This window comes from Tenrec ecaudatus, chromosome 15 (genome assembly GCF_050624435.1).
Source record: "Tenrec ecaudatus isolate mTenEca1 chromosome 15, mTenEca1.hap1, whole genome shotgun sequence".
In the NCBI taxonomy this organism is placed as follows: Eukaryota; Metazoa; Chordata; class Mammalia; order Afrosoricida; family Tenrecidae; genus Tenrec; species Tenrec ecaudatus.
The window spans coordinates 106252199-106324287 of NC_134544.1; the positions used below are offsets into that span (position 1 = coordinate 106252199).

Sequence of the window (72089 nt, forward strand, 5' to 3'; positions counted from 1 at the left end):
GAAGAGAAGCTACATGGACCTACCCCGATGCAGCCCTGGGTGCTGTGGTAGCCATGTGGAGACCCCTGCCAGCGCTGAGATGGTTACATGTTCACTGATTGGGCTTTCCTCCTGCACTCGGCATCATTGTGTGTATTTTGTGAGATGGAGGAGGACTTTATGGATTGGTGTTGGACATACGGGCTAATGTTGGACGTGTGGGCTTGGGCAGCATTGGGTTGGGACGTTTTCTAGATGGGCATTAACCCGTTATATAAAACTGTCTGATACGTATGACTTTCTGAGGATTTGTTTCTCTAATATACCCAGACTAACACAATAAATAAAGTAAAATTTTCTTTTTTAAAAATATAGGTTGAGAAATGTGGCAGGGTTAAAAGCCATTCAGATTCTTTACAAATCAGACATCAACATTGCTGAGTCTCAATAAAAAAGGGAAAAGAAAAACTGAAGAGGACATAGATTCTTTATTGATATAAAATTCATTTTAACATATGAACAGACTGTTTAAGGCACAGGTATATATTAGGCACAGTTATATATATTTATTGTTTAGACATATTTACTTGGAACTACAGAAACATAGAACGAATTCATGTGCATTGAAAATGACATGGTGTATGGATCTTAAGTACAAGAACAACAGCAATTAAAAATGTAAGACCAACAACTACGAAACAAAAACTCAGGCCCAGATTCTGATCCTGTATAAGAATTATTTACGTAGGATTGTGTTTAGAGGTAAGACTTCTTCTTCTCAAAATCCAGTTTCTTTATTTTTAAAGTGATAATTCTTTATTCCTGAAGTCCTAGCTAACATAGGTCTCAGACATAGATGCCCTTCAATCTCACAGTTCTACTAGGGTTGTCGCTCAGAATTATCCTGTGGTAGTTACAAAATCTCTTCTCAATTTGAGACTTGAGAATGAAGGACTGAAGTTTTGCCTGTCAATCAGGTTGCAGCTTGATGACCTCATTTAAATGTGCTAAAGAGATAAATATCTCACTGTAGGTGGGACACACACTCACTCCCTGCCAGACATTCCTGCAGACAAGACTAACCTCTGGCTTATAGACTTCTTTTGGACTGGGCGGGGATGTTTTCTCAATGTTCAATTGCTGTTGTATATAAGGCTCTTTCTTACACAGATATGAGTGTCTGTGCGTTTGTTTCTCTAATCTATCTGAACTAACACCTAACATTTAAAGCAATCCCTGTTGGATTCTTAGATTAACCAGTAAGCCAAAGAATTGTTCATTGTGATCTCCACCTGCATTTCTGACACCATCCTACTTAGCAGTCCCACCAAATGTGCACTGTTTTTTGGTTTGTTTGTTTTTTTGCCTCACTCTACTAAGGGAATAGGTGTAAGTCTCTTAAATCAGTAAAGGCTTATGTGGAAAGAAAAGAAACTCGGTATAAATAAAACACTATTAATATGTTTAAAAAAAAAGTAGGAAGTCTTTAACCCCCAGACATTAAGACATATTATATTGCCATGGTAAACAAACAGCCTGGTACTGATATAGCAATTCATATGAAGACCAATGGATTAGAATTGAAAACCCAGAAATAAAATCAAATATTTATACACACCTAATCTTTAATAAAGGTTTGAGACAGAGTAAATGGGGCAGACATAGCCTTTTCTCTCAGAGATCCAAATTATGTTAGATCTTCACCTGCCAAAAAAAACCAAAAAAAATGAAGAGGACCCATACTGCACACCATGTACAAAAATGAACTCACCATAAATCAGAGATCTAAATAGAAACCCCAGAAACATAAAGAGTAACAACGAAAATTTAGGGACAAACTAAAGGGCACTAACACAGGACACAAGCATACTGTGAATGTAATGAAATATCTGCAGTATAGAAGAAATGTAAAGAACTGAGATCACCTGAAAATACAACATTTATGCACATCAAAAGACATCATCAAAGAATTTATAACGAATGCATAGAACGAGAAAACCATTTAGTAATAATACATCAGATTAAGGACAAATCTCAAAATCTGTAGGGAACTACAATATTTAACAAGAAAAATACAAACAACCCAATCAAAAAATAGGCACAAGACAAAATTAGACAATTCATTAAGGACGTCATCCAGGTGTCCAACAATGATGTAAAGAAATGTTAATGTTCACTAGGAAGAAGAGAAAAATAGATTAAAACAATAATGAAATACCACCTGATACCCACATTTTAATCAAAATTCAATAAGACAAAATAATCAATGCTACTGGAGAAGAGTAGGAATTGGAATGCTCATACATTGCTGGTGGGACTGTACAATTTTAAAATCTCTGTGGAAAACAGTATGACACTTCCTTAAACAAATGCAAGCACAAATATAACCTAGTAATCTCATCATTTTAAAAAAAAGTACTTTTATTGGGGGCACTTACATCTCATCACAATCCATATATTCCTCCAATGTGTCAAGCACAATTGCAAACATGCTGCCATAATCATTTTCAAAGCATTCTCTTCACACTTGAACCCCTGATATCAGCTCCTCGTTTCTTCCCCCTCCCTTCCCACCCGTCCTCCCTCACAAATCCTTGAAAAGTTATTATTTTTTCCATATCTTACATTGTCCTCCTTCACTGTTCACCCACGTTCCTGCTATTCTTCCCCCTGGGAGGGGGTTCTAGTTTGAGCCTTGTGCTCAATTCCCCCTATCTCACTCCACTCTCGTCTAATCCTCCTGGTATTTCTACTCTTCTTGTTGGCCTTGAGGGGTTTGTCTATCCTGGATTCCCTGTGTTGTGGGCTCTTATCTGTAGCAGTGTTCATGCTCTGATCTAGTCCAATTTGTAAGGTAAAATTGAGGTCATGATAGTGCGGTGAAGGAAGCACCAAGAGAACTAGAGAAACGTTGTGTGATTCATTGGTGCTATATGGCGTCCTGACTGGCTCATATCTTCCCTGTGACCCCTCTGTAAGGGGATGTCCAATCTCTACAGATGGACATTGGGTCTCCACTCCATGTGCCTCATCATTCACATTGGGTATGGCTTTATTCTGTGTCTTAGATGCCTGATACCTGATCCCATTGACACTTCATGATCATACAGGCTGGTGCGCTTCTTCCATGTGAGCTTTTTTACTTCTGAGATAGATGGCTGCTTGTTTGTCTCCAAGCCTTTAAGATGCCAGATGCTAAATCTTTTGATAACCGTACACCATCAGCTTTTTTCACTGCATTGATTATGTACACATTTTGTCTTCAGCAATGTTGTCAAGAAGGTGAGCATCACAGAATGTCAGATTGTTAGAATAAAGTGTTCCTGTGTTAAGGGAGTACTTGATTTGAGGCCCAATATCCTTCTGCAACTTTAATTCTTATCGTATAGATATGAGTACATAGATCTATTCCCCTCTCGTTATATATATTTACATATGTACATTTTTATATATACCCTAAAGAGATAAAGAATACAACACGAACAGACATATGCACACCTATGTTTGTTGCTGTATTTTCCAAAATATAAAAAACAAGGAAACAACCATGGACACCTATTATAAAGCAATAGACAAACCCCGGTACTTCCATGCAATAGAATATCATACATCAATGAAAACAAAATGACTCTAGGGTTAGGCACAAGTGGAGTGAGACAAGGATGGCAGACTCTCAGTTCCCATTTACACTGCATAGGCCATATCTCTGCAAAGATAGTCAATGTATTCCAAGCCCAGAGAACTTTCTGTAAGAAATGCGGCAACCATCAACCTCACAAAGTGACCCAGTATAAGAAGGTCAAGGATTCACTGTATGCGCAAAGAAGGAGACCCTATGATGGGAAGCAGAGTGGCTGTGGTGGGCACACAAAGCCAATTTTCTGGAAGAAGGCTAAAACCACAAAGAAGATCATGCTGAGATTGAATGTGTTGAGCTTAACTGTAGGTCCAAGAAGATGCTGGCCATTTAAAAATGCAAGCATTCTGAACTGGGAGGTGATAAGAGAAAAAGGACCAAGTGATCCAGTTCTAAGCCTTGTTTTATCTTGTAAATTTGAAAAAGTGTTGAATCAATAGTTATATTATCTGTAAGCATATAGAGTTATATACTTACTCGGGGAGGGGGGCGGGGGGAAGGACTGTCTAAAACACCACGAGGCATGAAAAAACGTATTATGCTTTGCAAACTCAGTCAATCTTACAAACATAAATATTTAATAACACTAGCATTATAATGAAAACCATACATAAAGAAACTTGGATTATACTTGAAAAGATAATACTTTGAAAACTGTGAAGAGGCAAAGGACGGGGGTGGGGGGGGTGGGAGGGGGGAACAGGGATAGGAGAGTGATAGTGTTAGGCAGCTAAGCCTAGGGAATTGGGAAGTCCATTTACGCATGCCCAGGAGAGCCCACCTAGAACAAAGCTGGTTTTTCCCGCTGGTGGGCTCAGATTGGCTTTACACCTGGAGCAGCCCACCTGGTCCAGGTGATTGCAATTCAGCCTATGAGAGCGACCTGGGGTCATTCACCACGCCTCCCCCGGGAACCCTTGAAAAGGCAGGGACAGGAAGGGAGAGGGGCTGGTCTGGTCCTCTTCCTGGGAGGAGAGAGATCCTTGCATGATCCTGAGCAGTCTCTGTCAGGCCACATGGTTGAAGGAATCCTATGGGTGCCGCATAAAACCTGAAGCTTCTTTTAACTCTCATTCAATTCACTTGGATCACGAGTCCAGCTTCGGCGTGAAATCTTTCTCGCGCAGAGCCAAGGACCAAGGCTGAAATCTAGCCTGGAGAGAGAGACCTTACAATAGGTTGTTGAGGAAGATGGGGCAGAGAAAAAAAAGAGACTATTATTTGGACTGTTTAAAATATTACTTTTGATATCCATTTCTTGAGGTGGGCTGTGTAAATATATACAGTGTACATATTTCTTAAAAAATCCCTCAAGATTTCTTATTCCTCCAATCTAAATATTGGTCTGAGTAACTAACAAAAACCAAAAAATTCCAAAAAGCAGGAAAGTAAAACTGAACTATATTAGGCTCGTTAACTATAGAAAAAAAAAGTTCAAACAAAAAAGACAAAGGAAATCAGTAAAGGCTTTTTTTTTATGGGTACCCAATTTACTAAGAATCATTGACTTTATTAATCTGTTATGCTGGAAAATGAGAGCAACACAGTATACGCTTAGTCAAACAGACATAAGCAAAGATGCAGAGGAAGGCTCGGGACAAGAGAAAAGAGGGAAGAAACTGTTGTTGCTGTTTTTTAAATTACAATGTGCTTTTTTCCAGAGTTGATAATGAACACATTTCCCTGGCAGAGAAATTTATTATATCTCAGGGTCCAATAGAAATTGTCCTCTGTCAAAAGTCTTTTAAGCCATTTTTTCCATGATGGCCTGATAATCCCTGAGCACTTCTCACTGTGAGCCCAACTTCTGCTTTTTCACTGGTCATTTCAATAGCAATGAAAAACAAGCCTGGCCACAACCCTCAAAGGGGAACACCTGAACTGAGCAGTTAGGGAAGGTAAAAATCTTGTGGGCCATTGACCATGGAGGACAGACCCAAGTATATAAGGCATTGAATGGGACATTGCAGGATTCAGATTCATTAAAAAAACAAAAAAAACCCAAAACGACACCCATGTGATTTTAGGTGAAACAATGAAATGATCAGAAACCTCCTTACCTAATTTACTGAGGTGTTCTTTCAGAATTGCTAATTTTCAATCTCTCAATGATGTGTTCAGTTGTCACTAAGGTCCATTTTTATCAGGTTAATCCTCACTTTATTACCTCTCTCTCCTTAGAACTGTTCTTAAAGGAAAGACTTAGGCAATTAATTTTTTTTGGTTTTAATATGATATACTTTTTCCTGAATTGCTAATTAACAAGTCAAAGAAGTTGGGAAGCATGCCCTCCACCCACTACTTTTCCTTAGTTTGTCTTTCCCTGTTGTGATTCAAATGCGAGCAGGGTCACCCAGAGTGAAGAGTGTTTAGCAGAACTTCCAGACTAAGAAAAAACTACTAAGAATGGATCAGTTGCCACTCCAGGACCTGAGCTTCACTTCCAGGCCACGCCCTCCAGGAGTCTCTTATTACCTCCAGGCCCCGCCCCTTGCGAATGACCCCCCACCCCACCCCTACCCAGCTGATGCAATTTCCTGCAGAACCCACTTCCTCTGACTGTGAAGGTGCAGCCCGAGTGTCCCACACGGGTAAGTGAGTCTCCATGTTTCTGTGCTGATCCTAGGCTCGGAGTCCCCGACAGGCCCGGCATCCCCAGCTGTGCCCCTGTCCCCACGGATATTACAGTTCCTGCACCCTGTCTGCCCGCGTTCCAGGTCACCGCGACCCCCTGGGTTATTTCCAGTTAAATCCTTTCTGAGCTGGTTACAAGCCTCTCTGCCTTCTGCCCTGGGAATACTCCTGTCCCCTTTCCTGCTTAGGCCCCCTTTCCTCATTCACCCTCACCCCTCACGCCAGAAATGCCCAATTGAGGGCGGGTTCTTGCCTATGGCCTGTTCCCTCCTTGTCAGTTAATCGGGCAAGAGAGCAGGGGATCCCGGAGTGGCCTTTACCGAAAGGAGAGGCCAGCCCTGCAGTCACCAGGCCGCTCCACTGCTGACCGAGGTCTGTGTTAGAGCTTAACTTCTCAGCACCTTCTTTTGAAAAAGGGTACCTTAGCAGTGACGGCCCCAGATCCCCGCACAGACTAAGTCCTCACTGGGATTGCAGAGTCCCACGTAGAGTAAACCTCAGTGACATAGAATTTAAATCGGTCCTTTATCAGTTATCCTAGTGCAGTGGTTCTCAACCTGTGTGTTGTTAACCCTTTAGGGCGGGGGTGGTAACATGTGTTACCTGAGACCATGGCAAATCACATATTTTAGATGGTTTTAGGACCTGAGACACTGCTCCTCTGTCTCCTGCCAGGTCCACCCACATGCATATACGCCCACATATGAATACCCGGAGGTGAAGACTCTTACTCATGATACACCATGATTCAAGACAAAATTTCCTTTATTTGTAATTAGAAATAAACATTTCACAATATATAATGCATATTGTTTTCTGATTAATCACTGTTTTAATTATGATCAATTTGTAGCGAGGAAAATACATCCTGCAGATAATTACATTATGATTCATAACAGTATCAAAATTACAATTATGAAATAGCAACAGAAATAATTTTATGGTTGGGCGCACCACAAAGTGAAGAGAACTGTATTAAAGGGTCGCGGCATTAGGAAGGTTAACAACCACTATCCTAGTGGATACAGAAAATGTTTCTTGCAACCAAATTCTAAGTATGTAAATTCTTTTTATTCTTTTGATTTATTTGCTCTGGTTACTTTCTTTTTCAATTTTTTTTTAATTTTACTGGGTAGAACTATGTCCCAATGTTAGCTCCTAATTTTCAAAAATGTGCTATAATTGTTCCTAGTAAAAGGCAACATCCAGATATATAATTCTTATATAAAGTAAGATCTCATCTTATTTAAAATAGGTGACCATTTTCTCTGCCACACTGCATGGTAGAACTTAAATGTTCTAACCTTTTATCCAAGTGTCCTTGATAGAAGGCTTGTTTTATTCACTGGTTTATTGTTCTCATGGGCACTCCAGTGCATTCTGGTAGTGATGCCATGGGCCGTTGAACTTTTCCAGGTTTCGTGGCTGTAATCTGTATTTCAACAGATTGCCACCTCGTGGGACTCAACTGCTTTCATTTCATCAAGCTGACACTCATTTAAGCACTGGAGCAGTAGGGCTTCTTCACTGACTAATGTAGACTTGCCAAGATGACATGTTTTGCATAATAGACATGGTGATTCTTATTTATTATTATTATTTAAATCATTTTATTGGGGTCTCATACAACTCTTGTCGTAATCCATATATACATCCATTGTGTCAAGCACATTTTTTGACCCCGTTATTCTGACATGGTGACTCTTAATGAGAATTATTTTTGTGTTTATTTGCACAGAAATGTTTTGTTTTAGTTCATTCATCAGTATGTGAGAAGCTTCAACACTACACAGAAAATTACAGGACTCTAAATCCACGACTTTCCTAAGAACATGGGTGGAATCTAATTCCACATTTCTGGGTCCTAATATGAACAATATTGCACTTTTGCTCATGCTGTGTTTTAAAAGACTTGTGTTATTCAGCAAGGCAACTCTGTTTCCATTGTGTACCCTTCTCTCCAGTATAGGTTTAGAGTGTGGCCTGATTATTAGACGTTCATTGTCTTCCATCCCGTAAACACACATCTTCACTGTTTGAAAGGTGTTAAGGGCTGTTAAGGAACCTCCATAAAAATGAAGATTCTTGTGACATTGCTGTCGGACAGTAACATTTCCCCTATTACAAATGGTATATTCACAGCTATGAGGGAGGAACAGAATTATAAGACAGGTTCAGCACTTCTCTAAGGCAGCTGCTTTTCTAGGGTCTGTGTACAACCCAAGTGAGGTCACTCCCTTCAGACCTGCAGTTAGCACCATCTTTTCTGGTCATCAGTTTCTATACGTTCTCCTAAATGAAAACTGGTTCTGACTGATGTGATGATCTCTGAAGGCAAATAGTTCACATGCAGTTTTTTTAACTTCTAAGGAAGCCCGATGATTGAATTTATAGATCTCAGGGCTTTGGAACATAAGAATACAAATAGAGATGTTTTCTTGGAGAAAACGATGAAATTCAGAACAGGAAACCCACCCTGTCAACCCCTCTCTACCTGCCTCAGAGGCTGGTTCTTGTGCTCACTTGTTCATCAGCACCCTCTGTAGCCCGTTCCTGAAGGTGAGGTTTGTTCCTGGGTTCACACTGACTTCCCTCACCGTGTCTCCCACAGTACTAGCTGGCCATGTCCCCCATTCCGCTATGGATTCACAGATATAGCTCATCCTTGGCACCTTCTCTGTAGATGACTAATCAGGTCTTCATGAAGTCTGCATATTCTTAGCACAAGCATCAGTTTATATTAGGTAATCCACTCCAAGCCCCATGATGGCTGTTCCGAAAAGGAAGGCACCTGGAAGAAAAATTACATTGATTTATTGATCTTGCTGAAGTAATTCTGGGTGGTTACCATTTAATCTGTCTCTAGCATCCCCTTTATTTCCCAGTTGGAGCTCAGACCAAGGTGATCCTGGAGACAGATTATTCGACGTGCTGAAATTGGGACAGATGTGGATCTCAGATCAGGCTATGCTGTGTGGAAAGATAGTAGATCATTCTTGTTTGGCAGTTTTGTGCTTCTTGGATGGTAAAAGACCCTGGAACCTGTGCACGCGGGCCTATCCTAGGCCAGGTACCCTCCTCCAGTAGGTATGTAATAACAGGCTCAGGGAGAAACAATGTCTTTTGCCTCTGGAAGCCCCTGTGGTTACAGTCAAAGGTATTCAGACCTGTGCCATCATCCTGGCCGTGATGTGTCCACTAGTGACTTCTTTTATTTATTTTTTTCCATGGCTGAAAATCCCTTTATTTTGGGAGGTTTGGGGTGCTCTCCTGTTGATAGTATGGCTGGTTTTAAAAATCTATATTGAAAAATAGTTTTCCCCCCGAGCTTTGATGATGCTCCCTAGGATTCTTGTGCCCAATATTGCTGGCCAGAGGGACTCTCGAGTTTGTCTAAATCTTGCATCAAGCCGTCTAGTTATTCTTGTTCTGAAGAAAGTTTTGCTTTTTTGTCTTTATCCATAGCATTCTCTCATTGGACTAAACTGGACTTTAGTTCATAAATCCTTCTTTTTTTAAAAAAATCATTTTATTGGGGCTCGTAGAATTATTATCACATCCATACATCCATCCATTGTGTCAAGGACATTTGTACATTTGCTGCTTTAATCATTCTCCACTAATGACTTCTTAGTTGCTAATTGGCCCATACCAAGTTCTCACTTTCATTTCAGAGTTCATTGAGATATCCATGTGCCCAGGGTGTCCGGTCAGCATTTCACAGGTTAGGTCCGAGAGGGGTTGCCCCGCTGTTGTTATCATGAGGAAGTATTTGAGGACTTACTTTTCTCAGTGAGAGGAGAACCCCAGTGTGCTCTGACAGGGAGTCCCTGGCACTGGACACACAGAGTATCCTTAGGATTGACATGTTTCCAGTTAGGGGTGAAGATACAGCCCCACTTGAAGTATGTCCTGTGAGGTTAAGCTGTTGGTTCACACAGATCTAAAGATTGACTGGAGTCAGATATTTTCGGGTTATCAGTGCACACTGGTAGAGGAGGTATATAAAATCATTCACTGAGCCCTTTCCCTAGGTCTCAGTAAAAGGCCAATGTTAGTTTTGAAAAGTGGATACAATGCTTCCTATGTATGTACCTTTAATTTTCTGCCTCCTGCATCTTTTGTGACCTGAGTGTCCTGTGGGAATGAGGGGAGGGAAGGGGTCGGTGACAAAATTAAGAAGTAATTAATATGCCTTATTGATCATGGGTTTCGCTACATCTTTGAGGAAGAAACCAGATGAAATTGGGATGTATAAATTAATAAATCAGTACAACTGAACCCTCAGGCACCTTGCTTATTGGGTAACATCCTTGCATATGTCCGATAGCAGAAAAGACTCCTTGAGGCCAGGACAGAGTAGAGGGGAGATCCACAAGACACCTGTCATATGGACATGTTGTTGTTATCATATATAAACATTTATCAACCAGTTTATTTTGCCAACTACCATGAATTAGATGAAAATGATTTAATAGTTAAAAAAAAGAAAAGAAAATGATTTAATAGTTTACTGAAAATGTGCCTGTGATTCCTGGTTTTGTCTGTCTACCTACCTTATTAGTTCCCTACATTTAGGTAAAGTCTGAGAGAGAAGATAGCTCCACATACATACCTAGCAATGTGACTTTCTTGATGGGTTAGATTTGGGTTCAATTTAGGGTTGTAGGGTGCTAGAGTCAGAATCTGTAGGTAAGATTGGAATTAGGTCCTGGGATTAATGTTCCTGGTTCAAGAACAAGAGTCAATGGATAGAAATAGAACATAAGTGTCAGGAGTCAGATGTTAATGGAGAGATTAAAGTAAGGTGACCAGATTTTAACATTGGTAAAGCAAGGTACCAGCAGGACACCATTGATCAAACTCAGATCCTGGTGAAATAGCCACATGGCAGCCAAAAACCGGATACTCTAGCTTGTCATGCATTCTTTCCAAAAATCGCGACTTATTAAAAACACCGCGGGAGGTGAGAAAAATTGTTAAAAATCAAGACGTCTGGTAAAGGGCTTTCTGTTTAGAATGTGTCCTGCCTGACAGCTTATGTTTGCAGTTGCTTACGGCTTATGTATTATGGTATAAAGATGTAGAGCTATGATTTAAACAGTACAGTTTGGGAGTTGGTTCCTCAATTTGAGACTTTGAGTTATATAGTTAGGATTTAGGTTATAGAATATATTCCAAGTTGTGTTCCTGATTTTTTAAATTGGAATAAATGAATTAGGCTAAATTTTTTTAATTGGTTTTTGCTATCAGGGAGTGCTCAGGGTATTAATAGCCATTCTGGATGGTGAGGGGCTTTTCAGGTAGTTAGGGTTTCAGTGTTTGGGAAGATTATCAGTGTGTTGTCAGGATGCTCAGCATGTTAAGGTGTAAGGGTTAATAGTCTGGGAGCTGTTGTTTAGCAATTGATGGTTTGTGAATTAAGTTCCCAAAGTTATTTTTACGTATTGAAATGTAGCCTACGTTTTTATATTTATTACCTATTTATGGCATATCTTAAAGATTTCATGGATACAATCATTAATTTATGTTTAGAGGAATTTTTATTTCTCTTTGGCAGCCTTGTCCTTAAAGAAATCTTATTTTGATTACTGTAGTTTTAATATACAGTCAGTTTTTAATATCTGGTGAAAGTGGATATTTTTGTAGTTTTTCTAAGTCTGACATTTTGACCTTTTTTAAAAAAAAGCAATGTTTATTAGCATATTAACCTATTGAAGTATACCCATTTTATGTTAGATTTGTGGAGGGTTTTTTCCCTTAACATTAAAAGCCTTTGATTTTGTTTGGTATGTTTTATGTGTCTATTTAGATAATTGATAATTATCAATTCTTTTGTAGTATAAAAAAGATAATTTGTTTATATTTTTTGGTATATAACAGTGCTTATTTGATGTTAAATCAACTCTAGGACAGATTTCAATTAATTGTGGTATATAATTATTTGGATGTGTTGTCTGACTCAATTTCCAATAATTTTAAGAACTTTTTCATGTAGATCCATTACCAATATCAGTCTACAGTTTTCTTGAAGTATCATCTGACCTTGGTATCAGCTTATTACTGGTCTCATAGAAAATGTTAGTAATGTACTCTCACAATCATGGTTATGTTTGTACCCAATAACTTGAGCTTAAATAACACAACACAAAGTGATTATTCATACTGTATGAATACTCTGGTCTCTAGCTACCAGAATCTTCAACTTTAACCTATCTTATAGTTAACCTTGATGTTTCTCATGGAATTTAATTTTGATTCAGTGATGATAGACCTCAGTGATTTTGTCATTACTTTGTTACACACACACACACACATACACACACACACCAAACCCATTCCTTCTTTTTAATAAGAGAGCTTATGTTCCAGCAAATGTCACATGAAAGGTTTGGCATCAGTTACCATGGAAATAACTTTTGTAAATATAACTTACACACTGGTATTTTGTGCTTGTCTTGGGTACTGATTAGTGGTTTCTGAGGTGGTTGTTGTTAGGTGTCACTGAGTTGACTCCATATCATAGGGACCCAGTACACAACAGAAGGAAACACAGTCTTCTATGCCAGACTCACTGTTTAGGATGAACCGTTGTTGTCGTCACTGTGTCTGTTCATTTAGTTGGGGATTCCTATTTGTCCCTGACCTTCTACTTTACCACATACAATATCCTTCTCCAGGGACTGCTCCTTTCTGACAACATTGTCCAAAGTATGTAATAGGAACGCTTACTATCTTTGACTCTAACTAGCACTCTGAGCTTACTTCTTCAAAGACAGATTGGTTTGTGCTTTTGGACACCAATGTTATTTCAGTGTTCTTAGCCAGCAGTATAACTCAAATAAATGAATTCTCCAGTTTTCCTTATGCAGTGTTCAGCTGCCAATACATAAGAGGCAATTGACAATACCATGATTTGGGTGATGTGCACCTAGTCCTCAAAGTAAGATCCTTCCTCTGAAATACTCTAAATAAGCATAATAAGGCATGTATACAATGTAGCTATTGATCTCAACGGTTACTATCACCATTCTGTTTTTTTGTATTTTTCGCATAAGTTATCAGTATTTCTGGAAGGCATTAAAACTTAATCAAGCTTAAATTAAGAATGTTGCTCAGGAGGGGCCTGGAAGCCAACTTTACTCTGCTACCAACCAATGTAAGGCGCTAGAGTTGAAACCTGTGGTTAACACCCGGTGCAATGGTGAGCATTATATTCAAAGTAAGCTTCATGACTGGTATACATGACAGAGTCTAAAACAAATTGCGCTTTTCTCTAGTTGTCTGACTTGCTGATTTGTTTTAGAGGAGCACTAGTCTACACCCCTTATCCTATAACTGCAACCTCACAGCCCTGCGTTCAGAGACACCCTGGGGGTTACAAAAGGGAAGTGACAATGATATCCAACTAACCACTCAGGCTAATGCCTCACTACTTTATCACACCATTGCCTCTTCCCACCACATTCATTTTGTTGTCCTGCCGAACTGGGTCCTGGTGGAACATGTTTCACCAGCTCAAGTCTAGGCACTAGCTTTTCCTCTTCTCCCTAGCAGACCAAGACTATGGATGGGACATCCTAGAACCCAAGCCAATAAGCCCACTCCTACAGTTTTTGCTGTTTGCCATCTGTCAGCGTTACCTAGAAAGCTTGGAATCCAGAATGTAGGCCATGATTACAAAATCGTTGATCAGTCATTTCTTCCCTGGATCCACATTGTACTTTTAAGCTTCTGGCCTCACCTTGGCTCTTGGGATCACCCATCTCCCTACCCCTTGCCATTCCTTGACTGTAGGCTGCAGTCTTTCCCAAAGGCTTTTAAATTGGACATCAGTAAGCAGAAGAGCTTAAAAGAGTAGCACGTAAGGATTCGCCTGGCTTGTTTTCTTGTTTAGGATATCTCTGTCTTGGCCAACGTGCATCTCGATGTCCTTTTGGTGTCTCTCTGTCACTTGTTGTCCACCTCCACAAGAAGTTTCTGTAATTACCATAGTGTTGCACTTAAATGTGCTACCCAACCATAGGCATTTCTTCACACATAATAGATATTGTAAAGAATACAAAGGATGCAAGCAGATTGGAGAAGGTTAAACATGATGAAAAGCTAAGCATCAGTTGGAGTGGCATGTAAGAGCATTATTCAACTTGATCACATTCGCCAAATATGTCAAGGGTTATAGTCTTTGGGGTAGTACTGGCTGGTAGAGAACATTCTTCACAAAATATTCCTTTTAAAGTTAGATTTCTGGTGAAGGAAGATGTTTACCTTCAATGAAGCTTGAGAATTATGAGGCCTTAAATACTTGTACCTTGGAGGGAAGGGAGTGTAGAAAGGGAGAACCGATCTGGGGGATCTACATGTAACCTCCTATCTGGGGGATGAGCAACAGGAAGGTGGGTGAGGGAAGACTCCGGGCAGTGTAAGATAAGATAAAATAATAATTTATAAATTATTAAGGGTTCATGAGGGAGGGGGGAGTGGTGAGGTAGGGAGAGGGGTTAAAATGAAAATGAGCTGATTCCTGGAACCCAAGTGGAAGGCAAATTTTTAGAATGATGAGGACAACGAATGTATAAGGGTGCTTTCCTCAATTGATGTATGTATGGATTGTGATAAGAGTTTTATGAGCCCCGATAAAATGATTTATTAAAAAAATACTTGCACTTTATTCTGAAAATGAATATTGTTTACATATAGGATGTGGATCCAAAGTTGATAATTATATTTGAGAAATTGGTAAAATTGCTCTGTAAATGTAGAGTGGGCTCTGTTTTTAATGCAAGCACCCTCGGATAAGGGCATGGTTTTGATTCCAAGGGTTCGGGGTGGTCACTATTTAGCTCAAGAAGTATAGGCCAAGAACTTGACATGTTTCTCAAAATTGTCTGCTCATCAACAAAGATTTGGCACTGAGAAATGCAGTCCAGTCTATGGAGCTAGAAGTCAGTTACTACTGTCTTGCACATTGAAGCCTCACAAGAAAGATTTCAACTTCTGACTGGGTTGTGAACCAGATCCATTCACCTGACTCCAAGCAGGGTGAGCAACCCTGGGGCTCCTGGGGGTGGGGCCAGGGTGGAGGAGCTTGAGGGGAAGTAGGGATCCATGCTTCCTGGGGTCTGACCCCAGGAGAGCGCCAGTGTACAGGGGCCCATGCTGTCCTGTCCATCATGGTCCAATGTCTCATCTCATCTCCCTGAATGATAGAATTCACTGGGTAAGTAATCAATTTGCAAAAGGCCTAGTGGTTACAGATTGGGCTTCTACCTGCAGGGTCAGCAGTTCAGAATTACAAGTAACACCTGGGGGAAAGACAGGGTTTCTACTCTTGTAAAGGGCTACAGTTTCAGAAACTCACCAGGGGCAGGTCCACCTCCTAAAGGGTTGCTGTAGCAGGAACCCGCTTGATGGCAGTGAGTTGGGTTTTAGGTTTGGGTTGCTGATGACAGTGACAACAGAGTGTCTGTTTGCTGTGTCCCGCTTTGATTAGGTCTCCATTGAATCCTTTCTGATAATTATCCAAAGATGTAGATCATCTTCCCCCAGGGGAGAATGCCTTTGAAGTAGATTGCCTGCACTCCTTTCCAGCCAGCTCCTCTCTACGGGCCTGCCTAGGTCAACTGTCAAACTGCATTAGGTTACCACAAATAATGCTACATTAAAACATCATTTATCTTTGGATTCAAAAGTGCACTCACTATGGGGATATATACTTCTTACTTCATTCCAAAATCTGCACATAAATTTCAATCTATTTTTTTAAAATGTTTTATTAGGGGCTCATACAACTCTTATCACAGTCCATGCATACATCAGTGGTGTAAAGCACATCTGTACAATCTTTGCCCTCATCGTTTTCACAACATTTTCTCTCCACTTAAGCCCTTTGCATCAGGTCCCCTATTTTTCCCCTCCCTCCCGCTCCCCCCTCTCACATGAGCCCTTGATAATTTATAAATTATTGTTTTGTCATATCTTGCCCTGCCCGACATCTCCCTTCACCCCTTTTTCTGTTGTCCGTCCCCCAGGAAGGAGGTCACATATTGATCCTTGTAATCGGTTCCCTATTTCCAACCCCTCTCCCTCTACCCTCCCAGTATCACCACTCACTCCCCTGACCCTGAAGGTTTCATCCGCCCTGGATTCCCTGTGCTTCCAACTCCTGTCTGCACCAGTGTACATCCTCTGCTCTATCCCTACTTGCAAAGTAGAATTCAGATCATGATACTTGGGGTTGGGGTTGAGGGGGAAAAGAAGCATTTAGGAACTTGAGGAAAGCTGTATATAAAAAAAATTCAATGTAATAGATGATATATATAAGTGTTTATATGGAACCCTTGTTTTGACATGTGTTAAGGGTTGGACTGCTAATCTCCAGGTTAGAGGTACATACCTATTAACTGCTTGTCATGTCTTTACAGTCTTTGAAACTCGGTCGAGCAGTTCTCCTGTGTCCCATCAACAGCTTATACATCTAACTCTACTTGATGGGGAGTTTTACAGTGTTTCTAAAGTGATTTTACAATGTATAGTTCCTCTAGAAAATAGTGTTCACTTTATACTAGCTTTTTTATATAGCCCTTTCAAAATGTTTCCAGCTGCTTTAATTAACATAACCATCTTCAAGGTTCATTGATTTATCATTCTCCTTGAGAATCACACAGTAAGGAATTGATAGTTACGTGTGCTGTGAGGTAGGGATCCTGCTTTTTGTTTCTTTTTGACAGCTTATTTGACTTTGTCCAATGTATGTTTGATTGTCCAATCTCTATTTATTATAAAGCCATCTTTACTCACATGTCTGAAGGTTATGAGTTTTAGATTTTATTGCTCATGATAAAATCATTTTTCCATCACTCAGTAAGGGCACAGTTAACAGTATTGAGGACTTTGTGCAATAAGAGGAAGGGAATTGTTATAGCTTTTGGACCTACAGATTATGTGTTATTCACATTGTATTCTCCCATCAGCTTGCAGATTGTGTATCACCAGCAGCGGCGTACAGGAAGGAGGAAGAAGTTCCTGATTTTGGTATTATTATTTCTGGGATGTCCTCATAAGAGATTGAAATTTGTGAACATCTTTATTGCTGATCCAGATAAGACAAACATAGAGTATCCCAGTTGCTGGCAGTGTTCTAAGGACCGAAGAAAATGACCAAGGCCCAGGTGATTCTGATGTGTTTTATCCTTTTCTATATTTCATACTGGGATTGTGGAAACCTGCATAATACAGATCCAGTTCATTGGAAAAGTGGAAATTTGAAATTGTAGACGTTAGAGATAAACTTGAACTCTGATTTCAGCATTGGGCTTGAGATTAGGAATAGATAGATCATAGGATTAAAACTAAACTATTGACATTGAACATAATGCGTCTCTGAAGATTCTTGGGATCACGTTATCATCTAAATCATTATTCTATGGCCAAACTATGGCAGTCATTCAAATTATAGGCTATGCCTAGTTTTTAAGGGGAAATAAGATCATTTCTTTAGAAGTGTCTGTATTCCATGGGATTTTTGTTTGACTAAGTTTCTTTAATGCTTCTTTCTGAAGGTGATGTGTTACATAATCTCCCAAAGAGCCGCATTTTCATTAATGAATCTAAAATTGAAAACCCAAATTTTTAACCTCAGCCAATAGTGGTTCAAAAATGATTGACATCTTCTCCCCTCCTCTAACTATAGATGCAGGAGAGAGAATCAACCATCAACGTCAGGTCGGATTCATATGAGGCAGAGCTTAAGCATACCTGTACTCTCCATACTTTTCCAGTGATGGCACCAGTTATTGTTCCCACAGTCCTCTCCTACTGTGCTCATTAACTTTTTGCAGTGGCCCTGTGCAAACGTACAGTCCAGAGCCACAGGTACAAGTTTTATTAAGTAACAGCATATAATTTGGTATCAGAATGAATAGGCTGCACATTGGGATTCATATTAAAGAGCCATATAGAAAATTTTGCTCTTCTTCAGGGCAGGCTTGTTTTTTCGGTCCCTCAGACATTTTACCCACGGAGGCAGGCTCATTTCATAGTTCCATCTGTCTAGCCTTCTCTCATCTCCTTGGGGGATATCCTCCTCTTGATCTTGCCTGCCTGCCCCACTATCTTGGCTGAAAAGTCCTTTCTGGACCTGTAACCATTGACTCTGTCACTGTGTCCCTTCTGCCCTGGTCATTATCTCCATCAGTCTAGCTCTTGAACCATGAATATTAACGTTCATTTTGCAGAACCAGCAGTAGATGAGTGAGTGCCTATGAGATAGAGGTTCACGGTGTTCCATGATTTACTTTGTAGCATCTCACAAAGCTAAATATTCATCAAGTAAACAAATACCTCGTCAAGATGTGGATTCTGGTGAGTCCCTAATCTGTATAGAGGTCAGGGATCAATCTGTACGGTTCTCCTCATTCATGTGTTTGCAAAGGCTGATGAACCAGATCATCAGGGCAGACAACAGTCCACTGCCTCACAAAGTGAAGTTGTTGAATCTGGTCAGATAATAAGTTGCAGGGGATGAGGAACCCAAATGGGAAAGTCATACCGCAAGCTGTTGACTCATGGAGTAGGGGAAGTTCTCAAGTCAGGTCACACAGTGGGTTCACAGGTGTTCAAGGAAATGGCTCATGCATTTCTTGAAATTGGCAAATCCCTAATCCATGGGATCAATGTGAACTATGTGGCTTCAGGGTCTAACAAAGCCAAATCAACAAACCAATGTCTCACTGTCTCTTCTCATACCATGCGTGCAGGCAGTTCTCTCTCTCTCCCTCTTGATATGATGGCTTCTTGGGTCAACCTAGCACCTTCCCTGCCTAGGCAAGGTTAGGAGGGCTCCAGAGGTCCACCCAACAAAACTACGAAGACCCCTTGGAGAGCATGTGGTGGAAGATGGCAGTTGCAAGAGGACCTTGCAATTAAAGTTAAGGCAATCTGGTCTGAAAGTGGCTGCGAAGAATTTGTCCTAAGGTTGTCATGAGGAGCTTGTCCTAAGGTGACATTTAAGAGCTTCGAAAGTTGTACTGCATCCAGGAAGGGAGATATTGCCTATGAACATTTTGATCTTGGTTCTCAGTTATATCTTTTTGTTCCTGAACCCGAGTTTTACCTTGTTCATTAATAGACCACTTTAATCTGTTGAGTTTTGTGTGACCGTAGCAACAGATTATCAATGAGACATAGAGTGCTGTGGGAGGAATGACTTGATTAAGAGTTAACAAAAATGTGGAGAGTTGAGGTATGTTTGACCTCCCCCATCTGAACTCTTCCTGATAATTGTTGACACTGATACTGCTAGAAGTCCTAATTCCATTTGATAATAAACAGGTGTTTATCTACTTTGTGCAAGTATAAATCTTGGCTATTTCTAGCTCATTCAGATAGTTTCACTGGACCTCAAAGTTCTAATGTTATGAGTGGGTGCATTATTATAGAGCACGGGAGTCCGCTATACTCGAACAGTGATTCTCAGGAACGACATTGCAATTGTGGCAAATATTAAAGACTGACCAGTGTGGCACGGGGTTCCTCAACCTATGTCAGGACTGAGAAAGTGAATGTATTTTCCAATGGGTATATGTACTGGAGTTTACAGATCTTTCCATAGGCGTGCATGTCATGCAGTTAGCGTGTACATAGTCAGTGGGTACTATCATCAGCGGGTAACATAATAAGCAGGATGGTGAGTCACCCTGTTGACCTAGTGCTAGTTGATTTCAATCCCACCCTGAGCCCTCCCCAGGTATTTGTGACATTTATGGTGGCTTAGCTATGGAACCTGATTTCTCTGATCTACAAATAACCTTCAGGCACAGTGAAGTAGCCAGGCACGGAAACTGTTCATCTACTATGGTAATTCCTTTAACACTGCTCCTTAATGGAGAGCTATATGAATGTGTATTTGAAAACATTTCTTAGAACAGTGGGGACCTTTCTGGAAATAGGGCTCGTGTTCTGTCCTCATAATTGCGAATGTAGAAATAAGGTCAAATACTTTTTACCAAGTCCTCAGTTTTCCACACATTATGGAATGCACTGTCACAATAGTTTTTCTTACTGTTTTGCTTTCTTTACTGTAAGATATATTTTTAAAATCTTCAAGTATAAAATACGCCATTAAATCGACTCCTCTTTCTACAGGAATCACTGACATTCAACGATGTGGCTGTAAAGTTCACCTGGGAGGAATGGCAGCTCCTGAACCCTGCTCAGAAGACCCTATATCAGGATGTGATGTTGGAGAACTATCACAACCTGGTTTCCATTGGTGAGGAGAATTCTCAAGTCATTGACCTCGTCATTGGCGTTTCCTGTCTTATGTGTTAAAATTTTTGCAGTGTCTGTGGTGTTCTCAAAGAGGTAGATTCTCATTGCATCCTCTGGTCTTAAGTTAGTGGGTTGGGTCTTCTGCCCTTGAGAGAACACTTTGTTCCTTTGAACATTATTTTCCTAGAAATACAACATTCTGCAGGCTTTACAAACTTTAGGTTAATTTTGGTGTGTCTAAGATTGTGCAATTTCTCATGAACAGGTTATCTAGTTGTCACCCCAGAATCTGTCTCTCAATTGTAACAAGGAGAACTGTGGTCGGTATTAGAAACAAGCTATAGTGGAATTTTATCAGGTGTATAGTCAAAATACCTTAAGGGTAATAGGCTGGGGGTATTGATTCAACGGGCAGAGGGCCTCACATCCATGATAGATGTTGGAAAATGCATAAAAGTCTGTGCTTCTTTGAATGTGAGCACTCACTTTTCCTAGCAGTTGAGAAAAGTACCCCTGTAGCTCTAAATGAGATTAAATTTCCATTTATTTGATTTATACTATTGTATGTTTGCTTCCATAATTTTCTTTCTTTAAGATTCTCAAAACTTTCCCTCTCTTATATGCGTCTCTCTTATTTTGAATATCCATCTTGCAAGCCTCTCTCCAAACAGATGGAGCACCATCTTGGATGTTCAACTCGAACCATAAATGGGCCTCCTTTGTGCTTTCTTAGCTCCCCACCTTGGAGTTTCTCTAAAGATTTTGGTGTCCATTTTCTCATTTGTTCTCCTGGTTCTTTAAAGTTTTCCTCATTCTGGTGAAATAAGTTCTTTCTATTTTCTTTTAGAGACGGTCAAATTGCCTTGTCTGTTGGAATTCTTTAACAGACATGTTTCTCCATAGTTTGCTCCTTTTGGTGAAACACATTTATGACTTCGGTTATTTTCAGGTATCTAAAGTCACCTTCCTAGCAAGAAAATTGTTATCAGCTTAGCATATAATTTTGCACCGCACCTTCAATTTTTTTCTACCTGTAAGATTTTGTTTTGTTTTTCTTAGAAAAGTACAAATACTTTAATTCTAAGTGACCTGCTCTGCTTAGGACCCACCCAAGAGACGTTCAAAGTGAAATCCAATTGTTCACACTTCATCTAGTATCACACAGGCCGCTTTCCAATGTGTGCACACGCGCATACACATGGGAGGAAGGAGGGGACGGGTTGGGAGTGCAGGCACAATGGACTTTGACCACAGGATGCAAAACGCTTCAGAAACCAGACCTGTCAGACAGCTAAGTACAAAACTGCCTAAAATAGCAGGGCTACTTTTCCCAGACGGCCTGCATACAACCTGACGAAGATGACTTGGATTTGTTTCCCTTCAGTCAGTTTGGAGCTGTGGCCGAAGATGCTGCCTCTGGAAAGCTGAGTGCGCTGCTGAGGCAGACCCGGAGTCTGCCTGGGACTGGGAAGCACAGGCTCACTGGGGGCCACTGCAGGTTCCTCACCGCCACTGTCAGAAAGCTCCTGTCTGGCTCTTCCAACAGCTTCCTGGAGAGGATTTCAGGATGGCTTCCGTGCTCCTCTGTCAGTGCAGTTCTGCAGCAGTCCCAACAGCTGTCTTCGTTGTACTGAATCAGGAACTTCTGGCACGTTCTAATTGTTCCTGTGGCAGGAGGGAGATGAGCGCAGGACTGAGGGTTGGGGGTCCAGGGGCCGGGCCGGATTGGCTCACCTGTGCTTGAATCGCACCATGGCCGCCTGCGTCATGTAAGATTTTTTTTTAAGTTGCCTGTTCCTCCAATAACTTTGTAAGTGGAAAGGGCATTTTTAACATCCTGTATTCTTGGATTTTTCCTTAAGCGTATGTCTGCTTTATATTCTTTACTATGCAGTGTGCCTTCTTTAGGCCCACCCCTTCTTAACAGGTCCTCAACCCAAAAGATGACCTTTGCTGCTTCTAAAGAACATTTTTGCAGGACATTCCAACAGAATTTTTTACTGTAATTCAAACAATGCATAGAATAATCAATATCATTCTCTTTTCTTTTTTGTCTTTGAAGTATCCTTTTGATTTCTAAATGTATGATTTCTTTTGTGTCATCCCAGAACTCATCTGGTCTCAGTCATTAGTCTTCAGTCATCAGTCTTTTATTACTCCAGTTTATTCTTTACATAGTCTCTCAGCTCTGTGATCTAGGTATTTTGGTTAGCTTCTACTTGGATTTGAGCAATTGATGGTCTGTTCCACAGTTAACCCCTGGACATGTTTTGACTAATGAGCTTCTCCACCATTTCTTTCTAGGGATGTGGTTGATTTGATTTTCATGTGTTCCATTCAGAAATATCTATATGTATAGTTTCCATTTCTGTTGTTTAATAAGAAATTTGGTATGAATTCATCATTCATCTCACATTTTTATTGCTAAACTTGCATATCCTTTCTGTCATGGAGGTCACATTTCCCACCTACTGACAATTTCCCCAAATGTTACGTTCATCAGTGTACATGATTGTATGATTGATCAATATCAGGCTATAAAAGTCATGTAAAATTTTCAATATATATGTTTAATCTTTTTTGGGGGAGCTCTTACAGATATAACATTTCATAGTTCAATCACTGTACAATTGCTACCACAGTTTCAAAACATTTTCCTCTTGACTTCCTTTCTATCTGCTCTCCTTTATCCCTTCCCTTCCCCACCCTCAATTTCTTTATTGTGGAAAAGAGAACCTGGATTAAAGCAGCCTTATCTCTTTACTCCTGACTTCAGGGCTTGGAAGACCAGTACTAGTGTTAGAAGAAAACCTCCACAAGTCCCAAGGATAAAGCTAGAGCTGAAATGCACAATTTCCAGATAGAATTTTTTCCACAACTGCCCTCCAGTAAGATGTTAGTATACAGCTTCTACAGGTGCCTCACTTCTTGCTACTCAGCTAAAAGATGCCTAGCTTAAAAAGCAATCAGGTTCCCTTTGATGCTATCACTCAAGGAGTCAAGTATCCCTTTGTCTCTTAAATGCCCTCTGGATGGGTCCTATGGGAGGGTTGTATAATTGAAGGGCAGAAATAAAAAGGCTTTATATTCTTTCACCAATTTATACAGTCTCAGGGCTTGCAATCTCCCTCCCCCACCCCTCCGCTCCTTCCCCAGCACACACACACACACACACACACACACACACACACACAGACACCTACCTACCTAACAAGGTAGGTAGGACTTTTACCCTGGGGGGTCCCTGAAATAATTGGGTGAGCAACTGAAAACCATTTGTGAGGGCAGGTGAATTGAAGTACTCTCTCCTCAGTGGGGAGAACAAGAACAACATGTCTGCTCTTGTAGTTAAAATTGCTGGCAGATAGTAATAAGCCATGTGCTTGTATGAGGTATCATTAAGATAATACTATAATGAGAGGATATTGTGAGGATAATTTTTAATTAGGAGAATGTGACTTGGATTCTTCTCCAATTTACAAATGTGAATTCCTCCCTCCACCCAAATGCCTGCCCTTGCAATCTTCTTTAATTCTGAGAATAAGCAATTAGGCTGTGTCCTCTCTTCTAGGTCCTCAGTTTCCCACAGCCTAATACTTACCATGAAGTGTTCTAAAAGAATGCAGGATATTCCCATGTTCACACTATTCCGTTCTGTTGTGTCCGTGCCTTCTGAAGGCTTGCATGGCTCGCTACTATATAAACTCACTGTTAAATGACCTCGCTGTCTCATTCCGGGATTGGAGATGAGGCCACTCTTCCCCGTTTTGCTGTCTGCTTTATCTTCCTTAATTGCACACACTATTCCTAAGGGCCCATTTGAGTGTGGGGCTGGATCCCCCACGGTTTACGTTTGCTTAAACAGTTGGTGTACCAATCTAAATAGCACTTATAACTGGTCTTACTTGCAGGCATATGAATATTAACCTTCCACTGACAGAATTATTCTTTAGCGAAGATATTACCATGTACTGTTTGATGATGGATACGATGCCAGGCTTCTTTCATTTGTCATTCTTAGCCTTATAAACCACGTGATTATGTAATTATAAGTAGACAATACCAGTCTATTTAAGTTTAATAATCATACACAATCGATTTTTAAACATTCCATTTTGTTTTGAAAACTTGCAGATTTTTGTTGATAATACTTCATATATTCCATCTCCACATTCTTAGAATATGTGTGCAGCTATTTTTTCTCATTTTCAGTCAAGTTTTCCTCCATTCACGTCATTACTGTTGACTTTACTTTGAGGATTTAGTACTTCGTCAGTGTTATTTCCTTGTCATTAAACCTAAGGGGTTCATGTTCCAGAAGTAGATCCCCAGGTCTTCCTCCCAGTCCTTGTTTCTGCAGATTCCACTAAGACCTGTCTACCATGGCTGATCCTGCTTCTATTATTTGAAATACTGGGTGGCATTGCTTTTGGCATCACAGTAACGTGCAAGCCACCGCAGGACAACACTGAAAGATGAGTGGTGTAAACTAGAATATAGGCTCTATAAACATAAAGCATATGTTTCTGTACCACAATACCTTTCATATATACTTCTAAAAATGCTTTTCCCCCAAGTAGAACATTCTGCAATGTTCACATTTCCAACTTTATGTAGTACTCAGTTGTCTTTCAGTAAAGCTTGATGAATAGAATACATGTAACCCCTACCGGCTGGAATTAGCAAGCCTTATCCGACCTGTGGTCTATTGTTCTCAATGTCTTCCTTCTATTACATTTGTTGTTCATTTTCATATACCTCTTTAAGCAAATGCCAAATCTGTGTTCACTCATCCTTTCATATCCAACCAGAGTTCTACAATAACTATTTTTACCATTTGGATTATTTACACGCTTGTATTTCTTCCAATGAGCAATAAACATCAAGCATAGTGTTTTATTTATATTCATATAAGAGGGTTGTCACTAAAGATCTACTTCGTATCGATGCATATTTTAAGGAGTCCATTGTAAGTCAAGATTTTGAAAAGAATCAATGTTCTGTTCTTTTATAGAAATCCAGAAAGATGCCGACCATTTGCTTGAACACATGCAATGTGAAAGATACATGGACAGAATGGAACAATAGTATACATTTAATACATTGGAAAGTACTGTTTATCAGCGCAGAAATTATTTTCTTCCAAAGGAAACGTATGAGTTGTTTGGATTACATGGAAAAATAGTAAAATCAGATTTAATCATTCTGAAATTAAATCAGAACAGAAGCAACAAAACACAGAAGTCAGTTGTGCTCAAGGAAGATGAGGACAATTTCCTCCACACTGAGCAGGAGCAATTTTGTACTGAAATGAAATTCTCTGAGTGTGAACAATCCAGGATCTCGAAGTCACAGCATCAGGAATCTGATCAAATTGAGAAACCGCACACTGGTGATAAATGTGGGACGACCTTCATTGAGGAGTCTTTGCTCTATGAATGCCAGCTCATTCATATACTAGATAAGACCTGTCAGTGTGGGCAAAAATACAATAATGTGTTCCAACTCAATGAACATTATCAAAAATCTCACGAAGGACAAAAGCTTTATAAATGCTTGGATTGTGGCAAAACTTATCACAGTAAGTCATACCTCAAGGGATGTTGTGAAACTCATGTGGCAGGGATGCCCTACATATGCAGTGAATGTGGGAAGGACTTCACCATGAAGAGTGATCTCACTGTTCATCAGCAAACTCATACTGAAGAAAAACCCCATGTATGTGGTGAATGTGGCAAAGGCTTCATTCAGAAAATACAACTCAAAACTCATCTACTAACTCATACTGGAGATAAACCCAATATATGTAATGAATGTGGCAAAACCTTTATCAGGAAGAATGCTCTCACTGTTCATCAGCAAACTCATACTGGAGAGAAACCCCATGTATGTCGTGAATATGGAAAAGCCTCTACCAGGAAGTCTTTTCTCACCGTTCATCAGAGAGCTCATACTAGAGAGAAACCCCATATATGTGGTGAATGTGGCAAAGGCTTCACTCATAAAGTAAATCTGAAAACTCATCCACGAAATCATACTGGAGAGAAACCCCGTGCATGTGATGAATGTGGCAAAGCCTTTTTTTGGAAAACTGCTCTCACTGTTCATCAGCAAAGTCATAGTGGGGAGAAACCCCATGTATGTGGTGAATGTGGAAAAGTCTTTATTCAGAAAATCACTCTCACTTATCTTCAGCAAACTCATACTGGAGAGAAACCCCATATATGTGATAAATGTGGCAAAGGGTTTACCAGGAAGACTTCATTCACTATTCATCAGCAAACTCATACTGGAGAGAAACCCCATGTATGTGGTGAATGTGGAAAAGCCTTTATTGGAAAGACTGCTTTCACTGTTTATCAGCGAACTCATACTGGAGAGAAACCCATGTATGTGATGAATGTGGAAAAGGTTTTCTCAGGAAGTACATGCTCCCTGTTCATCAGGAAACTCACCAGAGAGAATCCCCATGTATGTGGTGAAAGTGGGAAAGCCTTTATTGGAAAGACTGCTTTCACTGTTTATCAGCGAACTCGTACTGGAGAGAAACCCATGTATGTGATGAATGTGGAAAAGGTTTTCTCAGGAAGTACATGCTCCCTGTTCATCAGGAAACTCACCAGAGAGAAACCCCATGTATGTGGTGAACGTGGCAAAGTTTTTATCAGGAAGAAGGACCTCAGTGTTCTTCAGGGAATTCTTCCTGGAGAGAAACCTCATGTACGTTAGTGAATCTGGCAAAAGCTTCATTCGGAAAGGAGGTCTCAAAATTCATCTATGAGTTTACACAGGAGCTAATCCCTATGTATGTGGTGAATGTGGAAAAACGCCTTTATCTGGTACAGTGAGCTAACTGAGCATCAGCAAACTCATACTCCAGAGAAACCCCATGTATGTGGTGAACGTGGAAAAGCCTTTCTCAGGAAGAATGCGCTCATTGTTCATCACGAACTCATCCTGGAGAGAGAGAAATCCCATATATGTAGTGAATGGGACAAAGGCTTCATTCAGAAAGCACATCTCAAAACTCATCTATGAATTCATACCGGAGGAAAACTTTTCATGTGATGAATGCAGTAAAGCTTTCAGCCAGAAGTGGTGTCTTAAGCACATCAGAGATTTCACAAAGGAGAGAATCCCTTTGCATGAACTAAATGTGGAAAATTTTATTTCCTAATTTTCATTAGTTCAATGATAGATTCACTTGCCACTATTCTCGATCCATTTTCTGTCCCTACTATATTTCCGGTTGTTGTCTACAAAGTGATAGTACACAATTCTAGGCTGAGACTATGAAGCAACGTTCTAGACAGCCTGCCTTCACAAAGGCTGGTTAAGTACATGTTGAATGTGTCCTACCAGCACAGTTGTACTCAGAGGGATCAGTGAAGGGAGTTTTGTTGGTCACTTAGATCATTAAATATACTTTCATCTCAAGTCTGACAATTGGGAACTTGAGACCAACATATTAATAGGCTGATCCAGACAGGCAGAAATAAGGAAGCAGAACCAAAGTTACAAGAGGATAAGACTACAAGAAGCATTCTGGAGACTACATTGATCCCCTGTGGTGTATCCCAGTGTCACATCACCTTGGCTTCAAGATCTCATGGGATATTTGTGAAACTGGGTATCAACAACATGAAAAGTTGACTCTTCCATCACTTTGGACTTCACATGGCTTCCTTGAAACCAGAAATACACAGTTCTTTTTTTTTTTTAACGTTTTATTAGGGGCTCATACAACTCTTATCACAGTCCATACATATACATACATCAATTGTATAAAGCACATCTGTACATTCTTTGCCCTAATCATTTTCTTTTCTTTTTTTTTTCCTTTTCTTTTTTTTACATTTTATTAGGGACTCATACAACTCTTATCACAATCCATACATATACATACATCAATTGTATAAAGCACATCCATACATTCCCTGCCCCAATCATTCTCAAAGCATTTACTCTCCACTTAAGCCCTTTGCATTAGGTCCTCTTTTTTTTCCCCTCCCTCCCCGCTCCCCCCCCTCATGTGCCCTTGGTAATTTATACATCGTTGTTTTGTCATATCTTGCTCTATCCGGAGTCTCCCTTCCCCCCCTTCTCTGCCGTCCCTCTCCCAGGGAGGAGGTCACATATGCATCCCTGTAATCAGTTCCCCCTTTCCAACCCACTCATCCTACACTCTCCCAGCATCACCCCTCACACCCTTGGTCCTGAAGGTAACATCCACCCTGGATTCCCTGTGCCTCTAGCCATCATATGTACCAGTGTACAACCTCTGCCCTATGCAGCCCTGCAAGGTAGAATTCAAATCATGGTAGTTGTGGGGAGGAAGCATCCAGTATCTGGGGGAAAGCTGTGTTCTTCATCGATACTACCTCGCACCCTGACTGACCCATCTCCTCTCCTAAACTCCTCTATGAGGGGATCTCCAGTGGCCGACACTTGGGCCTTGGGTCTCCACTCTGCACTTCCCCCTTCATTCAATATGGTATATATATATACATATATATATATATAGATGTACACACACATACATATATATATTTTTTGTTGCATGATGCCTTATACCTGGTCCCTTGGGCACCTCGTGATCGCACTGGCTGGTGTGCTTCTTCCATGTGGGCTTTTTTGCTTCTGAGCTAGATGGCTGCTTTTTCACCTTCAAGCCTTTAGGACCCCAGACACTATCTCTTTTGATAGCCGGGAACCATCAGCTTTCTTCGCCACATTTGCTTATGCACGGAAATGAACAATCTCTTCCACCAAAACCACACCCACTGTGAGTGCATCTTTTCTGACTCATAGTAATCCTATCAGACTGGTTAGGACTGCTCGCTAGGCTTTCTCTGCCTATAATTATTTACAGAAATAGACAAGTTCATCTTACTCAGAGGGACCCCTTGTCTGGTTTGAATCCCTGGCCTTGTGGTGAGCAACCACATCTGATCCCACAGCACCACCATAGCCCTGTCTCTGCACCAACAGGCCCATAGTACAAGGTTTCTTAACTGTCACTTTTAGAAGCCAAGTCATGATATTTTCAATATTATTATATAGATATGAACTCGACTATGAATAAGGAAGGCCATAGAAAAAATGAGATGGCCTTTGACTTATGGTGTTGTAAAAGAATGATGAAAGTACTGTGGGGCAGACTGGTAATAAGATAAATAGGTCTGTTTTGAAGGGAGTACAGCCAGTGAGTGCTTTAGAATCAAGGATGGTGAGACCTTGTTTCATGGAAAGTTATCATTCCTGTCACTTCAAAAAGATATCAACCATGATAAAGTAGGACATCAATGAAGACCAAGGCCCTTGATGAGATAGATTGACACAATGGCTGTTTCAATGAGCTCAAAATATCCATTGCAATTATGATGCTGAGAGAGGCATTGAGAATAGGAACTGACTCTGTGGCACTTAACATAATAAAAAAGAAATCAAAATACACAACATTCTTCCCAGGTTAAATAACAGTGCTTGGGAAATCGTATGTGTTTTATGCAGGAAAACACACCTAACAAAGGGAAATATGTAACAGAATTCACTGTCTTTATCATTGCTCTTACGTTGAAGTTCACTGTGTCTTGGGTAATTATTGGTAGCACATGTCTACATATTTATAGAGCTTTAAGCATCCAAAGTTACATGGGCGCAGGATGGTTGTTAGAGACTCGTAAAGAAGTTTAACGTGAAAGAGAAGAACTGTCTGAATAGGATTTTCTTTTCTGAAATACTGATGGCAGAAAGTTAGCAGGTCTTTAACCAGGGGAGTCACTGGATGGTTCTGAACTGCCAACCTTTTGGCTCAAAGTTGAGCATTTAATCATTGTGCCACATACTTTTTTGGTCCAGGTTCTCCTGAGCATAACTTACATGCATCAACTTAATATTCTGAAGACGAACATTCCTGTTCATATTGTCCAGTGTTAAGACACCATATAGATTTCTTCAACATCAGTGCTACTGCTATTTTTTGCTCCTTGAGTATTCATTGTCGCATACGTAGAGTATGCTGTCCTATATATTGTGTGTTTTCTGTAGCAACCCTGGACAGTATCTGTAGTGTCAGAAACAGCTGCCACATTTGGGATAACTAAGAGTGACTCTAAGAAAGGTCAAATACCCTACCAGAAATATCAAAAGAATTGATGCACTTGGGTTATGGTGTTAGAGAATAATATTAACTGTATTGTGGGCTGCCTGAAGGACAAACAGGTCTGTCTTGGAATAAGCACATCTGGCTTCTTGGAAGCATTCAAGTCAGACGTTATCTCCTTCATTTGAACATGTCGGTAGGAGCACCACAACCCGGAGAATGGTCTTATGCTTGGTAAATTAGAGTCGGTGAAAAAGACAGTCTTTCCAGGAGCTGGATTGTCACAAAGTCTGCTATGGTGAGTCCAAACGGAGGAATCACTGTGAGCACAGTGCACTTCCGGGCAGTATCTATTCCTGTTGTACCTGGGATCTCTGCGAGTTGAAGCCAACTCAATAACAATTCAACATATTCAGTATTATTTAGATCATTCTAAGTTAAATTTATTACATAAACCTACACTTGTGAGTGTTCACTGGAATGAAAACACTGAACATCCATCTGATCGCTTGGAGAAAATTTGGAGCTCACTTGAGAAATTTTTCCTGCATTAATATTTTTATACTCACATTAGTGACATAGTGGTTATGTGTTGGGCTGAGATCTGCATACCAGTGCCCACTCCAAACAAGATAGACAGGGCTTTCTTCTCCGATAAGCAGTTAGAATCTCAGAAACCCACATGGGCGTCACTATAAATTATCAACAACTCAATGGCAGTCAGTTTGGGTTTTTTTAAAATAATATTTCTAACTGACAAAAAAACAGGACTAGTTATTTCCCTGAATTGTCAACAGATTGAACCGATAACTATTACTTTGAAGTCTGCCTTTCAATAAATGGTCAAATCGACAAAGCCCATTCCAATGAGAAGAAGGCAAGTTCAGATACATGAAGGTTCCCTAGAGTCTGTGCTTGGTGGTCCATAGAGAGGTGCTGACAAGGTGGGGAAACTACAGCTTTTGAGAGGAAAACATCGCTGACTTATCTCTTTCACGTCTCCTAAAACCATGACTTGATGTACTAAGTTTTGTGTTTGGGTTCACACCGAATTCCCATCTCTGTGTGTCTGGCACAGTAATACAGTGCTGTGTCCTCAGGATGCACGGAGCTCAGTTTTAAATAAGTTTTGCCCTTGGAGGTGTCCCTGGTGATGCTGACTAGGGATTGGAGAGCTGGATTATACTTTCTGCCCCCATCAGTATCTATTACACCAAACCTCTCCAGTCCCATTCCTGGAGCCTGGCAGATCCAGTGCACAGCATAGCTGGTTAAAGAGAATCCAGAGACAGCACAGGTGAGAGACAGGGTCTGTGAGGGCTTCCCCAGTCCAGAGCCTGACTCTTGTAGCTGCACCTGGGCCAGGACACCTGGGGATGAAGAGAAACAGAGTCCTGGGCTGCGATGCTGCCACCCTAGACTTCATGTAGGAGTGCCTGAAGCACTTACCTCCCGGAGTCACCACCAGAAAAGGAAGCCCACACACAATTCGTGTTCTTGTGGATAAGACTCGTCACACCCAGAAAATGCTCTCCGGGTGAAAAGGAATAGGACTTTCAGTACATGCGCGCTGCTGTTTCACGGGGCTGGTATTTGCATGTGGGAGGTGCACTTGTATGTAAAGGTGGACAGGGCCGAATGGAGCCCAGAGCTCTGGCACTCAGATGAGAAACGCGATGCTGGTGGAGTCCTTGGGAGAACACAGTCCTATGAGGTCTTCACTCTACCAACCATATGCACATCTGTGCAGATTTCAAGTTCAGTGTAACTTTATGTGCATTCCCGTCGAAAGTACCCAAATGATCTATTGAAATTAAAGACCATCTCTATCCTCATGTTTGGAATCAAGACTGGGGTCACCTGAATCTTTCATCCATCTGAACACACAGGGAAACAAGTGTATGTCATCCCAAATTCTTCTTTCCCCTGTTTTATTTCACAGTATTTGGAAAGAAGTAAAAGGTACTTCAATGTTATATTCTCTATTTAGAGTTGGAATGAAAAGGTTTCCTAACATCAGGGTCATTTGTGAGGCTAAAAGAAACCACAAAAATAAAAAGAAATTCCATTTTCTTCCATGAATTAGTACCGGGTGGGTGTTGGGCTCAGTGTATTCAGAGAGCGCCCTGCTGACAGCATCCCATCACTTACAGGAGAGGTGTTCCCTGACCTCACACTGTCCTCCAACTTCTGTGGGTCCCACAGCAACATTTTTTCTGGCCCTAAGCTTTCACGCTATTGGTCAGGAGTGTTACCTGGCACTGTCTCCGCAGGTTTCCTGCCCTGGGCCGTAGAGTTACCATAGTGGTCAGCACAGCAGTTCTAGCCGACCCGGCACTGCAGTCCCTCATCCATGCTCCTGCCCTCACTTCTTTCTTCTCTTGGCCCAAAGCTGGTGGCTCTTAACATCCCTGCAGGTCCGCTTTCTCCCTGAGGTTAGTTTTATGTCTGGACTCACACTGACCCTCCCTCACTGTGAACAGCTTTGGAGGTAGAGAGTGCTACAACTTGCAGACAATCTGAATTCGGTACAGCGGAAGGAAGTATGATCTATAGACATAGATATTTATACAGATACGATATTGAGATGCATTCCACAATAAAATACTGATTAAGAGAGAGATTTGCCTGAAAGACAAGGGAGGTACGGAGCAGAGTTTAGCTTTCAGTCTTTCCACAGGAAGAGAAAGGCCCTTAAAGCAGGCTTCTATTGAAATAATTGAAGCAAGAAAGTAATAAAGTTATTTATTCCATGTTAAGGAGGAAATTGTCAAGTCAGAATTCTTTTTTATGGGTTTCTGTGATGTGTGTGATAGGAAATTTTACAGTTTTTGGCAATTGTTGAGCATAATGACAATCTAATGCCACTTAGTTATGCATGAGAAGAATGTTGAAAATATTATTTGATTGCCTGTACATGTACCATGAGAAAAAATAAGTTAAAAATGAAAGATAACTTTTTCCTTCATAATCAGAAACTGATGAAAAGTCTTACGGGAACAACACTTCAAAAAACTAGTGAAAATATTGAACTATAGAAGATTGTTATATAAGCCAGAAATATGAAATTAAAACTTGTTAGTAATGGAATAGTATTTAATATTTTAGTTATTTTCTTAGTTTTCCTCTAAAACCATTTTATTTGGTGCTAATAATATTATCAAGTCGTAGTTCAAGTGCATCAAACAGTATTGTATAATTGTTACCAAAATCAGTTTCAAAACACTCTCTTCCTTCTTGAACTCCTTGGCATCAGTTCCCTTTTATCCACGCCACCCCCTACTACAGGCCCCAGAATCCCTTATTGTCTTAGCTATGTCTATATGTTCATAAATTCCACGTTTCATCTAATGTAAAACAGAAAAACAAAGCAAAAATTCAATAATGTTAACCCCAATGCCAATATACATCTGAGATAAACCCCAGTAAGAATCGGAAATTGAGGAAGCAGGCAGTTCAAGTGCAGTCTGCTGTCCTTCCCCAGAGTCCATAACAGACCCAGGTGTGCTTAGGTCTTAGGACCAAATGTGTCAGTCTGGCTCCTGGAATGTGATGACCTTGCTCTCTGACTGCCTTTCCCAAGGCTTCTGGATCCAAATACACTCTTTATGAGCTGGCGTCCTACAGCATACCTCCTCTACCTTCTTCTGAACACATGCTAGCATTCCCCAACCTGACTGTTATTCACATTACACGGAATATACAAAACAACAACAACAAAACCATCTCACTGCCTTCCAGGAGATTCCACCTCCTAGCACAACCCTACTTCTCTATCTTTGCTGGTGAGGAGGGAACACTGTTGTTCAACTGCAGCACTGGCTGCTGAGTGAAACCACTGGCTGTGGGGACTGGAGCCCACTCCTGATGATGAGCTGCTTCGGTCTCTTCTCTGTGTGAGCAAACAACTGTTGCATCCAATGCCTGTGTGTAAGCTGTGCTTTTGCTGGTGACCTCAGGCATTGGTTTAACAGAAATACACTGTTAAGTCGTCCTTACACTACAAAAGAAGGGAAAAATACAGATGGAAGGAAGAATAAGGTTATTTTCACTAAGCTACCTTGTAAATTGAAGCACAGACAAAAATATATTTAAAAGGAAAACCATTAACATGTTAATAAAGATATTATAAATAATACCATCAGTGATGCGACAGAAAAAGATGGCATCATTAATCTAAAACACAATGTAGGCGATTCTATGGAGACCAAGGTAATGGGGAAAAAAGATCAATTCCTGACAATCGTATTAAATATGATTCAACCAAATACAGAAAACAAACTAATGGACATAAGCAACCAAAATAAGATTCAAATTGGAAACACAACATAACTCACTGGCACCAAGTGAATTCTGAATCATAGTGACTGTCTAGAGCAGAGTAGATCTGCTCCTTAGAGTTTTACGCACCGTAAAACTTTTTTTTAATTGAGAAATTGGCAATTTTTTATTAAGTAGATAACATTATATCAATGTTAGATTTCTTATTTAATTTGCAATATTAGTTTATTAAAATGAATTTTGAGATTATTCAAAATGAAAATGCTTTAAAACATTTGTTCCACAGCTACTATGTTTTAAAATGTTATTTCTTTCAAACAAAAACCCTTTTATTAGGACCTAATCCAGACATCTTCCCATCTATAGTTAAATCATATGAAGCAGTGTTGTACAATCAGAAAACATGTTCTTCCTTCTTGAACTCCTTTCTGTTACCTCCCCCACCTCTCTTGCTGAAGCTCCCATTACCCTTATTCTAGTTATTGACTCTGTAGAGTCACCCACCCTGTGCTTCATAAACTAAGAAACATATAAAATATATGAGAATCAAAAACGCTACCAACAATGACAAACATAGCAGAAATAAACCCCTAAATGTTTAAAAATAAACCCATAAAATGTTAAAACCCAGATTCAGCACAAAGTATATCAAAGGGGAGATCAAGTGAATGACAAGTTGCTAATCATCCAAGTCAGATGTGTCATTTTGATTTCCTACAGTCATCTCTCCAATACTCTCTGATCACCACCTTCTTCCATCCCTCAGTTACGGTGAGAGGGAATCACAGGAGGTGTATTCCCTGTGGAGATCCTGCACATGGATTTTGAACTTCCACTGTCCTCCGTGGCCTTCTGCATGCCAGAATCTCACAATTAAGCTCTGATATTATTTCCTCCTCTGGATTTGGATTACAATTATTATTTGGACTATAATTTACAATCTTGTGAATCTTTTTTTGAGCCTCATCTGTCTCCCATGGAGTGGCTGGTGATTCTGAACTGCTGACCTAGCACTTAGCATCCCAATGTGAAATCCACTATGCCATCAGGGATAGTGGTGTTGTAAATAACCTTTATTTGCATATGTATTTACTACTTATTTATTACACATTGTTTTTCTAATTGAAAAGCATGTAGCTGTAACTTAATTAGGAATGTTATATGTATTGAATTTTAAATGTTAAATAATTTTAACATTTTTAAAATTTAAAAATGGTATAATATGTGATTATATTAGGTAATTACACTTAGCTGACCAAAATTAATCTCAATATTCTGTACCTCACGCCATCAAAGATGTTGTTGGGTGTTTCTGAGTCACTTTTACTCATAATGTCTCACAGGAAATACGTAAACTTCCAAGTCCTGAACCATCCTCACTTGCTCTTAAGTTTGAGACCATGTTTGCAGCCACTGTGTCTGTGATTCTAACTGAGCGTTTTCCTCTGTTTTGTGGACACTCTACCAAACAGGATGTACTTTCTCTAGAAACCAGTTCCCCTTATCACAGGTTCAAAATACGTGAGAAGTCACGTTATTCTCAGTTCTAAAAACATTCTGCGATATGAGCCTGCAATGTCCTCCTCTTGTGATACATTTTCTATCTTTTGGAAATTAAAGTTTTCTTTCCAACATGTGTTCCCTTCCTTGGGACTTCAATGAGTAATCTTACAAAGGAGTCCTCGAACCAGACAGCTCATTCCTGTTCAGCTGTTCCCCTCTGTGCCTAGAACACTTGTTTCTGCATCAAGGGACACAGTGGGGAGAAAGCATCACGAAGGATATGTCACATGTTTAACCCCCAAAGTCACCTCAATTATTTTCTCAGACTTAGAGATTTTTAGTCAGTTACTACCCACAGTGCACAGGGAGCATGTCAGAGAGACCTCCAGAGTCCTAACCAGGGGCTGTAATAGATCAGTGAGCTCAGAGCAATTGAAATCGTGCTCTGCACTCATGAATGTGTACATGCCTGTATTTCATTGTCTACAGATTTTGAGTAACAGAGAGGATGAGAACGACCATGGTAATCTGTTTGCCGAGAAGAAAAATGGGTCATCCAGGAAGAGTATGAAGTTTCAGAGTCACTTTAATATTTTTTCCTCCATTCAAGCCTGCAGTGAGGAGAAACTCTGGGGGTGGGGTGGGAGGAGGAAAACTGTCCCTGGAGATGCTAAGATGTAAGAGAGGAAGCCCTAATTTCAACAGGAAATCTTCCCTGTCATTCACATGTGCCTGTCTAGGGCTGGGTGTGTGTGTCCTGTGGGACCTGTGAGCCCCCCGCTGCCCAATGTCTCCCCTGCAGGGGAGGTTTGTGTCTGGGCTCACACTGACTTCCCCTCACTGTGATCCTTGCACAGTAATACACAGCTGTGTCCTCAGCAGTCACGGAGCTCAGCTGCAGAGAAAACTGATTCTTCGATGTGTCTCTGGTGATAGAGAGTTGGCTTTGGAAGGACGGGTTATAATCTGTATCACCATCGTAATCTCTGTATCCCATCCACTGAGGTCTGGCAGATCCAGTTCCAATCATAACCAATGCTGGTGATGGAGAAACCAGAGACAGTACAGGTGAGGGACAGTTTCTCGGAGGGTTCCACCAATCCTGGACCCGACTCCTGAAGCTGCACCAGGGGCAGGATGCCTATAAATAAAGATAATTGGAATCCGTCCGTCACTTGCAGTCACAACCATCCCCATAGACTCCACACTGATCTCTGAGACCCTCACCTTGGGGAACTGTCATCAGGCACAGGAGAACACACAGCAATGGCATCTTTAGACCACAGCTGTGCTTTCCCAAGGGACCCACAGGCCTGTCCAAAGAGAACTGATAGCCTTCAGTGCCCAAGGCTGGGATTTCAACCTAGTGTCTGAAGAAGGATTTGCATAGGAGGGAACCCTGTGTTTATCAATAGAGGCTTTTTTGTTTCTTCTAAGTCCATTGTAGGGTAATTCTTTTGAACTCATTTGTGTGTTAGTCTGTAATAAGAGATCATTTTTCCTAAGAGGTGTGTGTGAATGGTCAAAGGGAAACCCAGCATTTCTGAGCCCAGTATTCTCTCCCTCCAGCCTTCATTGCTCCTGCCCTGACTGAGGCTCCCGTATGTCCTGTGTGTCGAGGACTGGACAGTACAGAGTTCCTTGAAACCATCAGGTCCACCCCAGAGTATCATCATTGGCCCACACTCTCCAAAACCCATTCCTTATTTAGACCCTGATGCTGTGAGGTAGCTAGAGGCAGAACTGAGGGCTGGCCCTCTACATGCCAAAGCCTCCCGCTGCCCTTACAGGAAGTTGGAAGCTGCTTAAGGCTAGAGGGCATGCTCACATTCAGGACTTTGGGAGAGGAAGCCGGTACACCTGGGTGGGACGCCATCTAGGCCAGGTGGGCTTAATTCAGCCAATGGGGTTAACCAGTATCATCGACCACGCCTCCCTTGAAAAAGCCAAAAACGTTGAGATCATGGCTCTCTCCCAGCGGCTACTACACGGTTCAGAGCAGCCTGGTTGTGGTCCGGTGCAGCAGCTGTGCCGTGTTATCTTGCTCCTGCTCTCGCTCTCTCTTTAGTTCAATTTACTCTAACACCTGAAAACGGTTTCTATCCTTTATAAAAATAAAATTCACTTTGATCACAAACTAGGCTTCGGTGTGAATTCTTTCTGGTGCAAACCCAAGGACTGAGGTATTTCTAACTCAAGGGATCTAAAAATGCCTCTTAATCAACCTCCTCAAAGTCCTTGGTAGTTTTTCTATGTGGGAATATATGTTTTAGAAGAATTAATGCCAGACATATTCCAAGGAGTTGGGGATTAATGATGCCTCAAATATTCAACTCTTCCAGGAAGCCATTCAGGGCTATTTTCCACCCTCTTCTCCCTTGATTATATCCTCTCATGTTTCTGGGCTCTGAAAATTATCGCAACGTCCAACAGAAACCCATGACCGTGGTTGAAATGGTTTACGTGCTGGTGGGTGCCCTTCAGTCCAAATTCTTAAGGTCAGGAAGCCGCATGCCAGATGCTGGCACCAGAGGTTGCCCTCCACTTCTGTCTCTGTATTTTATGACCTGCCGAGTCTGGCAGGATGTCTCTAGTAGATTTTGGCCACCTACTACTGTTAATCAGCCAGGGATTTCCCCACCTTGGGCCACGATCATCAGAAACCCACGGATCTTACAAGCAACGCACACACTATATCCCAGTGCAAGATGCCTAAGGAAAAGCTCAGTGTCAGTACAGTGATTCATGTCTCATAGTGTCTCGGTGTCAGTACAGTGATTCATGTGTCAGAGTGTCTCAGTGTCAGTACAGTGATTCATGTGTCCGAGTGTCTCAGTGTCAGTACAGTGATTGATGTGTCATAGTGTCTCGGTGTCAGTACAGTGATTCATGTGTCATAGTGTCTCGGTGTCAGTACAGTGATTCATGTGTCATAGTGTCTTGGTGTCAGTACAGTGATTCATGTGGCAGAGTGTCTCGGTGTCAGTACAGTGATTCATGTGGCAGAGTGTCTCGGTGTCAGTACAGTGATTCATGTGGCAGAGTGTCTCGGTGTCAGTACAGTGATTCATGTGTCATAATGTCTCGGGGAAGAAGTTGCCACCTAGAAAAGGTGGGCACTATTTCAAGGGTCATGAATCTGAGTAAAGAGATTATTCAGAGCAAGAAGTGGGAAACACTTGTTTAGTAGATAGGGCAAAGTAAGAATAAGATCCATAAACGATATTTCAGATCTTGAACCAAAATACACCAGCCTCAGACCCAAAAAGCACTCTGGGTTAAATGAGGTCCATTCAGATTCTCAAAATGTAGGAATGAGTGCAGACTGTTCTAAATGTCCCTTGCCCAGGGGACTCTGGCTCACCTGAAATGGGAGCATTTCCAACCAAAGTGTGCCTCTCTATTTGTCCTTTACGTGTGACCCCTTGATAACTGCTCAGGGATCTCAACCTTGAATTTATCACCAAAATTCATAGATCATCTCATTTGGAATATATATGTATAACATCATATATATAATGTTATTGACCAGGAACTCAGTAGCACTATCCCTAAATATATATATATATTTTTAATTTTAACTCCCATCTAGATTATTTTCTCATTTATATACACCATCAGAAGGATTTTTCTCCATTCTCACAGTTGACACCACTAAGTTACAGAATGATTGTTTGTATATCTGAACTAATATGTATTTTAACAACGCAGAAATCCAAGTACAAGGTGGTGGTCACTTGGATTTTTTGAACCAGATTTTGCTAAGGAGAATAAACAAAAGTTTTGCAAAAAATACTCATGAGGTTCACCAAAATCTAAGATTTCAAGCAAATGACATGATAATATTTTTCATTGGGAGTGCATTAGATTCATTCAGCTTGCACACACAGACTGGCATGGCTTTACTTGAACCTGGTCATTCTAGCACACGCAGCTCATGACATCTGTTGCTGGTGGTTGGCGGGACAATTTAAGGTTCACACTGTAATGGAGCTGCACACTAGTCCAGGTCACCTCCATCTCCGAATGTGGATGCCATGATTGTACAGTAAACAGGTATAAAACTTTGCAGATTAAAATTACAACTTTTTATTTTTGTTTTGTTGTCTGATTTTATAGCTAGGAAATAACATGGAGGAGAAGGTTTCATCCCAGAACCCATGGCGTGCCTGTTTGAAAATCTTAATGCATGGATGGTGACCCCTGTTTCAGGAAGGCACTTCCATCGGTCTGGCAAGCTGCCCTGGCTGGAGGCCTGGAATGCATCCAGGCCGAGAGGGAAGCATTTGTTCCAACACCTGGATCTCTCCTTTGGACTCAGCTCACAGCATTGTGCGTAGGTGAATGTTGAAATGGAAATAAAGTGACATTTAAATTATATTAATTATTGAATTACATTTATGTTTAAATTATAATTAAATACACCTACTTAAATTAATATGCTCCTATGAAATCTGACACGTGTCATTTGTAAACATTTGTGAGGGGGTGGGGCCAATGCAATCCACGGCACAAGGCAAACAGTAGATGAGGTTTGCTCAGTGAAAGCACCTCTCCTCACTCTACACAAGGTAGCACAATGCTCCAGGCCCTCAAATGTGTCCTCCGAAACCCATCGCCTCTTTGGTCCTGATTCCCTGTCAGTGTCTGTACTTGTTAAGGGGATTAAGATACAAGAGTTTTTGAAATACACAAGACAGCTCCGATGCCCAACTATGGCTTGAGGACACTGAGATGTGCTTGCTGGTTCATCCTGGACTGAGCTAACTTCTAGGAAATTCCAGCTGCCCTTGCCTCCCAATACCCTTACTGGGGACAGATTTGCATCATGGTTGAAAGATCCCCCATGTTTTCCTTGTGCCCTCTGTGTGTATCTGACTCCATATGTGTCCTTCTGCTCTTTGGAAATAGGAGACTGTTTCCTCCCCTTACAATGCAAAGTTTCTAATTCAGTGGTTGATACAAACCCTCACATCGAGAGAAGCTCCAAGGGAAACTGTAAGATGGAGACACTGACAGGCAGCCAGCTCTTAACCCCCCTCCAGCCTGTCTGCCAGAACTGAGTCCTGGCTGAGAGCCCTCAGCAATCCCTGAAGTCCAAACCTTCCTGTAGGGAGGTTTCTGTCCAGACGCTTACAGATTTACTTTACCCTGTCTCCATTATTGGAATAGAAGGTTGTGTTACCAACATTGAGGCTGTCCATTTGAAGATGCAGTATGTTCTTGGCATTACTTCTGACTGTCAATCAGCTACTCCCAGTGTATATGTAGGCTAGGGAATCACCATAAGGACCAGCAATTGTTACTCACTTCAGCCCCTACAGGGAACTGGCAGTGAAATCCGTGTCCTAACCGCTGGTGGCCAATCCACAAGTTGGGCAGGAGAATCCAGGGGTGCCCTAGTCTGCCTCAAGTCTCCCAGAGCCCACCAGCTGCACTGGAAACATGCAAACGCAAAGACATCCTGATGAGGAAAGCATCACACATTGTTTCTCTCTCTTGTTCACCACATTTTCTTTTCCTTTTTAATACTGCAACAAGCGAAGCTCACTCAGATCAGCAGTTCCAGTGGGACTTATGCAGAATCACGCCGTTCCGGTGAATTGGGGGAGCTGGGCATCCGACGGCTGTTGAGGCTGTATTCTCTCCTGTAGCTGAAGGACTGGGCTAGGCTGGATGTCATTAGCAGAGTAACATGCCATTGTGCGTGTCTTTTATTGTAAATATACCTGAGCGGCAGATATGAATGTCCCAGGGGAACTAGCTGTCAAATAATAGTTGGGAAAATATAATTTCTTATCATGCCAGTATACTATATTGGTTAAACCACATAGACACCAAGGGGAAAAGAGGATACCATATACCTTTTTCCCCGGAAAATAGACCCTCTTGTCCATAAGATATCAATGCAAAAAAAAAAAAGATATCAATGCCTAGATGTACAAGCTAAAGGTTCCAAACAATAAGTTATGGTCACATGTGGTAAACTACAGTAACTGAGGGGGAAATGGATGAGGTAAAAAAGAAGATCTATCCTGGAAGAGGGTCAGGAATTTCTTCTGGGCCTATATTGCCACTGGGGTATAAACATGGATGTTTGTAAGGCAACACCTCAGACCTCGTTCACAATGTTTCCTTAAGAATGATGAAGTCAGAGGGTCAGATTAATCACCCCTCCCTTTAGCAAAGCTCCACACAAAACTTACAGTCATCAAATATAATAAACCTGGAATGTACCTGGGAGTGCGGAAAAAAACAAGTGCGGAACAAACATCTGTAAGCATCTGTTTTTTCCTGGTGACCTCAAAGCCAAGAGAGGAAGAAAAACAACAGAACTTCACTAGAAGCTTGGAGTCTCTGCTGTCCACAACCAAGAGAACTTCAACACTGATAGCCACTGAATTGAACCTCTAATACCATTCCCTCCTCTGATCTTGGCTTTTCCATTTGAAAATCTTGGATCATACCCTGAAGCCCAAGACTTCGGGATATCAGTCATCTGTGCCTCCCACAACAGCAAGTTTCAGCTTTAAGTTCAACAGAGTAGTTCGGAGATTCTAGTACATTGAAGTAATCCTGGGATGCTGTCAGAAGCTATTTGCCCCTTTCCATTTCCTGCTAGATGACAACATATCCCAACTGAGGTGGATCCTCTACTATAGAAATGTTTGTTGTTGTTTTCTTATTTTGTTTTGCTTAGTCTTTTAAAATTTTAGATGAACAAATGAGAGAGCGATACCTAGTACATAGTTAGAGAATCATGTTACAACATTGCCTGGGATGTCGTATTAAATGTTTACATGATCTTAGCAGAGTTGTCAGGCTCTGTTGCTGTTTATGCTGACAGTGGTCTGATACAACATTTGTTCTTTTGTGATTGTCCAGTTTCACTCATTAAAATTTTCTACAGGTCTAAGTCATAATGTGCTTTGTGTTTTCTCCAGCAGTTTTAGACATGTGTAGTATTCCATTGTGTGTATGTACCAAAGTTTCTTTATCCAATCTTCTAAAGAGAGTCTTTGGGATTATTCCAATTTCTTGATACTGTGAACAGTGCTCTGATGAGCATGGAAGTGCATAGGTCTGTCTGCGATATGCGATTTTACTTTTTTAGGATATAAACCCACAAAACTTGTTGATGGATGGTATGCAATTTCTTATCCCATTTATTTGTAGTGTGTAATATTTGCTTGTAGCATTACCAGATAGGTTTGCAGAGCCATTGGACAGAACCATCAGTCCAGTGGGTGAAAGTCCCAATCTCCCTGCTTCGTCTCCAGTAGGGTTTTTTGGGTTTTCTTTTTAATTGGGCTATCATTGTCAGTGTGACATGATATCACTTTTTAAAAAAATCTGCATCTCCTTTATGACTAATGTTTGTGAATATTGTTTTCATGTCTTTTGCTATTTGAATGTCTCTTTTAATTAACTATGGGTTTTGCTGCCTTTATAATTGAGTTATTTGTTTTTTATTGTGGTATTACAGCATTCTCTAGATTTTAGATTTAAGTTGGCCATTGTGTCCTTGCTTAGGATTGTTTTCTAGTCTGTGGAAAACATTTTGTTCTCTTATTGAATGTTTTGATGCACATATGGGTCTTATTGTAAGTAAGACTAACCATTTATTTTGTCTTCCATTGTGTGTGTTTCCTCTAAAATATTTGATAATATGTGCATGCCTTGCAACTGGGCCCTTAAGTTTGTACCTATGTTCCCACTGATGATCTTTGTAGCTCTGGATTGATGTTTGGGTTTTTTTTTAAATCATGCTATCGGGGGCTCTTACAGCTCTTATAACAATCCATCCAAACATTGTGTCAAGAACATCTGTATATGTGTCGCCATCATCCTTTTCAAAACATTTTCTTTCTACTCTGACCCTTGGCATCAGCTCCTCATTTTTGCCCTCCCTCCCCCCACCTTCCCACCCTCAGAACTATTGATACATTATAGATTATTATTATTTTATGCTGCCTCCCTTAACCCATGTTTCTGTTGCTTTTCACCCTGGGTGGGAGGTGTTATATGTCGATCATTGTGATCGGTTTCCCCTTTCTCCCCCTGCCTTCCCCCTACCCTCATGGTATCGCTACTCCCATTATTCTTCCTGAGGAGCTTATCTGTCCTGGATTCCATGTGTCCAGACCTCTTAGGGAAAACTGGTACAGACATCTGTACCAGTGCACATGCTCTGATACAGCCAGATTTGTAATGCAGAACTGGGGTCATGATAGTGGGGGGAGGGGAATATTTATAGGTTTAGTATTAAAGCAGCAAATGGACATTGGACCTCCACTCAAGTACTTACTCAATGGAAGAACGCTTTGTTCTATTAAATTGGCATTCCATGATGCATACCTACCCACCACAATCACTGAAGACAAATGTGTCCATAGGCAAATGTGATGAAGAAAGCTGAGGATGCCCGCCTGGCAAAAGATATAGCATCTGGGGTCTTAAAGGCTTGAAGATAAACAAGTGTCCATCTAACTCAGAAAAAAACAAAGCCCACATGGAGAAAGCAGACCAGCCTTTGTGACCACGAGGTGTGAACGTGATCAGGTATCAGGCAAAAAGAACAAAACTCATATCATTTTAAATGAGGGTGAGTGCAGAGTGGAAACCCAATGCCCATCTGTAGGCAACTGGACACCTCCTTATAGAAGGGTCTCAGGGAGGAGAGGAGCCAGTCAGGGTGCAGTGCAGCAACGATGAATCATACAACATTCCTCTAGTTCTTAAGTGCTCCCTCCCCTCCCACCCCCACTATCATGATCCCAGTTCTACCTTACAAATATGGTTAGACCAGAGGATATACACTGATACAGATAGGAACTGGAAACACAGGGAACCCACGACAGATGATCTCTTCAGGACCAGTGCTGAAAGTGGTGATACCAGGAGGGTGGACGGCAGGTGGGGTAGAAAGGGGGTACCGATTATGAGGAGTTACATATTACTTCCTCCCTGGGGGATGGACAACAGAAAAGTGGGTGAAGGGAGACATCGGACAGTGTAAGATATAACAAAAGAATAATAATTTATAAATAAGGGTTCATGAGCGAGGGGAAGTGGGGAAGGAGAGGGAAAAATGAGAAGCTGATATCAAGGGCTCAAGTAGAAAGCTAATATTTGAGAATGATCATCGCAACAAATGTACAAATGTGCTTGACACAGTGGGTGTATGTATGTATTCTGATAAGGGTTGTACAGGTCCCCAATAACATGCTTAAAATGATAATAATTTTATGGTTGGGGGTCACCACAGCATGAGGGGCAGTATTAAAAGGTCACAGCATTAGGAAGTTGAGAACCACTGCTCTAAAGCAATAATTCCTTACTAGCCATGAAACCTTATTAATTACAAAGATTTTCAAAGGTACAGATTACTTGAGCTCTTCCCCAGTCTTATTGATCAAAACTTTTTCATAATGCCATGTACAGACCTGTATTTTGGGAAAGCCAGTTTATTAATATCCATGTGTTAATACTGGCCATCCTTATTAATACTAAAAACTACTTGCTTATATGTTACCAGTTTTTAGTATTCTCCAGATGTCTCTATCAAGGTGATTGATATGCATGGGAGTAACAAAGTTATATTCACCTTTCCATCAAGTATTCATTGTTAATTTATTAAGAGCATAAAAACATTAGCATGCCATTATATCCATCTATTTAAAAATATTTTTTCTTATCATCTAAGAATAGAAACTTGCAAAAAAATTACAATAAAAAAAGCTAGAGGAATGAACTGGGAGGGAAAGGACTTTTATAGATTTATAAATACAGTTATAAATTTATAGAGTTATGTATATGTAAATATATTTTTATATAATGATAGGGACATAGACATATGTACATATACTTATATATACATATACTTATATGTTAAGTATTGAGGTAGCAGACAAACATTGGGCCTCTACTCAATCACCTCCCTCAACGAAAGAACACTTTGTTCTAATAATATGGCATTCAGTGATGCTCACCTTCTGGACACAATCGGTGAAGACAAAATGAGTGCATAAGCAAATGAATGAAGCAGTGGGTGCCCAGCTATTAAAGATATAATATCTGGGATCTTAGAGGTTTGCAGATAAACTAGCAGCTATCTAGCTAGGAAGCAAAAAAGTCCACATGAAAGAAATACACCAGCCTGTGTGATCATGAAGTGTTGACAGGATCAGGTATCAGGCATTTTAAAACCTAAAACAAACAAGCATATCGATGCAAGTGAGGGGGGTCAGAGTGTAGACCCAAAGCCTATCTGTAGACACTTAGACATCTCACAGAAAGGCCACAAGGGAGGGACGGACCAGGCAGCGTGCAGTGCAGCACCTATGAAACATACACCATTCCTTTAGTTCTTTAATTCTTCCTTCCACCCACTATGTTTAGTTTTGTGGTTTTTCCCCATCAATCTTCCGCTAGCTTTTGTTCATGGGATGAGGCATGGATCTTGTTTTACTCTTCTACAGATGGAGATCCAATTTGCAATCACCATTGGTTGAAGCATAAGATTCTTTCCCATTCAATATCTTTTAAGTCCTGTGTTGAAGGGTTTTCTATACTTTTCCAAAGTGCCAAGCAGTTTTAACTACTGTGGCTGTTTAATGTTTTTTGAGGTTGGTAGTGGAAAGTCTCTTACTTCATTCTTCTTGTTTTTGCAGTTCATTGCTTATCGTGTATATCTTCCCTGTTCGTATGAAGTTGATATTAACTTTTAACATTTCTATATAGCATAAAGTTGCTACTTCGCAATTATTTTGGTGTGATTAAAATTGTTTTCAGTGACATTTATATTTATATGATATTGACTTTTCTTATCCATGAGGGCTATTATTCCACTTGTGTAGGTCTCTTTGGGTTTCTTGTTGTTCTTAGGTACCATTGAATAAGTTTCTGACTTAAAGCAACCCCATGCACAACACAAGGAAACACTGTCGGGAAAGAAGGATCAGACTTCAACCCAATGCTCCAAGATGTGAATGCAACATGCTGGCGAGGAGTAGGGAACCAGTGGAGAGGTCTGGGGGTGCCGGCTCCAATCTCATATACTAAGTGGACACCTGCCCCTCACCCCAGAAGAATTTATTTCAAAAGATGGCATTGAATCTGCAGCTTTGGGAGAGGGAAATATCTGATCAGAGCACACAAGTGCTGAAGAAGGGGGAGGAGGAGAGAGTGGAGCATATCCTGGCCCACAAGGCCTTGAGGATGATGATCCCAATTAGAGCAGCGAGTCCAGAGAGGCTCAAATAGCCAACCCCACCATTAGACATGACGACCCTCACTGACCCATAGCACTACAGGGGACAACCCCAGAGGCACAGTGTGGGAATTGTACCTGATCTATTCCTGCCACACCGAGGCAAAACACTAAGGTGGTGCAACAGAACAGCAAGGGAATGGAGCAGCGAGGTCCCCAGGTAAAGCTGAAGGTGGACTTTGGGGTCAGAGCATGGTGCCCCAACAGACTGTACTGGAAAACACTCCGAAAGGTCAACAAATGATTCTTGAACTAACTACAAGCTTTTCTTTCTTGTCATGTTTTGTTTTTGTCATTGGTTTGTTGTTGTTGTTTTGTTGTACATTGTTGCTTGGTTTTGTTCTGTCTTGTTTTTGTGCATGTTATTATCTCCACAGGTCTGTCTAAATAAGATAGGCTGTATGAACAATTTGGAGGAGAAAACAATGGGACTGACAGTTCCAGGGGGGACATGGGAGAGGGGAAAGTGGCGGGGGGTTAAGGAAGTGGTGTTAACAAACCCAGGCACAAGGAAAAAAGTGATACAAATTGGTGGTGAAGAGGGTTTGGGAGTCCTGGTAGGGCATGATCAAGGGTAATGTAACAAAGAGGAATTGCTGAAACCCTTGTGGGGACTGAGCATGATGGTGACACAGGAGGAAAGTCAAGGGAAATAGAGGAAAGAGCTTGGAAGCAAAGGGCATTTATAGAGGTCTAGATAAAGACATGTATATATGCAAATATATTTATATATGAGGATGGGGAAATAGATCTATGTGCATATATTTATAGGTTTAGTATTAGGTAGCAGAAGGACATTGGGCCTCTACTTAAGCACTCCCTCAATGCAAGAATACTTTCTTCTATTAAATTTGCATTCTATGATGCTCACCTTCCCAACACAAGCGATGAAGCCTAAGCGGGTGAATAAGCAAATGTGGTGAAGAAAGCTGATGGTGCCTGACTATCAAAAGAGATAGCATCTGGCGTTTTAAAAGCTTGAAGGTAAACAAGCGGCCACCTAGCTCAGAAGCAACAAAGCTCACATAGAAGAAGTACACCAGCTTGTGTGATCACGAGGTGCCGAAGGGATCAGTTATCAGGCATCAAAAAACAAAAAATTTTATCATTGTGTGTTCAACTGCATGATACGATCACTGAAGACAAATGGGTGCATAAGCAAATGTGGCGAAGAAAGTCGATGGTGCCCGACTATCAAAAGATATAGCGTCTGGAGTCTTAAAGACTTGAAGATAAAGAAGCGGCCATCTAGCTCAGGAGCAACAAAACCCACATAGAAGAAGCACTTTAGCATGTGCCATCATGAGGTGTTGAGGGAATTTGGTATCAGGCATCATCAGAACAAAAACTCTTACCAGAGTGAATGAGGTGGGGAGTGTGCAGTGGAGACCCAAAGTCCATTTGTAGGCCACTAGAGACAGGGTGCAGCACAACAACGATGAAAAATACAACTTTCCTCTAGTTCCTAAATGCTTACTCCCCGCCCCCCCAAGCACTATCATGATCCCAATTCTGCCTTGCAAGTCTAGCTAGACCAGAGGATGTACACTGGTACAGATAGGAACCAGAATAACAGGGAATCCAGGGTGGATGATCCCTTCAGGACCAGTGATGTGAGTTGCGATACCGGGAGGGTGGGTTGGAAAAGGGAAACCGATTACAAGGATCTACATGTGACCTCCTCCCTCAGGGACCGACAACAGAAAAGTGGGTGAAGGGAGACGTTGGACAGGGAAAGATATGAAAAATAATAATAATTTATAACTTATCAAGGGTTCATGAGGGAGGGGGAGCAGGGAGGAAGGGGTAAAAATGAGGACCTGATGCCAGGGGCTTAAGTGGAGAGCAAATGTTTTGAGAATGATGAGGACAATGAATGCACGAATGTGCTTTGCACAATTGATGTATGTATGGATTGTGTTGAGTTGTATGAGTCCCTAATAAAATGATTTAAAAGCAACAACAACAAAGAAACACTGTGTAGTCCTGCACTACCCTCATAATTGTTCTATGGTTTGAGCCCATTGTTGCAGCTACTGTGTCAATCCATTGCATTGAGAGTATTCCACTTTTTCGCTGACCCTCTTATTTACCAAGCATAATGTTCTACTCCAGCAACTGTTCTCTGCTGACATAGTCTTGTCATCCTTCACTGTAATAACATTCTGGCGCATTGTTTCATAATTTTCTTTGTAGACATATCTTATTTTACTGGATCTGTTTTTTGGTGTGTGTGTGTGTGTGTGTGTGTGTGTGTGTGTTTTAATCACTTTTTTGGAATCTCATACAACTCTTATCACACTCCATACATCCATCGTGTCAAGGCCATTTGTACACTTGTTGCCATAATCATTCTCAAAACATTTGCTTTCTACTTTAGCCCTTGATATCAGCTCATTTTCACCACCCTTTCTACTTCCCTCCCTCATGAACCCTTGATAATTTATAAATTATTGTTTTGTCATATCTTACACTGTCCAACATCTGCCTTCACCCACTTTTCTCTTATCCATCCCCCAAAGAGAAGGTTATATGAAGATCCTTGTAATCAGTACCCCCTTTCTACCCCACCTTCCATCCACCCTCCCGGTATCCCCACTCTCAGCACTGGTCCTAAAGAGACAATCTGTCTTGGATTCCCTGTGTTACAGTTCCTATCTGTACCAGTGTACATCCTCTGGTCTAGCCAGATTTGTAAGGTAGAATTGGGATCATGATAGTGGGGGTGGGCGGGGAAGCATTTAAGAACTAGAGGAGAGTTTTATGTTTCATTGTTGTTGCACTGCACCCTGACTGGCTTTTATCCTCCTTGCATCCCTTCTGCAAGGGGATGTCCAAGTCCCCAAAGAAGGGTTTTGGGTCCCCAATCTGTACTCCCCCTCATTCACAATGATATATTTTGTGCCTTGATGCCTTATACCTGATCCCTTTGGCACCTATTGATCACACAGGCTGGTGTGTTTCTTTCATGTGGGCTTTGTTGCTCACTTTGAGCTAGATGGTCGCTTGATTACTTTCAAGCCTTTAAGGCCCCACATGGTATGTCCTTTGATAGTCAGGCACCATCAGCTTTCTCCCCACTGGGTTTTTTAAAAAAAATATTTTATTAGGGGCTCATACAACTCTTATCACAATCCATACATATACATACATCAATTGTATAAAGCACATCTGTACATTCTTTGCCCCAATCATTTTCTTTCTTTTTTTGGGGTACAATTTATTAGGGGCTCATACAACTCTTACCACAATCCATACATATACATACATCAATTGTATAAAGCACATCTGTACAGTCTTTGCCCTAATCATTTTCAAAGCATTTGCTCTCCACTTAAGCCCTTTACATCAGGTCCTCTTTTTTCCCCCTCCCTTTCTTCTCCCCCCTCCCTCATGAGCCCTTGATAATTTATAGATTGTTATTTTGTCATATCTTGCCCTATCTGGAGTCTCCCTTCCCCCCCTTCTCTGCCGTCCATCTCCAAGGGAGGAGGTCACATGTGGATCCTTGTAATCATTTCTACCCTCTACTCTCCCAGCATCACCCTTCACACCCCTGGTCCTGAAGGTATCATCCACCTTGGATTCCCTGTGCCTCCAGCTTCCATATGCACCAGTGTACAACCTCTTCCCTATCCAGTCCTGCTAGGTTAAAATTCAATGTTAAGAAAATGAAACTCTCCACTATGGGACCAATGGAAAAAATCAGGATGAATGGAGATAATATTGAAATTATCTTGCTTGGATCTGCAATCAATATTCATGAAAGCTTGAGTCAATCAAGTGGTGCATTTCATTGAGCAAACCTGCTGCACAGACCTCTTTAAAGGTGAAGAGCAAGGATGTCTCTTTGAGGATTCAGATGTACCTGGCCAAACTCTGAGGTTTTCAATTGTCTCATGTGCATGTGAAACGAGGACAATGAATGAAAAAGATCAGAGATCAAATGATGTACTTGAATTATTGTACTGGGGAATAATGTGATGGTAGGATGGACCACCAGAAGAACAAATAATTATACATTGGGTGATGTATACTTCTGATGCTTAATAGAAAGAAGTGAGGCGGTGATTTCTTCATCCCAAGTGCTTTGGATATTTGTTAGGAAAATGAGAATTGGATAAGAACATAATGCTTTATAAAGCATAAGGTCATTTTAAAAAGCTGACCTTTAATATGATAGATTGGCACAGTAACTGCTCCAAAGGCCTCATGCATCACAACTGTGAGGATGAAGCAAGACCTATGCTTCATTCTGTTTTCTCTAGTGTTGCTGTGGGTCCAAACTGATTTGATAGGACTTAAAATAGCAAACTACGAGGCCAATGACAGACATTGCACTCAATGGAGAGGAAGTGCACGCATTCACCTTTCAAATTGGAATCAAATAAGGATATCATTAAATACCAATCTTATTTCATATTGTGCTGAAACACTGTGGTGGTTGCATAATCTGCTGTCCACTTGAGTATGTTAAAAGTGAAGGGGTAGAATTTAGCCTGTCAATCAGGTCGCAGCTTGATAACCTCATTTGGTAACAGTATGGAAATAAATAGCTTGCTGGAGGTGGGATACACACGTACTCCCTTCTGGATACAAAAAACTTCCCGAGCTTTGTCTCCCCCAAAGATGTGCTACATACTGAGGCTATTTTCCAGCACATGGTGGGAGGTCAGATGCTTCTAGAGATATACTCCCTGAAGGTCTCTGATACACTGTGGGTGGGATTCGCACCCTAATGATAATGGTTTCCACGGAGAGCCAGAGAACAGGTCAAATCTGCTAGGTGACATCCAAAGTTAGGCTGCCATCCTGAATCTACAATCAGCCCATCCTGTCATATGTATACCCTTAATCTCTCCTTTTCCTTTAGGTATGTACCCCTAGGCCACCCCCTCCCAATACTGTATTACCTATAGCACAACCCTGTCCTGTAATGCATGTCTTTACCTGTAATTAGGGGCCTTGCATGCCCCCCCTCAAAAAAAAGATATATAAACCTGGGTTAGCAATAAAAAGCTCTCTCCCCTCACTCTCCCTGTCTCGCCACTCCAATATTTCCTTTCCCCTTTTCCTCCTCCCCCTCCCTCTATTTCCTGCCCTCCTGTCTCCCATCTCCACTTGGGCCACCAATTGGGGCTGAGGTGAGCATACTACCATGAAATGCGTCCATTATTTCAATCTCTCCTTATTCTCTATGACTTTATTATAATCTTTATATACTCACCTGTACAATTGTACCTATAAAACCCATGATTAGTTGGCGGGGGCTGACCTTTCACCCACACTTCCTATGAGGCATTCCTGCTTATAAGACACATGAAGATATACTAGAGTGCTGCAGCTGGAAGAGCCAGCATTCAGATGCTTCCATTGCCACTGGATCGACAAGTCTTTCCATCTACTGGCCTATGATCTTCCTGTAATCAGGGTCATTTCATGTGCTGCATGAGTCTGAAGAGGAATTTATAGATTGGCATTGGACATATGGGTTAATATAGGACTTATGGATTTGATCTGTACTTGGCTGGGATGTTTTCTCAATATACAATTGCTCTTTTATATAAAGGTTTTTCTTAAACAGATTTGAGTGTCTATGAATTTGTTTCTATAGCCAACCCTGACTAACACAAACTGTTAACAATAGCTATCAATCAACAAATGTAAACCAACTGCATCCAAAATGGCAACAAAGTAGTTAAACTCTGTAATTGCTGATGATAACTCTAATCACAGAAAATCCAAAAGCCCTAGAATAAAATTATTGAAAGTTCTAAAAAGGAAATCAGAAAATAATGCCACTTACAATAGCCCCCTAAAAGATAAGAAAAAAATAGAATAAACCTAAGCAGAAAAACAAGTCTTGTAGAAAGAAGCCTTTAAGAAAAACACTACTCCAAGGTACCAAAAGAAAAGCAAATAATTAGAATACTGGACCAGGTTCATGAAGAGGAAGACTCAACTTTGTGAAAATAACACACTCTAAGCAATCTATAATTATAATGCAGTTATCATTGTAAGTAACTTCTGAACAAGGTCCCAGCATCTCTCTTCAAGGACAAGGAAATTACTGAACAAAGTTTAAAAGAAATTACTTATCGACTTTAAAAAATGAAATAGAACCGTCTTTAAAAAGGCAGAGTGTCTCGGTGTCAGTACAGTGATTCATGTGGCAGAGTGTCTCGGTGTCAGTACAGTGATTCATGTGGCAGAGTGTCTCGGTGTCAGTACAGTGATTCATGTGTCATAATGTCTCGGGGAAGAAGTTGCCACCTAGAAAAGGTGGGCACTATTTCAAGGGTCATGAATCTGAGTAAAGAGATTATTCAGAGCAAGAAGTGGGAAACACTTGTTTAGTAGATAGGGCAAAGTAAGAATAAGATCCATAAACGATATTTCAGATCTTGAACCAAAATACACCAGCCTCAGACCCAAAAAGCACTCTGGGTTAAATGAGGTCCATTCAGATTCTCAAAATGTAGGAATGAGTGCAGACTGTTCTAAATGTCCCTTGCCCAGGGGACTCTGGCTCACCTGAAATGGGAGCATTTCCAACCAAAGTGTGCCTCTCTATTTGTCCTTTACGTGTGACCCCTTGATAACTGCTCAGGGATCTCAACCTTGAATTTATCACCAAAATTCATAGATCATCTCATTTGGAATATATATGTATAACATCATATATATAATGTTATTGACCAGGAACTCAGTAGCACTATCCCTAAATATATATATATATTTTTAATTTTAACTCCCATCTAGATTATTTTCTCATTTATATACACCATCAGAAGGATTTTTCTCCATTCTCACAGTTGACACCACTAAGTTACAGAATGATTGTTTGTATATCTGAACTAATATGTATTTTAACAACGCAGAAATCCAAGTACAAGGTGGTGGTCACTTGGATTTTTTGAACCAGATTTTGCTAAGGAGAATAAACAAAAGTTTTGCAAAAAATACTCATGAGGTTCACCAAAATCTAAGATTTCAAGCAAATGACATGATAATATTTTTCATTGGGAGTGCATTAGATTCATTCAGCTTGCACACACAGACTGGCATGGCTTTACTTGAACCTGGTCATTCTAGCACACGCAGCTCATGACATCTGTTGCTGGTGGTTGGCGGGACAATTTAAGGTTCACACTGTAATGGAGCTGCACACTAGTCCAGGTCACCTCCATCTCCGAATGTGGATGCCATGATTGTACAGTAAACAGGTATAAAACTTTGCAGATTAAAATTACAACTTTTTATTTTTGTTTTGTTGTCTGATTTTATAGCTAGGAAATAACATGGAGGAGAAGGTTTCATCCCAGAACCCATGGCGTGCCTGTTTGAAAATCTTAATGCATGGATGGTGACCCCTGTTTCAGGAAGGCACTTCCATCGGTCTGGCAAGCTGCCCTGGCTGGAGGCCTGGAATGCATCCAGGCCGAGAGGGAAGCATTTGTTCCAACACCTGGATCTCTCCTTTGGACTCAGCTCACAGCATTGTGCGTAGGTGAATGTTGAAATGGAAATAAAGTGACATTTAAATTATATTAATTATTGAATTACATTTATGTTTAAATTATAATTAAATACACCTACTTAAATTAATATGCTCCTATGAAATCTGACACGTGTCATTTGTAAACATTTGTGAGGGGGTGGGGCCAATGCAATCCACGGCACAAGGCAAACAGTAGATGAGGTTTGCTCAGTGAAAGCACCTCTCCTCACTCTACACAAGGTAGCACAATGCTCCAGGCCCTCAAATGTGTCCTCCGAAACCCATCGCCTCTTTGGTCCTGATTCCCTGTCAGTGTCTGTACTTGTTAAGGAGATTAAGATACAAGAGTTTTTGAAATACACAAGACAGCTCCGATGCCCAACTATGGCTTGAGGACACTGAGATGTGCTTGCTGGTTCATCCTGGACTGAGCTAACTTCTAGGAAATTCCAGCTGCCCTTGCCTCCCAATACCCTTACTGGGGACAGATTTGCATCATGGTTGAAAGATCCCCCATGTTTTCCTTGTGCCCTCTGTGTGTATTTGACTCCATATGTGTCCTTCTGCTCTTTGGAAATAGGAGACTGTTTCCTCCCCTTACAATGCAAAGTTTCTAATTCAGTGGTTGATACAAACCCTCACATCGAGAGAAGCTCTAAGGGAAACTGTAAGATGGAGACACTGACAGGCAGCCAGCTCTTAACCCCCCTCCAGCCTGTCTGCCAGAACTGAGTCCTGGCTGAGAGCCCTCAGCAATCCGTGAAGTCCAAACCTTCCTGTAGGGAGGTTTCTGTCCAGACGCTTACAGATTTACTTTACCCTGTCTCCATTATTGGAATAGAAGGTTGTGTTACCAACATTGAGGCTGTCCATTTGAAGATGCAGTATGTTCTTGGCATTACTTCTGACTGTCAATCAGCTACTCCCAGTGTATATGTAGGCTAGGGAATCACCATAAGGACCAGCAATTGTTACTCACTTCAGCCCCTACAGGGAACTGGCAGTGAAATCCGTGTCCTAACCGCTGGTGGCCAATCCACAAGTTGGGCAGGAGAATCCAGGGGTGCCCTAGTCTGCCTCAAGTCTCCCAGAGCCCACCAGCTGCACTGGAAACATGCAAACGCAAAGACATCCTGATGAGGAAAGCATCACACATTGTTTCTCTCTCTTGTTCACCACATTTTCTTTTCCTTTTTAATACTGCAACAAGCGAAGCTCACTCAGATCAGCAGTTCCAGTGGGACTTATGCAGAATCACGCCGTTCCGGTGAATTGGGGGAGCTGGGCATCCGACGGCTGTTGAGGCTGTATTCTCTCCTGTAGCTGAAGGACTGGGCTAGGCTGGATGTCATTAGCAGAGTAACATGCCATTGTGCGTGTCTTTTATTGTAAATATACCTGAGCGGCAGATATGAATGTCCCAGGGGAACTAGCTGTCAAATAATAGTTGGGAAAATATAATTTCTTATCATGCCAGTATACTATATTGGTTAAACCACATAGACACCAAGGGGAAAAGAGGATACCATATACCTTTTTCCCCGGAAAATAGACCCTCTTGTCCATAAGATATCAATGCAAAAAAAAAAAAAGATATCAATGCCTAGATGTACAAGCTAAAGGTTCCAAACAATAAGTTATGGTCACATGTGGTAAACTACAGTAACTGAGGGGGAAATGGATGAGGTAAAAAAGAAGATCTATCCTGGAAGAGGGTCAGGAATTTCTTCTGGGCCTATATTGCCACTGGGGTATAAACATGGATGTTTGTAAGGCAACACCTCAGACCTCGTTCACAATGTTTCCTTAAGAATGATGAAGTCAGAGGGTCAGATTAATCACCCCTCCCTTTAGCAAAGCTCCACACAAAACTTACAGTCATCAAATATAATAAACCTGGAATGTACCTGGGAGTGCGGAAAAAAACAAGTGCGGAACAAACATCTGTAAGCATCTGTTTTTTCCTGGTGACCTCAAAGCCAAGAGAGGAAGAAAAACAACAGAACTTCACTAGAAGCTTGGAGTCTCTGCTGTCCACAACCAAGAGAACTTCAACACTGATAGCCACTGAATTGAACCTCTAATACCATTCCCTCCTCTGATCTTGGCTTTTCCATTTGAAAATCTTGGATCATACCCTGAAGCCCAAGACTTCGGGATATCAGTCATCTGTGCCTCCCACAACAGCAAGTTTCAGCTTTAAGTTCAACAGAGTAGTTCGGAGATTCTAGTACATTGAAGTAATCCTGGGATGCTGTCAGAAGCTATTTGCCCCTTTCCATTTCCTGCTAGATGACAACATATCCCAACTGAGGTGGATCCTCTACTACAGAAATGTTTGTTGTTGTTTTCTTATTTTGTTTTGCTTAGTCTTTTAAAATTTTAGATGAACAAATGAGAGAGCGATACCTAGTACATAGTTAGAGAATCATGTTACAACATTGCCTGGGATGTCGTATTAAATGTTTACATGATCTTAGCAGAGTTGTCAGGCTCTGTTGCTGTTTATGCTGACAGTGGTCTGATACAACATTTGTTCTTTTGTGATTGTCCAGTTTCACTCATTAAAATTTTCTACAGGTCTAAGTCATAATGTGCTTTGTGTTTTCTCCAGCAGTTTTAGACATGTGTAGTATTCCATTGTGTGTATGTACCAAAGTTTCTTTATCCAATCTTCTAAAGAGAGTCTTTGGGATTATTCCAATTTCTTGATACTGTGAACAGTGCTCTGATGAGCATGGAAGTGCATAGGTCTGTCTGCGATATGCGATTTTACTTTTTTAGGATATAAACCCACAAAACTTGTTGATGGATGGTATGCAATTTCTTATCCCATTTATTTGTAGTGTGTAATATTTGCTTGTAGCATTACCAGATAGGTTTGCAGAGCCATTGGACAGAACCATCAGTCCAGTGGGTGAAAGTCCCAATCTCCCTGCTTCGTCTCCAGTAGGGTTTTTTGGGTTTTCTTTTTAATTGGGCTATCATTGTCAGTGTGACATGATATCACTTTTTAAAAAAATCTGCATCTCCTTTATGACTAATGTTTGTGAATATTGTTTTCATGTCTTTTGCTATTTGAATGTCTCTTTTAATTAACTATGGGTTTTGCTGCCTTTATAATTGAGTTATTTGTTTTTTATTGTGGTATTACAGCATTCTCTAGATTTTAGATTTAAGTTGGCCATTGTGTCCTTGCTTAGGATTGTTTTCTAGTCTGTGGAAAACATTTTGTTCTCTTATTGAATGTTTTGATGCACATATGGGTCTTATTGTAAGTAAGACTAACCATTTATTTTGTCTTCCATTGTGTGTGTTTCCTCTAAAATATTTGATAATATGTGCATGCCTTGCAACTGGGCCCTTAAGTTTGTACCTATGTTCCCACTGATGATCTTTGTAGCTCTGGATTGATGTTTGGGTTTTTTTTTAAATCATGCTATCGGGGGCTCTTACAGCTCTTATAACAATCCATCCAAACATTGTGTCAAGAACATCTGTATATGTGTCGCCATCATCCTTTTCAAAACATTTTCTTTCTACTCTGACCCTTGGCATCAGCTCCTCATTTTTGCCCTCCCTCCCCCCACCTTCCCACCCTCAGAACTATTGATACATTATAGATTATTATTATTTTATGCTGCCTCCCTTAACCCATGTTTCTGTTGCTTTTCACCCTGGGTGGGAGGTGTTATATGTCGATCATTGTGATCGGTTTCCCCTTTCTCCCCCTGCCTTCCCCCTACCCTCATGGTATCGCTACTCCCATTATTCTTCCTGGGGAGCTTATCTGTCCTGGATTCCATGTGTCCAGACCTCTTAGGGAAAACTGGTACAGACATCTGTACCAGTGTACATGCTCTGATACAGCCAGATTTGTAATGCAGAACTGGGGTCATGATAGTGGGGGGAGGGGAATATTTATAGGTTTAGTATTAAAGCAGCAAATGGACATTGGACCTCCACTCAAGTACTTACTCAATGGAAGAACGCTTTGTTCTATTAAATTGGCATTCCATGATGCATACCTACCCACCACAATCACTGAAGACAAATGTGTCCATAGGCAAATGTGATGAAGAAAGCTGAGGATGCCCGCCTGGCAAAAGATATAGCATCTGGGGTCTTAAAGGCTTGAAGATAAACAAGTGTCCATCTAACTCAGAAAAAAACAAAGCCCACATGGAGAAAGCAGACCAGCCTTTGTGACCACGAGGTGTGAACGTGATCAGGTATCAGGCAAAAAGAACAAAACTCATATCATTTTAAATGAGGGTGAGTGCAGAGTGGAAACCCAATGCCCATCTGTAGGCAACTGGACACCTCCTTATAGAAGGGTCTCAGGGAGGAGAGGAGCCAGTCAGGGTGCAGTGCAGCAACGATGAATCATACAACATTCCTCTAGTTCTTAAGTGCTCCCTCCCCTCCCACCCCCACTATCATGATCCCAGTTCTACCTTACAAATATGGTTAGACCAGAGGATATACACTGATACAGATAGGAACTGGAAACACAGGGAACCCACGACAGATGATCTCTTCAGGACCAGTGCTGAAAGTGGTGATACCAGGAGGGTGGACGGCAGGTGGGGTAGAAAGGGGGTACCGATTATGAGGAGTTACATATTACTTCCTCCCTGGGGGATGGACAACAGAAAAGTGGGTGAAGGGAGACATCGGACAGTGTAAGATATAACAAAAGAATAATAATTTATAAATAAGGGTTCATGAGCGAGGGGAAGTGGGGAAGGAGAGGGAAAAATGAGAAGCTGATATCAAGGGCTCAAGTAGAAAGCTAATATTTGAGAATGATCATCGCAACAAATGTACAAATGTGCTTGACACAGTGGGTGTATGTATGTATTCTGATAAGGGTTGTACAGGTCCCCAATAACATGCTTAAAATGATAATAATTTTATGGTTGGGGGTCACCACAGCATGAGGGGCAGTATTAAAAGGTCACAGCATTAGGAAGTTGAGAACCACTGCTCTAAAGCAATAATTCCTTACTAGCCATGAAACCTTATTAATTACAAAGATTTTCAAAGGTACAGATTACTTGAGCTCTTCCCCAGTCTTATTGATCAAAACTTTTTCATAATGCCATGTACAGACCTGTATTTTGGGAAAGCCAGTTTATTAATATCCATGTGTTAATACTGGCCATCCTTATTAATACTAAAAACTACTTGCTTATATGTTACCAGTTTTTAGTATTCTCCAGATGTCTCTATCAAGGTGATTGATATGCATGGGAGTAACAAAGTTATATTCACCTTTCCATCAAGTATTCATTGTTAATTTATTAAGAGCATAAAAACATTAGCATGCCATTATATCCATCTATTTAAAAATATTTTTTCTTATCATCTAAGAATAGAAACTTGCAAAAAAATTACAATAAAAAAAGCTAGAGGAATGAACTGGGAGGGAAAGGACTTTTATAGATTTATAAATACAGTTATAAATTTATAGAGTTATGTATATGTAAATATATTTTTATATAATGATAGGGACATAGACATATGTACATATACTTATATATACATATACTTATATGTTAAGTATTGAGGTAGCAGACAAACATTGGGCCTCTACTCAATCACCTCCCTCAACGAAAGAACACTTTGTTCTAATAATATGGCATTCAGTGATGCTCACCTTCTGGACACAATCGGTGAAGACAAAATGAGTGCATAAGCAAATGAATGAAGCAGTGGGTGCCCAGCTATTAAAGATATAATATCTGGGATCTTAGAGGTTTGCAGATAAACTAGCAGCTATCTAGCTAGGAAGCAAAAAAGTCCACATGAAAGAAATACACCAGCCTGTGTGATCATGAAGTGTTGACAGGATCAGGTATCAGGCATTTTAAAACCTAAAACAAACAAGCATATCGATGCAAGTGAGGGGGGTCAGAGTGTAGACCCAAAGCCTATCTGTAGACACTTAGACATCTCACAGAAAGGCCACAAGGGAGGGACGGACCAGGCAGCGTGCAGTGCAGCACCTATGAAACATACACCATTCCTTTAGTTCTTTAATTCTTCCTTCCACCCACTATGTTTAGTTTTGTGGTTTTTCCCCATCAATCTTCCGCTAGCTTTTGTTCATGGGATGAGGCATGGATCTTGTTTTACTCTTCTACAGATGGAGATCCAATTTGCAATCACCATTGGTTGAAGCATAAGATTCTTTCCCATTCAATATCTTTTAAGTCCTGTGTTGAAGGGTTTTCTATACTTTTCCAAAGTGCCAAGCAGTTTTAACTACTGTGGCTGTTTAATGTTTTTTGAGGTTGGTAGTGGAAAGTCTCTTACTTCATTCTTCTTGTTTTTGCAGTTCATTGCTTATCGTGTATATCTTCCCTGTTCGTATGAAGTTGATATTAACTTTTAACATTTCTATATAGCATAAAGTTGCTACTTCGCAATTATTTTGGTGTGATTAAAATTGTTTTCAGTGACATTTATATTTATATGATATTGACTTTTCTTATCCATGAGGGCTATTATTCCACTTGTGTAGGTCTCTTTGGGTTTCTTGTTGTTCTTAGGTACCATTGAATAAGTTTCTGACTTAAAGCAACCCCATGCACAACACAAGGAAACACTGTCGGGAAAGAAGGATCAGACTTCAACCCAATGCTCCAAGATGTGAATGCAACATGCTGGCGAGGAGTAGGGAACCAGTGGAGAGGTCTGGGGGTGCCGGCTCCAATCTCATATACTAAGTGGACACCTGCCCCTCACCCCAGAAGAATTTATTTCAAAAGATGGCATTGAATCTGCAGCTTTGGGAGAGGGAAATATCTGATCAGAGCACACAAGTGCTGAAGAAGGGGGAGGAGGAGAGAGTGGAGCATATCCTGGCCCACAAGGCCTTGAGGATGATGATCCCAATTAGAGCAGCGAGTCCAGAGAGGCTCAAATAGCCAACCCCACCATTAGACATGACGACCCTCACTGACCCATAGCACTACAGGGGACAACCCCAGAGGCACAGTGTGGGAATTGTACCTGATCTATTCCTGCCACACCGAGGCAAAACACTAAGGTGGTGCAACAGAACAGCAAGGGAATGGAGCAGCGAGGTCCCCAGGTAAAGCTGAAGGTGGACTTTGGGGTCAGAGCATGGTGCCCCAACAGACTGTACTGGAAAACACTCCGAAAGGTCAACAAATGATTCTTGAACTAACTACAAGCTTTTCTTTCTTGTCATGTTTTGTTTTTGTCATTGGTTTGTTGTTGTTGTTTTGTTGTACATTGTTGCTTGGTTTTGTTCTGTCTTGTTTTTGTGCATGTTATTATCTCCACAGGTCTGTCTAAATAAGATAGGCTGTATGAACAATTTGGAGGAGAAAACAATGGGACTGACAGTTCCAGGGGGGACATGGGAGAGGGGAAAGTGGCGGGGGGTTAAGGAAGTGGTGTTAACAAACCCAGGCACAAGGAAAAAAGTGATACAAATTGGTGGTGAAGAGGGTTTGGGAGTCCTGGTAGGGCATGATCAAGGGTAATGTAACAAAGAGGGATTGCTGAAACCCTTGTGGGGACTGAGCATGATGGTGACACAGGAGGAAAGTCAAGGGAAATAGAGGAAAGAGCTTGGAAGCAAAGGGCATTTATAGAGGTCTAGATAAAGACATGTATATATGCAAATATATTTATATATGAGGATGGGGAAATAGATCTATGTGCATATATTTATAGGTTTAGTATTAGGTAGCAGAAGGACATTGGGCCTCTACTTAAGCACTCCCTCAATGCAAGAATACTTTCTTCTATTAAATTTGCATTCTATGATGCTCACCTTCCCAACACAAGCGATGAAGCCTAAGCGGGTGAATAAGCAAATGTGGTGAAGAAAGCTGATGGTGCCTGACTATCAAAAGAGATAGCATCTGGCGTTTTAAAAGCTTGAAGGTAAACAAGCGGCCACCTAGCTCAGAAGCAACAAAGCTCACATAGAAGAAGTACACCAGCTTGTGTGATCACGAGGTGCCGAAGGGATCAGTTATCAGGCATCAAAAAACAAAAAATTTTATCATTGTGTGTTCAACTGCATGATACGATCACTGAAGACAAATGGGTGCATAAGCAAATGTGGCGAAGAAAGTCGATGGTGCCCGACTATCAAAAGATATAGCGTCTGGAGTCTTAAAGACTTGAAGATAAAGAAGCGGCCATCTAGCTCAGGAGCAACAAAACCCACATAGAAGAAGCACTTTAGCATGTGCCATCATGAGGTGTTGAGGGAATTTGGTATCAGGCATCATCAGAACAAAAACTCTTACCAGAGTGAATGAGGTGGGGAGTGTGCAGTGGAGACCCAAAGTCCATTTGTAGGCCACTAGAGACAGGGTGCAGCACAACAACGATGAAAAATACAACTTTCCTCTAGTTCCTAAATGCTTACTCCCCGCCCCCCCAAGCACTATCATGATCCCAATTCTGCCTTGCAAGTCTAGCTAGACCAGAGGATGTACACTGGTACAGATAGGAACCAGAATAACAGGGAATCCAGGGTGGATGATCCCTTCAGGACCAGTGATGTGAGTTGCGATACCGGGAGGGTGGGTTGGAAAAGGGAAACCGATTACAAGGATCTACATGTGACCTCCTCCCTCAGGGACCGACAACAGAAAAGTGGGTGAAGGGAGACGTTGGACAGGGAAAGATATGAAAAATAATAATAATTTATAACTTATCAAGGGTTCATGAGGGAGGGGGAGCAGGGAGGAAGGGGTAAAAATGAGGACCTGATGCCAGGGGCTTAAGTGGAGAGCAAATGTTTTGAGAATGATGAGGACAATGAATGCACGAATGTGCTTTGCACAATTGATGTATGTATGGATTGTGTTGAGTTGTATGAGTCCCTAATAAAATGATTTAAAAGCAACAACAACAAAGAAACACTGTGTAGTCCTGCACTACCCTCATAATTGTTCTATGGTTTGAGCCCATTGTTGCAGCTACTGTGTCAATCCATTGCATTGAGAGTATTCCACTTTTTCGCTGACCCTCTTATTTACCAAGCATAATGTTCTACTCCAGCAACTGTTCTCTGCTGACATAGTCTTGTCATCCTTCACTGTAATAACATTCTGGCGCATTGTTTCATAATTTTCTTTGTAGACATATCTTATTTTACTGGATCTGTTTTTTGGTGTGTGTGTGTGTGTGTGTTTTAATCACTTTTTTGGAATCTCATACAACTCTTATCACACTCCATACATCCATCGTGTCAAGGCCATTTGTACACTTGTTGCCATAATCATTCTCAAAACATTTGCTTTCTACTTTAGCCCTTGATATCAGCTCATTTTCACCACCCTTTCTACTTCCCTCCCTCATGAACCCTTGATAATTTATAAATTATTGTTTTGTCATATCTTACACTGTCCAACATCTGCCTTCACCCACTTTTCTCTTATCCATCCCCCAAAGAGAAGGTTATATGAAGATCCTTGTAATCAGTACCCCCTTTCTACCCCACCTTCCATCCACCCTCCCGGTATCCCCACTCTCAGCACTGGTCCTAAAGAGACAATCTGTCTTGGATTCCCTGTGTTACAGTTCCTATCTGTACCAGTGTACATCCTCTGGTCTAGCCAGATTTGTAAGGTAGAATTGGGATCATGATAGTGGGGGTGGGCGGGGAAGCATTTAAGAACTAGAGGAGAGTTTTATGTTTCATTGTTGTTGCACTGCACCCTGACTGGCTTTTATCCTCCTTGCATCCCTTCTGCAAGGGGATGTCCAAGTCCCCAAAGAAGGGTTTTGGGTCCCCAATCTGTACTCCCCCTCATTCACAATGATATATTTTGTGCCTTGATGCCTTATACCTGATCCCTTTGGCACCTATTGATCACACAGGCTGGTGTGTTTCTTTCATGTGGGCTTTGTTGCTCACTTTGAGCTAGATGGTCGCTTGATTACTTTCAAGCCTTTAAGGCCCCACATGGTATGTCCTTTGATAGTCAGGCACCATCAGCTTTCTCCCCACTGGGTTTTTTAAAAAAAATATTTTATTAGGGGCTCATACAACTCTTATCACAATCCATACATATACATACATCAATTGTATAAAGCACATCTGTACATTCTTTGCCCCAATCATTTTCTTTCTTTTTTTGGGGTACAATTTATTAGGGGCTCATACAACTCTTACCACAATCCATACATATACATACATCAATTGTATAAAGCACATCTGTACAGTCTTTGCCCTAATCATTTTCAAAGCATTTGCTCTCCACTTAAGCCCTTTACATCAGGTCCTCTTTTTTCCCCCTCCCTTTCTTCTCCCCCCTCCCTCATGAGCCCTTGATAATTTATAGATTGTTATTTTGTCATATCTTGCCCTATCTGGAGTCTCCCTTCCCCCCCTTCTCTGCCGTCCATCTCCAAGGGAGGAGGTCACATGTGGATCCTTGTAATCATTTCTACCCTCTACTCTCCCAGCATCACCCTTCACACCCCTGGTCCTGAAGGTATCATCCACCTTGGATTCCCTGTGCCTCCAGCTTCCATATGCACCAGTGTACAACCTCTTCCCTATCCAGTCCTGCTAGGTTAAAATTCAATGTTAAGAAAATGAAACTCTCCACTATGGGACCAATGGAAAAAATCAGGATGAATGGAGATAATATTGAAATTATCTTGCTTGGATCTGCAATCAATATTCATGAAAGCTTGAGTCAATCAAGTGGTGCATTTCATTGAGCAAACCTGCTGCACAGACCTCTTTAAAGGTGGAGAGCAAGGATGTCTCTTTGAGGATTCAGATGTACCTGGCCAAACTCTGAGGTTTTCAATTGTCTCATGTGCATGTGAAACGAGGACAATGAATGAAAAAGATCAGAGATCAAATGATGTACTTGAATTATTGTACTGGGGAATAATGTGATGGTAGGATGGACCACCAGAAGAACAAATAATTATACATTGGGTGATGTATACTTCTGATGCTTAATAGAAAGAAGTGAGGCGGTGATTTCTTCATCCCAAGTGCTTTGGATATTTGTTAGGAAAATGAGAATTGGATAAGAACATAATGCTTTATAAAGCATAAGGTCATTTTAAAAAGCTGACCTTTAATATGATAGATTGGCACAGTAACTGCTCCAAAGGCCTCATGCATCACAACTGTGAGGATGAAGCAAGACCTATGCTTCATTCTGTTTTCTCTAGTGTTGCTGTGGGTCCAAACTGATTTGATAGGACTTAAAATAGCAAACTACGAGGCCAATGACAGACATTGCACTCAATGGAGAGGAAGTGCACGCATTCACCTTTCAAATTGGAATCAAATAAGGATATCATTAAATACCAATCTTATTTCATATTGTGCTGAAACACTGTGGTGGTTGCATAATCTGCTGTCCACTTGAGTATGTTAAAAGTGAAGGGGTAGAATTTAGCCTGTCAATCAGGTCGCAGCTTGATAACCTCATTTGGTAACAGTATGGAAATAAATAGCTTGCTGGAGGTGGGATACACACGTACTCCCTTCTGGATACAAAAAACTTCCCGAGCTTTGTCTCCCCCAAAGATGTGCTACATACTGAGGCTATTTTCCAGCACATGGTGGGAGGTCAGATGCTTCTAGAGATATACTCCCTGAAGGTCTCTGATACACTGTGGGTGGGATTCGCACCCTAATGATAATGGTTTCCACGGAGAGCCAGAGAACAGGTCAAATCTGCTAGGTGACATCCAAAGTTAGGCTGCCATCCTGAATCTACAATCAGCCCATCCTGTCATATGTATACCCTTAATCTCTCCTTTTCCTTTAGGTATGTACCCCTAGGCCACCCCCTCCCAATACTGTATTACCTATAGCACAACCCTGTCCTGTAATGCATGTCTTTACCTGTAATTAGGGGCCTTGCATGCCCCCCCTCAAAAAAAAGATATATAAACCTGGGTTAGCAATAAAAAGCTCTCTCCCCTCACTCTCCCTGTCTCGCCACTCCAATATTTCCTTTCCCCTTTTCCTCCTCCCCCTCCCTCTATTTCCTGCCCTCCTGTCTCCCATCTCCACTTGGGCCACCAATTGGGGCTGAGGTGAGCATACTACCATGAAATGCGTCTGACTCCATTATTTCAATCTCTCCTTATTCTCTATGACTTTATTATAATCTTTATATACCTCACCTGTACAATTGTACCTATAAAACCCATGATTAGTTGGCGGGGGCTGACCTTTCACCCACACTTCCTATGAGGCATTCCTGCTTATAAGACACATGAAGATATACTAGAGTGCTGCAGCTGGAAGAGCCAGCATTCAGATGCTTCCATTGCCACTGGATCGACAAGTCTTTCCATCTACTGGCCTATGATCTTCCTGTAATCAGGGTCATTTCATGTGCTGCATGAGTCTGAAGAGGAATTTATAGATTGGCATTGGACATATGGGTTAATATAGGACTTATGGATTTGATCTGTACTTGGCTGGGATGTTTTCTCAATATACAATTGCTCTTTTATATAAAGGTTTTTCTTAAACAGATTTGAGTGTCTATGAATTTGTTTCTATAGCCAACCCTGACTAACACAAACTGTTAACAATAGCTATCAATCAACAAATGTAAACCAACTGCATCCAAAATGGCAACAAAGAAGTTAAACTCTGTAATTGCTGATGATAACTCTAATCACAGAAAATCCAAAAGCCCTAGAATAAAATTATTGAAAGTTCTAAAAAGGAAATCAGAAAATAATGCCACTTACAATAGCCCCCTAAAAGATAAGAAAAAAATAGAATAAACCTAAGCAGAAAAACAAGTCTTGTAGAAAGAAGCCTTTAAGAAAAACACTACTCCAAGGTACCAAAAGAAAAGCAAATAATTAGAATACTGGACCAGGTTCATGAAGAGGAAGACTCAACTTTGTGAAAATAACACACTCTAAGCAATCTATAATTATAATGCAGTTATCATTGTAAGTAACTTCTGAACAAGGTCCCAGCATCTCTCTTCAAGGACAAGGAAATTACTGAACAAAGTTTAAAAGAAATTACTTATCGACTTTAAAAAATGAAATAGAACCGTCTTTAAAAAGGCCAAAACTACACCACCACCCCATACCTAGGAGATCCAATGGTGTGAATTACACAATAGACTATTAATTGCAAGTTCTGAAGTTCAAGAACACCATCTAATCCTCAGGAGAAAGATGTAGCTTTCTGTTCATGGAAGGTTTTACAGTCTCAGAAATCCAAAGGAGCAATGATGTTTTATCCTGTACAGTTTCTATGAGTCTGAATTGATTCAACAGCAGTAAGTTGGGTGTTGGGATGGGGATGGGGCCATCCCTATAACTGCACCAGAGATTGACCTAAAGGAAAAAGGACAGTTGCAGTTCAAGTGGAGTATCACTAGACTTGTTTCTGAATCCCTAAGACACTCTTCTCTGGAAATGTCCACCAGAAAGAAAACCAACACTCACTTGTGTTTCAGGTTTTCTGGATGTGAATTATCTTGTTTCTAGAGAAGATATTAGAACAGATTGATCCGTATATAAAGCCACGGTCACACAACAGAATGTTTCACTAATCCAGGCAGATGAACTACCTCAAGAAATGATTTCAAAGATGTCTTCCCCATGCAAATGAATGAATTGCGATTGAGGACACAACCTCATGTGTCAGTTGCAATTTTGTAGCATTCTTTATTTAGAGTGTTGTGCAGCCTGCTGAGGAATGGAATGGAATGGAGATGCCCAAAGGAGGACCTGATGTCATTGCTGCACACGTGTGAAGGAGATGTCTGTTCCTTACCACCCGGACACCTCAAATCCTCTTCTGGGAGCAGTGCCTATAGCTGGATCTCAGTTCTCAGAAAGCAGAGATCAAACAAGCAGCTGAATTGACCTTCGTAAGGACACATTGTTCTAGGGAAGAATTCAGGACCTCCAAGCGTTTTTCTTTTCAGGCAAGCATTCTGAAAGACCTTTAAACAGCGGGGTTCTTACAAGACTTTAAAACAAAGCTGTTAATTAACAAGGTGACTCTTCAGCTTGTCTAAAGTATTGGAAATCTCCACTGCACCAGAGAAAATTCCTAAACTCATTCAAGATAAGTCAACCTTCTTGTGACATATTGCCTGTTGCCGTTGTTGCTAATTTCCACGTCTGTCAGCAAGTATCTCCTGTCTGGCTTATTCCTCACTAATTTGGTGGCAGAGTTCATAGAACGAAGGGACTTGAGAGATGCTTTGGATCTATCTTAACAGAGGCACTGCTAAAATGATTGATGGGAAGATGTAGCCAGTTTGAAGAAAGGATCCCAAGGATATTATTACTGGTTTTCAGCAACATGTTTAGAGAATTCGTAAAATGGATCAGACATCAACCCAATGAACACAATGATTGGTGTATTAAAGTTTATATGGACAAGGTGTGACTTTCTGAAATGGGCCAAAGGAGCTCCTTTGAGATTCCTCCTGCCAGGAATGTAGAAAATGGGTACAATTTGAGGAGCATTCTGTTCCAGGCATTAGTGTCTTTGGTTTTTGGTAACAATGAGAATGTAAGTGGCTCTTCTTGACACTGTGCTCTGCTGTTCTGACAAGGATGCAGAAAGGTTAAGGGGAAGGTTGGGCTGATAAACGAGAAACCTGTGTCATGTCACCTGTCTTAACTGCTGGGTTTTCACATCCTGCCACCTTCCCCTTGTAAGGTTGATCAAAACCCTTTTGAAGATGAAGGGATTGTATCAAGATTTCCTGATGCTGAAAATATTAAGTCAGTCTTACACCATGGTTTGATGTACGGATGGTTGGCTCTGAATTAAACCATCCACCTTTGGTTTGTACAACAGTATTAGTACATAGGGGTAGACTCATAAATGTTCAAATGTTCTGTGTTAGAGTTGTGTTTAGGTTCTAAAGCTTTTTTTAAAAGCAAAAAACCCAGTGCTCAACTTTCACCCCTGAGCACGCTCAGTGAGACTGGCCATGCGAGCATTTATAGTGCCATGCTCTTTAAGCCTATATTTTCTTGTATAAATGTTTACCTATTTGTCTTCACCAGTGTACAATTCATTTTTTATTTTGGTGAGGGTGTCGTAGGATACCTGCCATTTAAGAAAATGAAATGTTAAAATCAGTGCACAAGAAATAGGCTGGTTTGAGCCCAGCACCACACTGAAGTGGCCTCCTGCTTTTGGAGTGAAGAAGCCTTACTCCGTCCACTTTTCCTCTTGCTCCCACACAAAAAGACAGCAATGGAAAAGCTCTTTCCCCCTTTGCTTGCCCAAGGGGATTTGAGAGCTGGCCAAGGAAAATACTTGTAAGGAATGGTGCTTTCTGTGTCAGTCCTGAACAGTGCCTGGTCTGGAAGTGTACAGTGATGGACACCTCAGAAACACGTATGGCAGGTTGCTCTCAGGAAAAACAGAAGCCTGGATTATCCATGTGGCAGCTCTGCTAGGGAGATGACAGCTCTGAACTGCCTTCCACCTGCTTGACCAGATCAGTCATGAGGGTGTCCAGATACATATATGATTTGTAGATGGAAGGAAGTGAGTTTTCTGCTTAGTGTTACCTTTGTCCTTGAGCTGCATAACTGAACAGTAGGTAATCAGATTTCACAGAACCAATCTGACTGCTGGCTTGGTTCATAGTTTATATCATCCTTTGCTGTGAGTGCCTTTTGGTCTGAAAATTGGGTTGTTTCATAATACCCACAGCTAGGACATACTCTATAAATTGTCCTCACTTTACATTAAAAGGATTGTGTTTGATCACTAGGGTTTGTCGATACTGGATTGTTTCCACTGTGAGTTTCATAAAATGTTGTCTCTGCATAATAAAGCCACTCGTGTTAGAGAACCTTTCAACAAGAAAGTTTTGTAGGTGAAGTACTGCATATTGTTATAATATCTATACAAAAGAAGCCCTGGGTGTCAATTTAAGATTTGCACAATATCTGTTTTCCATATGTTAACACCCACAAATACACTAAATTGTTATTTTCTGCTGGGTTTCTGGAACCTTGGAAGTTATGTGTTTGTTTTGTTTTGTTACATCTGTTTCTCCGAAGCAGATTTGTATGGCATTCAGTACAAAGACTTCAGAATAAGTCTCTGTGTTACACTCTGTTGCCTCTTGGCTATATAGCTTACGAGTGCAAATCGTTGAACTCCAAAAAAATATTGTAGAGAACAAACCATAATGGGCTAAAATAAAATTTTAAAAAAGAGTTACAGCCAGAGAAAAGCACAAAGACATCTCCACCATGTCCTATAGGGTCGAACTGATGTCATTGAGTCTGTTTGGCTAGTTCTCTTGGTTCATATTTTACATTAAGTGTTATTTTTGATATTACCATCTTCATGCTATTTTTCTTTACCAGATTGTTTCTTTACTTGCATTTCTGGAAACCTTCACTTATGTTGAATGTTTCTGAATTATTTTCTTTAGATTTACTTTTTAAAAAACCCCTGGAGGCACTTCTTGTTAGTGGAATTGGAGATTTCACATGATTGCAACTGAAATTAAGTATCAACTAATACAGATACCCTTCCAACTGAGTAACCTTCCAGAGCAGCATACTGAGGCAGGGGCAGTCTGGGAAAAACTACTCCAAGTCCTGTCTCTTTGGGGGAAAACAATAGCTGTCCACCATAGTAGAATTCCCTTAGTGAATCAACATGCCTGGAGGAAGTACATTTGCTCTCACGGAGAAATCAATACACTGGAATAAATTTTCAGAGAGATAAAGAAACAAAAGCCCAGAATTCCAAGATACACAGAACGGCCATGAGAACAGGGTTTTATGACTTTATTTTGCAGCCTGAAGTCCCCTGATTATCAAAGCCAGAACACAAGTCTTAAAATCATGATTTTCTGGCCCCTCATGGAAGAATTTAAGGATTTCAACAAATATATTGTTT

General features: G+C 40.9%; 1 long non-coding RNA gene across 1 annotated transcript; it reads left to right on the forward strand.

Moving 5' to 3' along the window:
* The first annotated feature begins 6161 nt into the window (after positions 1-6161).
* On the forward strand, positions 6162-40794 carry LOC142427951 (uncharacterized). Its single transcript, XR_012780118.1, has 4 exons — positions 6162-6207; positions 17224-17421; positions 20396-20522; positions 40530-40794. It is a non-coding gene; the product is annotated as an uncharacterized LOC142427951 (long non-coding RNA).
* Positions 40795-72089: the final 31295 nt, after the last annotated feature.